Here is a 72,089-nt window from a genome sequence, read left to right as displayed (position 1 = left end):
AATCAACAATGTAAGACGTGAACTTTTCACATGCAAACACGACTGCTAAAAATTCCTTTTCAGTTGTAGCATAGTTTCTTTGGGCACTGTCTAGAGTTTTACTAGCATAGTGAATAACATTCAACTTCTTATCAACTCTTTGTCCTAGAACAGCACCAACAGCATAATCACTAGCATCACACATGATTTCAAAAGGTAAGTTCCAATCAGGTGGTTGAACAATAGGCGCAGTTATCAAAGCCTTCTTAAGTATTTCGAAGGCTTCCTCACAATCATCGTCAAAAACAAAAGGAATGTCCTTTTGCAAGAGATTAGTAAGAGTCCTAGAAATATTAGAGAAGTCTTCAATGAACCTTCTATAGAAACCAACATGACCAAGGAAACTTCTTATACCCTTGATATCTGTAGGGCATGGAATTTTCTCGATCGCATCAACCTTAGCTTTATCGACTTCAATACCTCTTTCAGAAATTTTATGTCCTAAGACGATGCCTTCATTAACCATAAAGTGGCACTTCTCCCAATTCAAGACAAGATTGGTATCTTTACATCTCTGCAAAACTCGATCAAGGTTGCTGAGGCAATCATCAAAAGAAGATTCGTAAATGGAGAAGTCATCCATGAAAACCTCAACAATCTTTTCACAAAAGTCAGAGAATATAGCCATCATACATCTTTGAAAGGTAGCAGGTGCATCACATAAGCCAAAAGGCATATGTCTGTAAGCAAAGGTACCGAAAGGGCAGGTGAAAGTGGTTTTCTCCTGATCAGATTGTGCAACACGTATTTGGGAGAAACCAGAATAACCATCTAGAAAGCAGAAGTGTGTGTGTTTAGACAGTCTTTCTAGCATTTGGTCGATAAAAGGCAAAGGGTAAAGATCTTTCCTAGTGGCTTTATTCAATTTCCTAAATTCAATCACCATCCTATAGCCAGTGATAATCCTCTGTGGGATCAATTCATCCTTATCATTAGGGACAACAGTAATACCTCCCTTCTTAGGGACGCAATGTACCGGACTTACCCAATCACTATGAGCAACAGGATAGATAATACATGCTTCGAGGAGCTTTGGTATTTCTTTTCTTACTACCTCTTTCATCTTAGGATTTAATCTCCGTTGATGATCAACAACTGGTTTGGAATCAGGATCGATTTTAATTTTGTGCTGGCATAAAGTGGGACTAATGCCCTTGAGATCATCAAGAGTATATCCAATAGCATCATGGTGCTTCCTCAGAGTTTTTAGTAACTTCTTTTCTTCATGTTCTCAGAGGCTAGCACTAATAACAACAGGATATATCTCTTTTTCATCAAGATTAGCATACTTAAGAGTATCAGGCAACTGTTTAAGCTCGAACACAGGATCACCCTTTGATGGGGGTGGATATCCAAGCAGTTCAACAGGTAGATTTTTCTTAAGGATAGGATGTTGTTCAAGGATAACTCTATCTATCTCATTCCTTTCATCCATATGCATATCATTTTCATGCTCAAGCAAGTATTGCTCTAAAGGATTAGTAGGAAGCACAACAATAGAAGCTAGAGCAATAATTTAATCCTTACTAGGCAACTCTTTTTCATGAGGTTGTCTACCAAACTTGGAGAAATTGAACTCATGTGACACACCTTCAAAGCCAACAGTGAAAGTTTGCTTCTCACAGTCAATATGAGCATTGACAGTATTGAGGAAAGGTCTGCCAAATATGATGGGACAAAAGCTATCTTGTGTGGTAGAAAGAACGAGAAAATCAGTAGGATACTTAGTTTTACCACACAAGACTTCAACATCCCTAACAATTCCCAAAGGGCAGATAGTATCTCTATTGGCCAGCTGAATAGTGAGATCAATAGGTTCCATCTCGACAGGTGCAATCTCATCTTTAATTTCATCATATAAAGATTGATGTATTGCACTAACACTAGCACCCACGTCACATAAACCATGATAACAATGATCTCCTATCTTAACAGAAACAACAGGCGTGCCAACAACAGGCCTATGTTTGTCTCTAGCATGGGGTTTAGCAATTCTAGCAGCATCTTCACAGAAGTGAATATCATGGCCATCAACATTGTCGGACAGGAAATCTTTGATAATAGAAATGCTAGGTTAAACTCTAATTTGCTTAGGGGGTGTAGATGTTCTAATGTAGCCTCTACGTATCACAGTTGAAGCTTTAGAATGATCCTTTATTCTAACAGGGAAAGGTGGTCTCTCAATGTAAGCACTAGGAACAATAGGATCATTATAGGCAATGACTTTCTCTTCAACTGGATTGGGTTTAACTACATTGACTTCTAAGGGAGGATGATATTTAAACCACTTCTCTTTAGGGAGATCAATATGAGCAGCAAATGATTCACACAATGAAGCTACTATCTCAGAGTCAAGTCCATATTTAGCGCTAAAATCACCAAAAGTATTTGTTTCAACAAAGGATTTAACGCAATCGAACTTAAGATTCATACCTGGCTCCTTACCTTCATCAAACTCCCAATCTTTAGAGTTGCGTTTAATTCTTTCCAATAAATTCCATTTGAATTCAATATCTCTCTTCATAAAAGAACTGGTACAAGAAGTGTCAAGGATGGTGCGATTATCATGAGAAAGCCGAGCATAGAAATTCTAAATAATAATTTCTATCGAGAGCTCATGGTTGGGGCATGAATATAACATTGATTTAAGCCTCCCCCAAGCTTGAGCGATACTTTCTCTATCACGAGGCCAAAAATTATAGATATAATTCCGATCACGATGTACCAAATGCATAGGATAAAACTTTTGATGAAATTCCAATTTCAATCGGTTGTAGTTCCATGATCCAGTATCATCACATAGCCTATACCATGTCAATGCTTTATCCCTCAAAGATAAGGGAAAGACCTTCTTCTTGACCTCATCCTCGGGCAAACCTGCAAGCTTAAATAAACCACAAACTTCATCTACATAGATTAGATGCAAGTCAGGATGTGATGTTCCATCTCCTGTAAAAGGATTAGCCAACAGTTTCTCTAGCATACCCGAAGGAAATTCATAGCAAATATTTTCAGTAGGTGCAGCAGGTTGAGGAGCAACTCCTTGTGCTTCCGTTCGAGGTGAAGATACCCCGAACAAGCTCCTCAAAGGATTAGTTTCCATAGTGACAAGTGACAATAAATTTCAGCATACTATGTAAATGTTTCCTTACCAAATTCCACTTACCAAAGGCGCTTCACTCCCCGGAAACTGCGCAAGAAAAGAGTCTTGATGACCCACAAGTGTAGGGGATCTATCGTAGTCCTTTCGATAAGTAAGAGTGTCGAACCCAACGAGGAGCAGAAGGATCAGACAAGTGATTTTCAGGAAGGTATTCTCTGCAAGCACTGAAATTATCGGTAACAGATAGTTGTGTGATAAGATGATTCGTAGCAAGTAGCAAGTAACAATAGTAACAAAGGTGCATCAAAGTGGCCCAACCCCTTTTGTAGCAAGGGACAAGCCTGGACAAACTCTTATAGGAGGTAAAGCGCTCTCGAGGACACGTGGGAATTTCTGTCAAGCTAGTTTTCATCACGTTCATATGATTCGCGTTCGCTACTTTGATAGTTTGATATGTGGGTGGATCGGTGCTTGGGTGCTGCCCTTACTTGGACAAACCTCCCACTTATGATTAACCCCTCTCGCAAGCATCCGCAACTATGAAAGAAGAATTAAGACAAAGTCTAACCATAGCATTAAACTAGTGGATCCAAATCAGCCCCTTACGAAGCAACGCATAAACTAGCACTACTGGAAAACAGTTTTTTGCCATCTGCTGCTTCTTTGTCATCTGCTGGCTGATGGCAAAGACCCTCTTTGCCATCAGCTACCAGAAACCAGACGGCAAAGAGGAGGCTGATGGCAGAGAGGGTCTTTGCCATCTGCTGGCTCACGGCAAACACCACTCAGGCTGACGGCAAAGAGTTGGGCTCACGGCAAATATCACTTAGGCAGACGGCAAAGCGCTCGGCTGGCCCACCCGGCACCCCCTCTCTCCCCCCTAACGACATCTCTCTTTGTCGTCCGCTTTTCTCCTCTGTGTCGTCGGGAGGCGGACGGCAAAGAGGGTGCGCCCTAACGACCGTTACCCCCACCCCCACGCGCCTCTCTCTCACCCCTAACGGCCATCCCACACCCCTCTCTCTCACCCCCGACACCACCACCGCCACCGCGCCCTCCTCCGGCCTCCCTGCGCCGCCGCCCCTCCTCCTCCGGCCTCCCTGCGCCCCCTCCTCCTCCCTTCTTCGGCCTCCCTGCGCCGCCGCCCCCTCCTCCTCCGGCCTCCCTGCGCCCCCTCCTCCTCCCTCCTCCGGCCTCCTGCCTCCCTCCGCCGCCGCCCCTCCTCCTCCGGCCTCCGTGCGCCCTCCTCCGGCCTCTCTACGCCCCCTCCTCCATGCGCCCCCTCCTCCACCACGCCCCCTCCTCCTCCCCGGGACCTCCTCCTCCACCACCGCCATCAGAGCTTGCCCCTTCTCCACCACTGCCACCACCGCCTTCTCCTCCACCGCCGCACCCTCCTCCCCCCGGCTGCCCCCCTCCGGTGAGTCCTTTTTTTCTGTTTTTGCTAATTAACAGATTTAGTGGCATATATAGTTTAGTTGGTAGGTTAGTTAGTTAGTAGTTTTAGTGGTAGTTTAGTTAGTTGGTAGATTTAGTTAGTTAATTGGTAGATTTAGTAGGTAGTTTAGTGGTATATTTTGTTTTCTTAATTAGTGGTAGCTAGATTCTTTTTTTTGTTGTTTAGTGCTATCTAGGTTTAGCGATAGGTTTACTTAGCTTGGTTAGTTAGGTTAGTTAGTTAGTTAGCTTAATAGAAAGAATAGGAAGAAGAAGAAGAAGAGGAGGAGGAGGAGAAGAGGAGGAGGAGGAGAAGAAGAAGAAGAAGAAGAAGAAGAGGAGGAGGAGGAGAAGACAAAAATAAGAAGGAGAAGAAGAAAAGAAGAAGAAAAGAAGAGAAGAAGAAAAGAAGAAGAGAAGAAGAATACCTTCTCCTCCTCCTTCTTCTCCTCCTCCTTCTTCTCCTCCTCCTCCTTCTCCTTCTTCTTGATTTCTTCTTCTTCTCCTCCTCCTCCTCTTTCTTCTCCTCTATCTTATTCTCCTGACCTTATTTTCCCCCAACAATGAGATAATTAGCCCATTTAGCTACAAAATGGCATAAAAACCTTGGTTAGCTCATGAATATAATATTCTTAACTTGTTTTCCTCTAAAATGACATAATTAGAATATTTGTGTTGATCGGGTGGATTTACATGTGATAGTTGTCTCGTCGCTGTGAGGTCTGCTGTGCGAAGACCTGCCCGTGCGTTGTACGAGCTCCGCCCCTGCATTCGTGGGTCAGTACAAATTTCATCTCCTCCCCGCCCCTTCATTTACTGTGGCTCGGTTTCCGGATGAAACTTTCTAGATTTAGGTAATTAAATTAATTTATCAGTATGCGTGACCAGTATGCGTCTCCCGTTCGAAAGAGAGACATCTACAAATATGCATGTCTTTGCATATTTATAACCGCCATCCTTTCGAATTGTCCAACATTATCCATGGACAACCCGAGTATGTGTAGATTGGGTTTGTTTTCCCGTATGTTGTGCTCTGGATCCGATGCAGAATTTCATCAGTGCCTCCCTATTGTTCTCCGGATGCACATCCTCTCTGTTTATTGCGGAGACGTGTATCAGGAGAACAGTGGGGAGGTGCTGCCCAAATTTTGCGTTGGATCTGGAGCAGAGCATGGGAAAACGAACCCAATCTACACATACTCGGGTGGGATTAGGACCTATCTTTACCTATTAGCGTGTAGGTTGCCTGGACGTAATAAAAATGGCGAACCTGATTAACCGATGAATATACATGCTAAATTATATATAAATATATTTCCTCTGTCTTTAGTAGCTACGCAAGATGAGTGATCGTGCATGGATGTATACCGGTCACCCTAGTCAGAAAGAGATGACGAAAGAATGGTTTGTAAAAACAAAGGAATTTTTGAAAGCCGCGTTCGCAAATGGCGAGGAAAGAAACTATTGCCCCTATCCTGGATGCGACAACTATAAAAAGACGACAAAGGATGTAATGATTAAACACCTGTAGAGGAGGGGTTTTAAGCCTAATTATACGGTGTGGACATTTCATGGTGAGTCTATACAAAGCACAAGAGCTGAGGTGGTCCGTCGTCGCACGGACGAGCATGGTACCAGGATCGAATACATGGTGCAAGACTTTGATGATGCTCGGGATTCGGAAGATGAGATGGAGGAATCTGCAAAGGCCTTTTATGAAATGTTGGAGTCTTCAAAACGTCCTCTCCATGAGCACACTGAGCTCTGTCAGCTGGATGCAATTGCACAAGTAATGGCTCTGAAGGCTCAGTTCAACTTGGGAAGAGAATGCTACGACGCGATGATGACACTATTTGGACGCTTCCTACCCAAAGGCCATGTCATGCCTGCAAACCTGTACCAGTCGGACAAAATACTTCGTGTACTTAAGATGCCCAATGAAAAGATAGATGCATGTGAGAAAGGATGTGTCTTATTTTGGAAGGAGTGTGCACACTTGGACTATTGTCCCAATTGCGAGTCTTGCAGGTATCTTGTGGTAGACAACGGTATGGGTGAGAAGAGGCAGACCAAAATCGCAGTTAGTGTTCTTCGGTATATGCCAACCGTACCAAGACTTCAACGTCTTTTCATGGTCGAAGAGACAGCCAGACAGATGACATGGCACAAATTGGGCAAAAGAACCGAACTAGATGCGGATGGGAATAAGATGGTGGTACACACATCGGATGGGGAAGCGTGGAAACATTTTGATGGATTGCATCAGGATAAAGCAGCAGATCCAAGGAATCCTCGAGTCTGCGCCGCCACGGATGGTTTTAATCCCTTCGACATGACGGCAACCCAATACAGTTGTTGGCCTGTATTTGTCATTCCAATCAATCTCCCCCCCGGGCAGATTATGCAAAGAAAGAACATATTTCTGACGTTGATAATTCCAGGGCCCAATTATCCGGGGAAGAATATGAATGTGTACCTGCAACCGCTTAAGGATGAATTGGAAGAAGCTTGGGATAATGGGGTCAAGCCATACCATGCCGCTAGAAAAGAAAACTTCAAAATGCATGTGTGGTACATGTACTCTATGCATGACTTGCCAGCGTATGCGCTATTCTCTGGATGGTGTGTGCATGGAAGGTTCCCGTGCCCCCAATGCAAGGCAGCTCTTCAGTTTCATTGGTTGCAAGAGGGTCGGAAGTATTCTTTCTTTGACTTGCATAAACAGTTCCTGGATCCTGACCATCAGTTCAGAAAAGACAAGAAGAACTTTACCAAAGGTAAAGTTGTCAAAAATTTGGCACCACCTGCGTTCACAGGCCAACAGATCCTGGATCAGTTAAACACCCTTGAGCCTGATCCAGAGCATCCAGGGTATTTCAAGGGGTATAATTCAAAACACGCCTGGACTCACAAGCCATGCTTCTGGGATCTGCCTTACTTCAAAGACCTCCTTCTTCCACACAATATTGACATGATGCACCCTGAAAAGAATATCGGAGAGGCTATTTTTGGTACATTGTTCGACATAGATGGGAAGACAAAGGATAATACTAAGGCTATAGTCAATCAAGAGACACTATGTCATAGACCATTACAAAACATGCGAGAAGGTAAAGGAAAGCAGAACTGGTCGAGGCCAAAGGCCTGGTTCAATCTTGGAAGGCCAACTATGAGGGAAATTATCTTGTGGGTCAAAATGCACTTGATGTTCCCCGATGGGTATGCATCGAGTCTAAAGAGGGGAGCGAGTCTTGCAAAATTAAAAATCTTTGGTCTCAAGAGTCATGATTGGCACATATGGCTAGAGCGGGTAATGCCGGTGATGTTACGTGGCTTTATTCCTGAGGATGAATGGCTAGTACTGGAGGAGCTGAGCTATTTCTTCCATGTTCTTTGTGCGGAAGAATTGTCACCTGGCGTGGTAGAAGACATGGAGGAGTTTGCACCGGAGTTGTTGTGCAAGTTAGAGAAGATCTTTCCACCGGGCTTCTTTAATCCAATGCATCATTTGATTTTACATCTACCGAACGAGGCAAGATTGGGTGGGCCCGTGCAAGATCATTGGTGCTATGCAACTAAGAGGATGCAGAAGACCCTTCGAGCTAAATGTCAAAATAAGCGTAGAATTGAAGCATCGATGGCTGAGGCATTCATTACTGAGGAGGTGGCAAACTTTATGACAACACACTACGAAGCCAAAAATCATCATTTGCATAATCCGAAGCCTCGGCACAATGATGCAGACCCTAAAAAAGGTGGGTCCAACCTCAGCCTATTCAAAGGGAAGCTCGCACCAGCCGGTGCTTCAAAACCAATAACGTTGGATGTCGAAGAATGGCGGAACATTTCGTTGTATATCTTCAACAACCTAACAGAAGTGCGGTCGTACATCGAGTGAGTTCTCGGCACATTTTCCCGTAACTTGTAATTCATTTGAACTGCTCTTATTCCCGGATATTTCAAATAGCCGTTACATCGCCAAATTCTTGGATGGAGTGGTGATTGAAAATGATTTCGTCGAAGAGTATGAGCTTCTGTCAAAGACAGGAGGCGGCTATCCCGGTTTCATCTCTTAGTTCAAACAAACGGTAATTATCAATAATGGACCATTTCATTTCTTGGTCTAACTTGCGGCTAATGCAACAATCGTTTCGTATTAAACTTGTAGGCTAATTCAGAGTCTATGGACGCTGAATTGAGACAAGTCGCTAATAGTTTTGACTATAAGGTTCGTTCATTTGAGAAATACAACATCAACGGGTGTCTCTTTCCTACCTTTGGCAAAGAGCTATCTATGACCAACCGGAAATCTACAAATTGTGGTGTCTCTGCTATCGGCGAAGGTGTTATCGAGTATTATGGAAGAGTTGAAGCAATTTATGAACTTCAATTCTATGGTGAAAACCCACCGAACGTCGTAGTCTTCAAATGTTATTGGTTCCAGCCGAAGAAGACTAGAAGGACTCATGAACATATAGGACTAGTCGAAATCAATCCAAACACCCATTTAGATGTTCCCGATGTCTATATTATGGCTCAACAGGCGACCCAAGTTTTCTATCTACCGTGGGCATGCCAAACGGATAAGAATCTGGAAGGTTGGTATGTTGTTTATGAAGTGCCGCCACATGTCAGACCACCTCTCCCAAATGAACAGGATTATGAACCTCACATTAACCCAGACACATATGATGGAGAATTCTTCCAAGAAACACGTCTTTCCAAGAAACGTTTCAAGAACCGCCGTGCTTCACCCAAGAACATGGAAGTAGACAGCGACAATGAATCCAACTCCAGCCCTAAGCCGGAACCAGAAGACCTGGAACTCGTAGAGGTTACTGATGCGGATGACCTGCCAATGCTTCAACGATTAAAGGAAGGCCTTTCACAACTTCACGCCGTTGAACCCGACGAGCACGTCATTCATGAAGACATGCGTGATAGTGATGATGATGATGCATTTATTGATGATGATTATTACTTTGTAAGATTCAAAACTTAAATTATATATTTTAATCTTTATTATTCATGTACATATTATTATTCATGCCAGTTATTCAATTTTTTTATGTTGTACTAATTTGTTTTAATCTTTATCATGGCAGGTCACCAGGTGTGGAAAGATGGTGGGCCTGGTCCAGATCGCTCGACGGGTTCTTCCCAGGCGCCCCGCACGAGGGGTGGTACTTCCCTTTCACCCCTATCTCTTTGTAGAGCCTTGGCAGACAGTCTGTCGACACCACTCGTGGGTTCTTCTTCGTCGGCGGCATTGCCCACTGGGAGAGGTGTTGGTCGGGTAGGGAAGAAGGGGAAGGGTACAGGGAGAGGTGGTGGCCGCGGAAGATCCAGGAGGACTGTTGAGCCGTCCTCGCCACCACCACCAGCTCATTCACCCGAGCATAGGACTACTATGGTCGACCCATTTGCGGAGCAGGCTATGGGGACTCCGTTCCAGGAGCATGGTGTTGACGGGCATTCGTCCCATGAGACTCTGGTCCAGGAGCAACCTCGGGTCGAGGTGCATTCGGCCCACGAGACTATGGTTCCGGAGGCTTCACCCGATGTGGAGAGGCCCGGATGGGATACCTGGCCGAATCGGACTGAGTTGCCGGATTGGACCGAGGGTCCAGGTGGCTTAGGGGGCGGGGATGGCGGGGATGAGCTTACGGATAGTGAGGGCGATGTGCAGGTGGACGGGGCCACCATGTACAAGCGTGGTAGTACACGTCTCCCGGTCGTGTCGGCTACCTGCGAGCAGAGGCCGGTGATTAAACCTGAAGGAGATAGGTAAGTACATTTACTCTTTTTTTAGCTTTTGCCTTCAAGTTTGTTCAAATATCTAATGCGTTGACCTTATCATACTGCAGGGGATGGGTACAGCCTTTGGAGTCCGCAGGCCGAACTCCGTCCTTGGTGTGCTTTGTCGGACAAATTTCCCGGGGTTTATCACGTTGCCTGGTGAGGGCCAGGTTCCTACACTAGGATTTTCCTGGGAGCAGTGCCAGGCTGCGCAGGCCCCACCGGAGGAGATTATAGATGGTGTCTTGTGCCACACGAGGGCCGAGATGGTGATCAAGAGCTTTTGGGTAAATTATCCTTTTACAGAATCTAAAATTAACAATATAGCTAATTATTGTACTAATCGGTGTTTTCATGTTTGATTGCAGACCTTCTATAGGTGTGAGGATGGATATGAGGAGGAGGCGGCCAGGGTTCTCGAGGCCGAGTGTAGGCGATTACTACAGAACTTACGCCATGAGGCTCAACCGCAGGCTATTCGAGATTACTACGCCACGCGTGGTATTAAGAAGCAGAAGAAGGATTGCCGCGGAAAGTTTCTGAAGAAGGAGCAATACATGAAGGTAATTACCTATTCTGAAGTCCTTCTACGTAGTTTTCTTGATTTCATTCATAGGAGTAGCGCTCAAAATTCTTTCTAATAACTTACAGGTGCCCCGAGATGGTGTGCGGATAAGATGGATTGTTGGGAGGTGTTGGTTGATGAGTGGTGCACACGCAGCTGGCGAGCCGTCCATGAGAATGCCAAGGATCGGCGTAGCCAAATGGTTGGTGTGCCACACCATCAAGGCAGCGCCAACTTACTTTAGTTCGGACGAAACTGGGTATGTGATTTGCTTCATGGTTCATGCAATTCATTCTTCATGCTAATATTTTGTTCCTCTCTTTTAGGCGCATCACAATAAGACGGAGATGCCACACTTGTACGACCTTTATGGCATGGCCCATACTGCCTTGTACAAGAAGGCGAAGGCATTCTCTGAGTCTGACCTGGATGATCCCAATAACTTCACCAACATATCATCCCACCAAAAGCTCGTGGCATACAGGGACGCGGGGAAGGCTACGAAAGGGGATGACTTTAACCCTAGCCAGGAACCTTTGGATCCAGAGCTGGTGATGATATCTGGTGGAGGGAGGCCCCATGGCTCGATAGCCATCGGAGATGGGATAATACTTGTCCACTCACTCTCCCGGAGATCAAGGCGCGCTAGTCGAGCAGCTGTCCTGAGATAATGCGTCGTCCACGGCCAGTCGATCTTGCCATCGAGGTTAGTTGTACTGTTGGCGAATACTCACAACATATGCCACGGGTAGGCTAAAGTCAGTGAGAACCGAAGGGACAAAGGTGGGCGCTGGGAACGAGGTTCGTACACGCATGGGACGCACGATGTACTCGGGTTCAGGGCTCTCCGTAGAGATAATACCCCTAATCCTACCGGAGTGTTTGATGTACAGGAACAGAGTACAATGTCGCTCCTGGAGCTGTGTTGGAAGAAGGAAGAGGGGAGCAGCCGGCTCGACTCTACCTCTCTCTGTCTGGTTGGTGAATGTGTTGTGTTGAAAGACTGGTGAAGGATCGGCCCCCGTGCATGGAGGGCGATCGGGGGGTTTTATAGACGAACCCGCCGACCTACAATATGGATAAAGGGTACAAGTGTGGGACCCGGCTGGCAGCTTCGCCGGCTGGCTAGGGGCCCACAAGGGTCTTGTCTTGTCGATGGGGGGCCCACTGGCTGCATGGTCTCGATTGCTTGTGGGACCCGCCGGCTGGCCAATGAGGCTCTCGCGTAAGGTCGACGCTGAGCACGCGATGTACGTCAAGCGTCGCCCCGCGAGATTCTTCATGGGCAGGTAGTACGACCGCCTCTACTGTTCCCCATGCCGAGTGCAGTAATGGAGTGGGAGTGTGACGGTCCAACACTATGCTAGATGATGGATCAGAGCCGGGGTAGGTCAGCGGCGTGGCCGCCGACGCTCGTACCTGTCGGGTGCCCTGATCCTGTACCTTTGCTGACGCGTAGCTACCTTTAATCGTGAGGTATCTTCCTGACCTACGATCTGATGTGACTTGTCATCCTCGGCCGGCTAGCCTGCTTGGCCAGCCGGCTTAAGGGTGGCCGCCTCCTCCCTAGTCCGGCTGGTGGGACCAGACCGGCTCCGAAGAGGAGGCCGTCAGGATTCTAGCTGGCAGGGGTTGCCTGGCCGGCCAAAAGGTGGCCACCTCGTCCTCTAGCCGACAGGTGATGCTTAGCCGGCCAGAAGACTTGGGCCTTGGGAATCTTCATACGTTCATGTCCATTGGGCCGGAAATGAAGGAATAGGCTTGATGAGCTTACCCCGGGGTTATCCCCCTGACAGTAGTCCCCGAAGCTGGCGACTTCTGCCGCCTGTGGGCGGGCGGCCTCACCGGCTTGTTGATTTGTCTTGATATTTTGGCCGCTATTCGCGGTGAAGGACGCCAGCTTTGAAACCGGGTGGCTTCGAAGTGACGCCTCGGTCTAGTCGTAACTTGTTCGGAGAGCGCCACGTGCCAGGCCCCACCTGGCGTAATGATGGCGATTACTGCTGATGGGACTCGGCCTAGGCCCTGGGTCCTGCCACGACGCCCCCTCGACCTCCGCACGGGAGATCCTCTACGGATTTACTCCACGGTGGTTGGGCTTAGGGGAGCATTACCGCCCGTAATACACGGGATTAATGGGGCCCAGTGCGCATTGGATTCCCTCCCCACGATGCTTCGTGGGGGTTTAAATGGGAGCGAGGGTTCCGAGGAAGCCATTCGCCCCCTCTTCTCGCCCTGCATCCGTGCTCTCTTCCTCCCTGCATCCTGAGAAGAAGAGCTCGCGCCCTTCGTCTTATTCATCTTCGCCGTCGCGACATCGCCGACCGCTTCAAGCTCTTGCCACCCGCAGCCATGGCCGGCAGTTCCTCCTCGAAGAAGTCGTCGGCGCAGAAGGCGTCCTCGCACGGGGGCTGGCTAGGCAGCGACGTTGACGAGGGGCACATCGAGGCGCTTCATCACCATCGACTGCTGCCCCCGGCCTCCCAAGTATTGGTGCGCCTCCCCAGCTCCGAGACCGCTCCCGCACCTGCCGCGGGACAGGTCGTGGTCTTCGTCGAGCACTTCTACCCGGGCTTCGGGCTCCCGGCTAGCTCCTTCTTCGCCGAATGGCTCCAATTCTTCGGCCTGCAGCGGCATCATCTGGCGTCGAACGCCATACTGCAGCTGGCTGCCTTCGTGGTCCTGTGCGAGGGCTTCGTGGGATCGAGCCTTGCGTCAATCTGTGGCGCAGTCTATTCTTCTTCAAGCAGCAATCCATCGCCATGGATAAATCCGAGGTGGAGAAGCTAAGGGGGCCGCGCCCCATGACGCCGTGTGGGGCCTCGTTGGTGCATCATCGCCTGAAGTCTGGTTTCCCCCAGATGCCTCTGTAAGACTCCATCAAGCATTGGCAGAAGGGTTTCTTCTATGTGAAGAGGGCCGACCCGGCCCAGGACGCCCTCTACATGCCCCCGTTCGCCATCGCTCCCCCGACGCGGCGGAACTGGGATGCGAAGACTCCCAGGCCGCATCCTGAGGTGGCGCTTATCTCTGCCCACCTCGACATCTTGGAGAAGAGTGGCCTCCTCGGCCGCGACCTTCTCGCCACCATGGTGGTCCGCCGGATTCTGCCTCTGCAGAGGCGGCCGCATCTGGTCTGCCAGATGAGCGGCCGGCTTGATCCATGCCGGCTGTCCACCAAGAGGTTTACCCCGGGCGCTGTAGCGCAAAGGGTGAACCTGCTCTCCACCGCCCGCATGGATGAGGGCGGGGAATGGACATGGGGGATGTCCCCGTTCAACCGGGCTCACCCGCCTCCGATGGTAGCTTTACTCCATTCTTCTCTATTGTTTTGTCTCGGAGCCGGTGGCGTTGCTGAGCCTTTGGTTGAATTCTTTTTTGTAGCTGTTCGAGACCCTGCAGGGGTCCCTCCGTCAGCCCGCTCCCGATGTGGAGGTGTCCGACACCTCCGAGATTGAGGACGAGGGCGCGATGGAGCCCCGCTCAGACTCCTCCGCCGGCTCAGAAGATCCCCTGGAGTCGGAAGGGACCGAGCCGTCTGGTGAGTATACGCGGCACGCAGTAGCAGACTGGACGGACGACGACGAGGTAGCCTCATTCTGTCCTGGTACAGCCTTCGAGGAAGACTCTGATGAGGTGGAGGAGGTCACCAGCCCACCACTGGCGCGTGGCCGGCGTCAAGGTGGCAGGGCGACCGGTGCTGACGAGGCAGCCGGGAAGAAGGGCAAGGGTGCCACAGCTTCCCGGCCGGCCTCTAAGCGGCCGGCGCCGGGTCCTCCAGCCGGGCAGCCAGCAGGCGGCGCCAAGAAGCGCCGTGGTGGTGGTCGGAGGCAGGTCCCTGTAGTTGCGGGGTACGGTTTCCTCCTCGCTTCCTTTGCACATCTTGGGATGAGCTTTGTTCCTTAGGAGCTTTGCTTGACAGGGAGGCGGAGGACGCGGATGAAGACACCGCCTCCACAGCCGAGCGGGCCGGCTGGGCAGCAGCTGATGCTGCCCAGAGGGAGCTTGAGATAGAGTCCAAGCGCCGGTGGGACACGGCTGCGGGGAAGGCTGCCGTGGGTCAGCCTCGCCCCAGGCGGGTCGAGAGGCCGGTGGAGAAGCGTGCGAAGGCTAGACATGCCCCCTCCGCTCATGCCAGTGCGGAGGAGCCAGCTAGCGAGGCCGCCTCCAGGCCGGCCCCAAGGACCGAGGGGGCCCAGCCATCCGAACCGGCGGCCTCGGCGCCGGTGGATCTGGAGACGATCCCTGACTCTCCCCGGGCCGAAGCGGCCCCCGACGCGCCGGAGCTGGACTTGGAGGCGCCGGACGCGGCCCTGACGCCCCAGGGGCAACTATGGATGCGCCGGACGCGGCCCCTCCGCCTCTTGCGGGGGAGGTAGCGCTGGCCGGGGCGGCGCCCGAGCCGGCACCAGGAGCCGGCGCCATCGTTGTTCCCCAGCACGACCCTGTTGCGCGAGGAGCCGGGGGCCGGGCTGGGAGCCGACCTATGAAGACATGGCGGGCGGCGAACTTGGCCCGCCTACGACTGCCCGCTGGCACCATTCTTTCCGGCGTACCAGAGCTGGTGACGATGTTCTCCAGCAGCCGGTCGAAGGTGGAGCAGTCGGCCCGCGTGGTATGCAGCGACATGGAGCGCATGGAAGCCCGCACCCAGGTAGGCATTGCCTTCTTTGGTTTTTTGTACTTTTTTCTCTTCTCTTGGCGTTAGTGGGGGCGCAACAGCGCACCCACTGGGTGTAGCCCCCGAGAATCGGGCGGGTCGATTGCCGACCGGTCCGAATCTCTTGGAGGCCCTTTTCCTTGCATAGTTTTCTTCAGTGGGGGCGCGCTAGCGCACCCACTGGGTGTAGCCCCCGAGAATCGGGCTAGTTAGATTTTTAACCAGGTCGAATCTTAATCATGTTCCCTTTTTCTCCCTTTTGGCAGGTGCTTTATGATGCTCAGGTACAGGCGTACAACGAGCTACGGGACCAGCACCTCGGGGCCGATAGCCGGATTGCCGAGCTTGAAGCCCGGTTGGGCGAGGTCGCCGCGGAGCGCGATGCCCTGCACACCGCCGGCGGCCAGCTCCAAGAGCATCTGGACCTTCTTCAGGCGGAGAAGAAGGAGCTCGAGGCGGCTGGCCGGGTCGAGTTGGAGCGGCTGCGGGCCATGCTGCAGGAGAAGGAGGCCTCCTACTCTGTCGACGTGGACCGCCTCGCGTCGCTTCACCTTAAGGAGGTGGACCTCAAGGATGCCGCCTTGAGGGAGAAGGATGAGGCCCTTGTCCAGAAGCAGACGCAGCTGGCCAAGACTCTGGAGTCTACGACAACCCTTCAGGAGGAAGTCGCCCGCCTTACTCATGCGAGTAAGGTGCGGGAGTGCGAGGTCCTCGAGGTCTCTCATGAGACCGACGGCGCCTTCCATCGTGGGTCTCTCTTCCTTGTCTTTGGTCTTTTTGCCGTCTCCTCCTTTTGCTGTGTTCTTACGTCCTGGTTGCCGTCACTCCAGGTCTCTTCCCCGAGACCCAGATCGCAGCCAACACCGCCGTCAAGGTGTGCCGTGAGGAGCGTCGCGCGGCCGGGCAGGAGGTAGACACTACCTCCGGCTGGAGTGTGGAGGAGATCGGGGTGGGCCTTCGAGCCCGCCTGCACGCCCTGGGCGAGTCTGTGGCTCAGCTCCAGGTTGCAAGTTCGTCCATGGTGGCGGCCTTGTGGCTGGAGGGCGTGGAGCCGGCGTCCATGAGTCGGCTCGCCCGCTGGCTTGCAGTGGGTGGAGAGCGCCTGGATGCCTGGAGCGCCTCCGCAGCGCGGTCTGGGGCTTATATGGCCCTGCACTTGGCCAAGTCATGGTATCGGAACCTGAACTTGGGCAAGCTGGCTGCCCAGTGCGATGGCTCGGAGGCAGAGCTGCACGGCATGGAGGAGGAGCTTCGCGTGAGAGCCAGAGCCGTCGCCGAGTACGCAGCCTGGGACGACTTCGTTTTGGAGCGGGGTGAAGATGGCGGTGTGATCGCTGAACATCTGCACGGCCTTCTATTGGAAATATGCCCTAGAGGCAATAATAAATTAGTTATTATTATATTTCTTAGTTCATGATAATCGTTTATTATCCATGCTATAATTATATTGATTGGAAACACAATACTTGTGTCGATACATAGACAAAACAATGTCCCTAGTAAGCCTCTAGTTGACTAGCTCGTTGATCAAAGATGGTCAAGGTTTCCTGGCCATAGGAAAGTGTTGTCACTTGATAACGGGATCACATCATTAGGAGAATCATGTGATGGACTAGACCAAACTAATAGACGTATCATGTTGATCGTGTCATTTTGTTGCTACTGTTTTCTGCGTGTCAAGTATTTGTTCCTATGACCATGAGATCATATAACTCACGGACACCAGAGGAATGCTTTATGTGTATCAAACGTCGCAACGTAACTGGGTGACTATAAAGATGCTCTACAGGTATCTCCGAAGGTGTTCGTTGAGTTAGTATGGATCAAGACTGGGATTTGTCACTCCGTGTGACGGAGAGGTATCTCGGGGCCCACTCGGTAATACAACATCACACACAAGCCTTGCAAGCAATGTGACTTAGTGTAAGTTGCGGGATCTTGTATTACGGAACGAGTAAAGAGACTTGCCGGTAAACGAGATTGAAATAGGTATGCGGATACTGACGATCGAATCTCGGGCAAGTAACATACCGAAGGACAAAGGGAATGACATACGGGATTATATGAATCCTTGGCACTGAGGTTCAAACGATAAGATCTTCGTAGAATATGTAGGATCCAATATGGGCATCCAGGTCCCGCTATTGGATATTGACCGAGGAGTCTCTCGGGTCATGTCTACATAGTTCTCGAACCCGCAGGGTCTGCACACTTAAGGTTCGACGTTGTTTTATGCGTATTTGAGTTATATGGTTGGTTACCGAATGTTGTTCGGAGTCCCGGATGAGATCACGGACGTCACGAGGGTTTCCGGAATGGTCCAGAAACGAAGATTGATATATAGGATGACCTCATTTGATTACCGGAAGGTTTTCGGAGTTACCGGGAATGTACCGGGAATGACGAATGGGTTCCGGGAATTCGCCGGGGGGGCAACCCACCCCGGGGAAGCCCATAGGCATTAGGTGTGCCGCACCAGCCCTTAGTGGGCTGGTGGGACAGCCCAAAAGAGCCCTATGCGCATTGGAAGAAAAATCAAAGAGAAAAAAAAGAAGGAGGTGGGAAAGGGAAGAAGGACTCCACCTTCCAAACCAAGTAGGACTCGGTTTGGGGGGGAGACCTTCCCCCCTTGGCTCGGCCGAACCCCTTGGGGGTCCTTGGACCCCAAGGCAAGGCTCCCCCCCCTCCCTCCTATATATAGTGGGGTTTTAGGGCTGATTTGAGACAACTTTACCACGGCAGCCCGACCACATATCTCCACGGTTTTACCTCTAGATTGCGTTTCTGCGGAGCTCGGGCGGAGCCCTGCTGAGACGAGATCATCACCAACCTCCGGAGCGCTGTCACGCTGCCGGAGAACTCTTCTACCTCTCCGTCTCTCTTGCTGGATCAAGAAGGCCGAGATCATCGTCGAGCTGTACGTGTGCTGAACGCGGAGGTGCCGTCCGTTCGGCACTAGATCGTGGGACTGATCGCGGGATAGTTCACGGGGCGGATCGAGGGACGTGAGGACGTTCCACTACATCAACCGCGTTCACTAACGCTTCTGCTGTACGGTCTACAAGGGTACGTAGATCACACATCCCCTCTCATAGATGGACATCACCATGATAGGTCTTCGTGCGCGTAGGAAATTTTTTGTTTCCCATGCGACGTTCCCCAACATTTTGCTGCCCTCCTTAGTCTTTTCTTGATTCCGCGGTGTTGTTGGATCGAAGCGGCTCGGACCGACATTACTCGTACGCTTACGAGAGACTGGTTTCATCGCTACGAGTAACTCCGTTGCTCAAAGATGACTGGCAGGTGTCAGTTTCTCCAACTTTAGTTGAATCAGAATTGACCGAGGAGGTCCTTGGATGAGGTTAAATAGCAACTCATATATCTCTGTTGTGGTGTTTGCGTACGTAAGATTCGATCCTACTAGATACCCATGGTCACCACGTAAAACATGCAACAACAAAATTAGAAGACGTCTAACTTGTTTTTGCAGGGTATGCTTGTGATGTGATATGGCCAACGATGTGATGTGATATATTGGATGTATGAGATGATCATGTTGTAATAGTTAATATCGACTTGCACGTCGATGGTACGGCAACCGGCAGGAGCCATAGGGTTGTCTTTAAACTAACGTTTGTGCTTGCAGATGCGTTTACTATTTTGCTAGGATGTAGCTTTAGTAGTAATAGCACGAGTAGCACGACAACCCCGATGGCAACACGTTGATGGAGATCATGGTGTGACGCCGGTGACAAGAAGATCGTGTCGGTGCTTTGGTGATGGAGATCAAGAAGCACATGATGATGGCCATATCATGTCACTTATGAATTGCATGTGATGATAATCCTTTTATGCACCTTATTTTGCTTAGAACGACGGTAGCATTATGAGGTGATCTCTCACTAAGATTTCAAGACGAAATTGTGTTCTCCCCGACTGTGCACCATTGCGACAGTTCCTCGTTTCGAGACACCACGTGATGATCGGGTGTGATAGACTCAACGTTCACATACAACGGGTGCAAAATAGTTGCACACGCGGAACACTCGGGTTAAGCTTGACGAGCCTAGCATGTGCAGACATGGCCTCGGAACACATGAGACTGAAAGGTCGAGCATGAATCGTATAGTTGATATGATTAGCATAGAGATGCTTACCACTGAAACTATTCTCGACTCACGTGATGATCGGACTTGAGATAGTGGATTTGGATCATGTACCACTCAAATGACTAGAGAGATGTACTTTTTGAGTGGGAGTTCTTAAGTAATATGATTAATTGAACTAATTGTCATGAACATAGTCTAATGGTCTTTGCAACTTACGATGTAGCTTGCGCTATAGCTCTACTGTTTTTATATGTTCCTAGAGAAAATTCAGTTGAAAGTTGAAAGTAGCAAACTTTGCAGACTAAGTCTGTAAAACCGAGGATTGTCCTCGTTGCTGCACAGAAGGCTTATGTACTTAATGCACCACTCAGTGTGCTGCACCTCGAGCGTCATCTGTGGATCTGTGAACATCCGACATACACGTTTCTGATGACTACACGATAGTTCAGTGCAAAATACTTAATGGCTTAGAAGCAAGGTGTCGAAGACGTTTTGAAACGTCACGGAACATAAGTGATTTTCTAAAGAGATGAAATTGTGATTTCATGCTTGTGCCCTTGTTAAGAGGTACGAGACCTCCAACAAGATTCTTTGTCCACAAAGTAAGGAGAAAAGCTCAACCGTTGAGCGTGTGTTCAGATTGTCTGAGTACGACAATCGCTTGAATCAAGTGGGAGTTAATCTTCCAGATGAGACAGTGATAGTTCTCCAAAGTCACTGCCACCAAGCTATGAGAGCTTCGTGATGAACTATAACATATCAAGGATAGATACAATGATCCTTGAGCGATTCGCGATGTTCGACACTGCGAAAGTAGAAATCAAGAAGGAGCATCAATAGTTGATGGTTTGTAGAACCACTAAGTTTCAAGAAAGGCAAGGGCTAGAAGGGATACTTCGTGAAACGGCAAAACAGTTGCTACACTAATGAAGAGACCCAAGATTAAACCCAAACCTGAGACTGAGTGCTTCTGTAATGAGGGGAACAGTCACTGAGACGGAGCAACTCTAGATACTTGGTAGATAAGAAGGCTGGCAAAAGTCGAAAGAAGTATATTTGATATAAATGATGTTGATGTGTACTTTACTAGTACTCCTAGTAGCATGAGGGTATTGGATACCGGTTCGGTTGCTAAGTGATTGGTAACACGAAATGATAGCTACGGCGTAAACGGAGACTAGCTAAAGGCGAGGTGACGATACGTGTTGGAAGTGTTTCCAAGATTGATATGATCAAAACGTCGCACGCTCCCTCTACCATCGGGATTGGTGTTAAACCAAAATAATTGTTATTTGGTGCTTGCGTTAAGCATGAACGTGATTGGATCGTGTTTATTGCAAAGCGATTATTCATTTAAAGAGAATAATGGTTACTCTATTTGCTTGAATAATCACCTTCAATGGTTTACTGAATCTCGATCGTAGTGTTACACATGTTCATAATATTGGTGCCAAAAGATACAAGGTAATGATGATAGTACCACTTACTTGTGGCACTGCCGCTTGAGTCATGTTAGTATAAATTGCATGAAGAGGCTCCATGCTGATGGATCTTTATACTCACTTGATTTTGAATCACTAGTGACATGCAAATCATACCACATGAGCAAGGCCTTATTTTCATTGAGATGAAACAAGATAGTAACTTGTTGGAAGTAATACATTTTGATGTATGCAGTCCAATGGGTGCTGAGGCACGTAGTGGATATCATTATGCTCTTACTTCACTGACGATTTGAGTAGATACAGGAGTATTTACTTAATGAATCACAAGTCTGAAATATTGAAAAGTTCAATTCCGTTTCAGAGTGAAGTTCGTCGTAACAAGAGGATAAACTGTCTACGATATGATCATAGAAATGAATATCTGAGTTACGAGTTTTGGTACACAATTAAGACAATGTGGAAATTGTTTCGCAGTTCATGCCACCTGGAACATCATAGTGTGATGATGTGTCTGAACGTCATAGCCACACACTATTTGCTATGGTACATGCTATGATGTCTCTTATCGAAATACCACTATCGTTTATGGGTTAAGCATTAGAGACAACCGCATTCACTTTAAATAGGGCACCACGTATTTCCGTTGAGATGACACAGTATAGACTGAGGTTTAGAGAAATCTAAACTGTCGTTTCTTGAATGTTTGGGGCTTCGACACTTATGTGAAAAAGTTTCAGTCTGATAAGCTCGAACCCAAAGAGGATAAATGCATCTTCATAGGATATCCAAAACAGTTGGGTACATCTCCTATCTCAGATCCGAAAGCAAAGTGTTTGTTTCTAGAAACGGATCCTTTCTCGAGGAAAGGTTTCTCTCGAAAGAATTGAGTGGGAGAGTGGTAGAACTTGATGAGGTTAATGAACCATCACTTCAACCAGTGTGTAGCAGGGCGCAGGAAGTTGTTCCTATGGCGCCTACACCAGTTAAAGTGGAAGCTAATGATGGTGATCATTGAGCTTCGAGTCAAGTTACTACAAACCTCGTAGGTCGACAAGGTTGCGTACTACTGCAGAGTAGTACGGTAACCCTGTCTTGGAGGTCATGTTGTTGAGCAACAATGAACCTACGAGTTATGGAGAAAGCAATGGTGGGCCCGGATTCCGACAAATGGCTGGAGGCCATGAAATCCGAGAGAGGATCCATGTATGAAAACAAAGTGTAGACTTTGGAAGAACTACTTGATGGTCATAGGACTATTGAGTAAAGATGGATCTTTAAAAAGGAAGACAGACGATGATGGTGATAAGTCACTATTGAGAAAAGCTCGACTTGTCGCAAAGATGTTTCCGACAAGATCAAACAGTTGACTATGATGAGACTTTCTCACTCGTAGCGATGCTAAAAGTCTGTTAGAATTATGTTAGTAGTTGCTGCATTATTTATGAAATATTGCACGTAGGATGTCAAAACATTGTTTCCTCGACGGTTTCCTTGAGAAAACATTGTATGTGATACAACTAGAAGGTTTTGTCGATCCTAAAGATACTAGCAATTATGCAAGCTCCAGTGATCCTTCAATGGACTGGTGCAAGCATCTCGGAGTTGGAATATACACTTTGATGAGATGATCAAAGATTTTGGGTTTGTACAAGGTTTATGAGAAACTTGTATTTCCTAAGAAGTGAGTGGGAGCACTATAGAATTTCTGCTAAGTATATGTGGTTGACATATTGTGGTTCAGAAGTAATGTAGAATTTCTATAAAGCATACAAGGTTGTTTGAAAGGAGTTTTTCAAAGGAATACCTGGATTGAGCTACTTGAACGTTGAGCATCAAAGATCTATGGAGATAGATCAAAAACGCTTAATGGAAGTTTCAACAAGATGCATGCCTTGACAAGTTTTTGAAAGAGTTCAAAATAGATCAGCAAAGAAGGAGTTCTTGGTTGCGTTGTAAGGTGTGAATTTGAGTAAGACTCAAAACCCGACCACGGCAGAATAAAGAGAATAGACGAAGGTCGTCTTCTATGCCTTAGCCGTAGAATCTAAAGTATGCCATGCTGTGTACCGCACCTGATGTGTGCCTTGACTCAAAGTCTGTTGAGAGGTACAGAGAGTGATCCATGATTGAATCACTAGCAGCGGTCAAAATTTATCCTTAGTAACTAATGGACTAAGGAATTTTTCTCGATTATGGAGGTGGTTAAAGAGTTCATCGTAAAGGGTTACGTCGATGCAAGCTTTGACACTAATCCGAATAACTATGAGTAGTGAAACGGATTCGTATAGTAGAGTAGATATTTGGAGCATTTCCGAATAGCACGTAGTAGCAGCATCTATAAGATGACATAAAGATTTGTAAAGAACGCACGGATCTGAAAGTTTCAGAACCGTTGACTAAAACCTCTATCACGAGCAAGACGTGATCAGACCCCATAACTATATGGGTGTTGGATTCGTTGGAATCACATGGTGATGTGAACTAGATTATTGACTCTAGTGCAAGTGGGACACTGTTGGAAATATGCCCTAGAGGCAATAATAAATTAGTTATTATTATATTTCTTAGTTCATGATAATCGTTTATTATCCATGCTATAATTGTATTGATTGGAAACACAATACTTGTGTGGATACATAGACAAAACACTGTCCCTAGTAAGCCTCTAGTTGACTAGCTCGTTGATCAAAGATGGTCAAGGTTTCCTGGCCATAGGCAAGTGTTGTCACTTGATAACGGGATCACATCATTAGGAGAATCATGTGATGGACTAGACCCAAACTAATAGACGTAGCATGTTGATTGTGTCATTTTGTTGCTACTGTTTTCTGCGTGTCAAGTATTTGTTCCTATGACCATGAGATCATATAACTCACGGACACCAGAGGAATGCTTTATGTGTATCAAACGTCGCAACGTAACTGGGTGACTATAAAGATGCTCTACAGGTATCTCCGAAAGTGTTCATTGAGTTAGTATGGATCAAGACTGGGATTTGTCACTCCGTATGACGGAGAGGTATCTCGGGGCCCACTCGGTAATACAACATCACACACAAGCCTTGCAAGCAATGTGACTTAGTGTAAGTTGCGGGATCTTGTATTACGGAACGAGTAAAGAGACTTGCCGGTAAACGAGATTGAAATAGGTATGCGGATACTGACGATCGAATCTCGGGCAAGTAACATACCGAAGGACAAAGGGAATGACATACGGGATTATATGAATCCTTGGCACTGAGGTTCAAACGATAAGATCTTTGTAGAATATGTAGGATCCAATATGGGCATCCAGGTCCCGCTATTGGATATTGACCGAGGAGTCTCTCGGGTCATGTCTACATAGTTCTCGAACCCGCAGGGTCTGCACACTTAAGGTTCGACGTTGTTTTATACGTATTTGAGTTATATGGTTGGTTACCGAATGTTGTTCTGAGTCCCGGATGAGATCACGTACGTCACGAGGGTTTCCGAAATGGTCCGGAAAACGAAGATTGATATATAGGATGACCTCATTTGATTACCGGAAGGTTTTCGGAGTTACCGGGAATGTACCGGGAATGACGAATGGGTTCCGGGAGTTCACCGGGGGGGCAACCCACCCCGGGGAAGCCCATCGGCATTGAGGGTGGTGCACCAGCCCTTAGTGGGCTGGTGGGACAGCCCAAAAGATCTCTATGCGCATTGGAAGAAAAATCAAAGAGAAAAGAAAAAAAAGGAGGAGGTGGGAAAGGGAAGAAGGACTCCACCTTCCAAACCAAGTAGGACTCGGTTTGGGGGGGAGACCTTCCCCCTTTGATTCGGCCGACCCCTTGGGAGTCCTTGGACCCCAAGGCAAGGCTCCCCCTTCCTCCTCCTATATATAGTGGGGTTTTAGGGCTGATTTGAAACAACTTTTGCCACGGCAGCCCGACCACATACCTCCACGGTTTTACCTCTAGATCGCGTTTTTGCGGAGCTCGGGCGGAGCCCTGCTGAGACGAGATCATCACCAACCTCCGGAGCATCGTCACGCTGCCGGAGAACTCTTCTACCTCTCCGTATCTCTTGCTGGATCAAGAAGGCCGAGATCATCGTCGAGCTGTACGTGTGCTGAACGCGGAGGTGCCGTCCGTTCGGCACTAGATTGTGGGACTGATCGCGGGACGGTTCGCGGGGCGGATCGAGGGACGTGAGGACGTTCCACTACATCAACCACGTTCACTAACGCTTCTGCTGTACGGTCTACAAGGGTACGTAGATCATACATCCCCTCTCGTAGATGGACATCACCATGATAGGTCTTCGTGCGCGTAGGAAAATTTTTGTTTCCATGCGACATTCCCCAACACCTTCAGCCTTATGATGCTGACGGCAGCTCTGATGAAGCGGTCCGGGCTGCGGAATCTGCTGTCGCCTCGAGCGGTGCGGCGTATGTCGACTCCGGTGTTGACGGAGCCGGGGGCCTCATCGAGGGAGACGGCGCAACCACCTCGGGAGGAGCCGGAGGCGGTGATACTACCACATGAGGAGCAGCGGCCGAGACGACCAATGAGGCCATTGTCCCGTAACCGGTGTCCCTTTGTGTTTTTGTTCTACCCCCGGAGGGATGTAATGAACGTGGGCCGTGGGCCAATGCTTTTGTGAATGTATATATTCAGCATTATATTCGTCACCAAGCGTGTTGTCTTATGATCCTATCTTTTGATTCCTGGTTGACTTCTCTTTTCTGAAGCCATCAAGACATAAAGAACAAGACATAAGCCAATCAGAGGCCGGCTTGAATGAGATCGTATATATGATCGAGCCAACCCGAGCCGGCATCCCAAGTGTATTCGACCTGACCTGGCATCACCTCACAAACCGAGCGATCGGAGCTAGCCTGCAGGTTTGTACGAGGGACCAGGGATCAGCCGGTACACTATGTGTCCATTTACAAGGGAGGGCGTCCAAGCGGCTAGCGAGCCCCCAAGCCTGTTAAAGCCAGCAAGGGGCACGCGCTGTGTAGCCTCCGAGCTTGATTAAGCCAGCAAGAGGTTGTACGCGGTGTAGCCCCCGAGCTTAATGAAGCGTGTCAGAGGGCGTACACTGAGTGAAAACTCTCAATAAAAAGAAACATGAAGCATGCTCTTTTTATCGCATTTGTTGTTCCCTGAAGAGGGAGGAAGATACATGTGCATGCTATTTCCTTTGCTTGACTTCTGCCTTTTAGCAGTAGAATGGGCGAAGCAACGCCACGTTCCATGGACGTTCCTTTTCTTGGCCGGAGTCGTCCCTCTTGCGCTTCCTTGGCTTTTGGGCGTCAATCAGGGTGTAAGCGTTGTTGTGCAATGCCCTACTGACGATGAAGGGTCCCTCCCAGGGGGATGAGAGCTTGTGCTGACCGGCAGTGCGTTGGATTCTTCGGAGGACCAAGTCTCCCTCCCTGAAAGAGAGAGGCCTGATCTTTTTGTTGTGGTAGTATCTTAGCTTCTGTTGGTAGATGGCCGTCCGGCTTAAAGCCAAGTCCCTTGCTTCTTCGAGGAGATCCACACCGTCTTCTCTGGCCTCCTTCGCCTCCGTTTCTGTGTATAGGGTGACCCGAGGCGAGTCGAACTCGACATCCGTGGGGATAATAGCCTCAGACCCATATACCAGAAAGAATGGAGTTAAGCCGGTCGACCGGTTGGGCGTGGTGCGGAGGCTCCATAACACAGCCGGCAGTTCTTCAATCCGGCAGCCGGCTGACCTGACCAGTGGTGCCACCAGCCTTGGCTTGACGCCGGCTAGGATCAGGCCATTGGCCCTCTCCGCTTGGCCGTTCGACTGAGGGTGTGCCACTGAAGCCAAGTCGAGCCGGATGCCTACCTTGAAACAGTAGAGCGCCAGGGCGCCCTTGGCGAAGTTGGTGCCATTGTCGGTGATGATGTTGTGGGGAACGCCATATCGGACGGAGATGCCTGTGATGAACCTGACAGCAGTGGGGCCGTCAAGCTTTTTGATAGGTCTGGCTTCGATCCACTTGGTGAACTTGTCGACGGCTACCAAAAGATGTGTCATCCCTCCGCGAGTCGTCTTGAAGGGCCCAACCATGTCCAGTCCCCAGATGGCGAATGGCCATGATAAGGGAATGGTTTTGAGTGCCGAAGGCGGCATGTGGCTTTATGCACTGAAGCATTGGCAGCCTTCGTATTTGTCCACTAGATCCACGGCCGCCTCGAGGGTCGTGGGCCAGTAGAATCCATGGCGGAATGCTTTGGCCACCAGGGTTCTGTAGGCGGCGTGATGTCCACACTCCCCGTGGTGGATGTCTCTGAGGATCTCCTGCCCTTTTTCTGACTCGACGCAGCATTGGAACACGTCGGTCACGCTGTGTCGCACCAGTTCGTGATTGATGATGGCGTAGGCGGTGGACCTGTGCTGGATCTGTCTCGCCTCCGCCTTGTTCTGAGGAAGTTCGCCGCGAAGAAGGAAGGCCAGAATGGCTTGAGCCCATGATGGAGCCGACACAAGGGTCGCCTCTGCTTCGTCTTGACTGTTGAAGGCTTCCGCAGCCCCCGAGCTTGATGGTGTCTCTGGTGCTATTACTGCAGCCGGCTCACCGTCTACCTCCATGACGTCCACCCACTGGGAGGATTCGAGCCCGGACAAAGTCGGGGTTGTTGTTTTAGCTGGTGCCGCTATTGGAGTCGGTTGGACCAATGGAGCCGGAATAGGATCCGAAGCCGGCGTAGTTGGTGGAGCCGATGGTGCTTGCACCGTGGATTCAGTCGGTGCCGCATTTGGAGCCGGTGCCGCCAGTGCAGCCGGCATGGGGTCCGCAGCCGGCGTAACTGGCGGAGCTGGCGGCGCTTGTATCATAGAGTCGGCCGGTACAAAGATTGATGCCGACTTGGGAGATGGTTTGATAGACGGCCTATGGAGTTGCTCGAGGGAGACACCGGCTGGAATGGCCTGTCTCGTGGAGCCGATTTTCGCCAGTGTATCGGCCGCCTCATTTTCTGCCCTGGGAACATGGTGGAACTCACAACCCTCGAAGGGGCCGCTGAGCTGCTGGATGAGGAAGCGGTAGCTCGCCATGTTGGCGTCCCTGGCGTCCCATTCGCCAGAGACCTGCTGCACCACCAAGTCTGAATCGCCGAAGCAGATGAGCCGCCTGATGCCGATCTCCTTGGCAAGCCGGAGGCCATGAGCCAGTGCTTCGTACTCGGCGACGTTGTTGGAGGCGGCGAAATGGATCTGGAGAGCGTACTTGAGTTGGTCCCCCTTTGGAGACGTCATGATGATGCCGGCTCCCAGCCCTGTCCGTATCTTCGAGCCGTCGAAGTGCATCCACCAATGCGTGGAGTCTGGAGGCGGTGGCTTGAACTGGGTCTCGGCCCAGTCGACTAAGAAGTCGGCCACCACCTGTGATTTGATGGTGGTGCGAGGCTCGTACCGAATATCATGGTCCGCCATGGCGATGGACCATTTGGCAATTCTGCCCGTGGCATCACGGTTACCCATGATCTCTGAAAGCGGAGCAGTGCTCACCACAGTGATGGCATGCTCTTGGAAGTATTGCTTCAATTTCTTTGCAGCAAGGTAAACATCATAACACATTTTCTGATAATGAGGGTAGTTCTGCTTAGAGGCGGACAAGACCTCGTTAAGGTAGTAGACATGGCGCTGTATTGGCAGGGCCTTGCCTTCCTCTTTACGCTGAACTACCAACACTAAGCTGACCACGCGAGTGGTCGCTGCGATGTATATGAGTATGGGTTCCCTTTCAGATGGGGCTGCCAAGATTGGCAGGCTCGAGATTACCCGCTTGAGGTCGCGGAAGGCTTCGTCCGCCTGGTTGTTCCACTCGAACTTTTTCGTCTTCTTCATGAGCTGGTAGAGTGGAAGGGCCTTCTCGCCAAGCCGGCTGACAAACCGGCTGAGGGATGCCAAGCAGCGGCGAACTTTTGGACGTCGAGGATCCGAGCCAGCCGCACCATCCGCTTGATGGTGCTGATCTTCTCAGGGTTCGCTTCGATGCCGCGGGCGGATACGAAGAACCCCAAGAGTTTGCCGCCTGGGACCCCGAATACGCACTTCTCAGGGTTGAGCCGGATCTTGTATTCGCGCAGATTGGCGAACGTCTCCCGTAAGTCGTCGAGGAGGCTGAAGTGTTGCTTCGTCTTAACGACGATGTCATCCACATAGACGTGGATGTTTCTGCCAATCTGTGGCAGTAGGCGCTGCTGCATGCAGCATTGGAATGTCGCACCTGCGTTCTTCAGACCGAACGTCATGGTGGTGTAGCAGTAGGTCCCGAAGGGCGTGATGAAGGAGGTCTTCAGGCGACCAGCTGGATCCAGCTTGATTTGATGGTAGCCTGAATAAGCATCCAAAAACGACAGCAGTTCGCAGCCTGCAGTGGAGTCGATCACTTGATCTATCCTAGGCAACGCGAAAGGGTCTTTCGGACAGGCCTTATTCAGGCTAGTGTAGTCGATACACATTCGCCACGTGTTGTTGTTCTTCAGCACCAGGACTGGGTTAGCCAGCCAGTCCGGGTGGGAAACCTCCATGATGAAGCCGGCTGCAAAGAGCCGGGTGATCTCTTCTCCGATTGTGCGCCGCTTCCCCTCAGCGAAGCGGCGCAAAGGTTGTTTCACCGGCTTTGCATCCGGTCGCACGTGAAATTTGTGCTCGGCATACTTCCTCGGAACACCCGGCATGTCCTTGGGGGACCATGCAAAGATGTCCCGATTCTCAGGGAGGAAGTCGACGAGCTCGCCTTCCTATTTGGGGCTGAGACCAGCCCTGATGGTGATGCACTGCTTCGGGTTGGCAGGGTCGAGTGGGACCTGCTTGGTCTCTTTAGCCGGCTTGAAAGAGCCCTCGCCGGCCGATTGGGACGGAGGAGAAGGAATCGCTGGCTGCTCGGTAGCCTGGGCCACGAGCCCGTCGATCTGCCGCTTCTCCTCAGCAATCACCAAGGCGTCAGCGAGGCGGCTGCTATCTTGGGCACACTCGAGCAACTTCTTGTAGTCGCGAACAACAGTGATGATGCCCTTGGGACCCGGCATCTTCATCTTTAGGTAGGTGTAATGCGGAATAGCCATGAACTTGGCCAGAGCCGGTCTTCCCAGCAGCGCGTGATACAGGCTACTGAGGTCCACTACCTCGAACCATATGGACTCTCGGCGGAAGTGGGCCTTGTCGCCAAAGAGGACGTCCAGCTGGATCTTGCCGATGGGCGAGCATGACTTCCCAGGCACGATGCCATGAAAGACAGTGCTAGTTGGCAGGACGTCCGTCTCCTTGAGCCCGAGCTTGAGGAGGGTGTCGAGGTAGAGGATGTTGATGTTGTTGCCGCCATCGACCAGCACCCGGGAGAATCGGTAGGTGAGCCTTTTGGAGGCGAAGGTGGGGTCGAGGACGAGCGCGTATGATCCCGGGTTGGGCATCACCGCGGGATGGTCCACCCGACTCCATGTGATTGGTCTGTTAGACCAATGCATGTATTGGGGAACCGGGGGGGACAGTGGCGTTTACCTCGCGCCGTCTTTGGCGCAGGCTGTGCTTGTCGTCGCCTTCGCTGGTGAAGATGACGAACGCTTCGTCTTTATGAGGATAGTCGTCTGGGTGATGACCGTCATCGCGAGGCGGCGGTGGCGGAGGCGGAGCGTGGTTGGGAGCTGGTGCACGGGGCATCGCCTGGGCACCCGGAGGAGCCGGCACGCCATCCCCTTGCGACAGTCGGCGCGCAACGCTGCACTGTCGAAGGGTATGGGTAGACGGCATCGCCCCAGAATGTATCTTGCAGGGGGCGTCGAGCAGCTGCTCGAGGGACTGCTTGGGCAGCCAGTTGGGGTTGCTCCGGTTGGGACGCTTTCGTGGAGGGCCGGCTTGAGAAGTCGATGCCTCGCCCTCCACATTGGCCACTAACTTGCTGTTGGAGCGGGGATCCATCTGATCCGCCTTTCGCTTGTAGTTGTTCTGGCCGCCTGGGTTGTCCCCAGCCGGCTTGGGAGTAGCCAGCGTAGGGACAACCTTGTCCGAGGCGGTCACCTTGATGCGCATTGCGGAGTCGGCCGTGGCGTACTTGTCCGCCTTGGCCATGAGCACCGCCAAAGAGGTGGGCTCAGCGCACATGATCTTGTGCTTGAGGAGGGTGTCGTCTCGGCAACCGTCAATGAAGTATTAGATGGCTTGTACCTCATGCACCCCCTCGCAGGAGTTGCGGAGCTCGGTCCACCGGGTGACGTAGTCGCGAAGGGGTTCATCGGCCTTCTGGACGCACATAGCCAGCTCGCGGGGCCGGCCGGGGCGCTTGTAGGTGCCGGTGAAGTTGCGGATGAACGCCTCCTCGAAGTCCACCCAGGAGTTGACGCTGCCGGTCGAGAGGGTGTTAACCCAAGTCCGGGCCGAGCCGGCCAACATGAGTGGCTCGTAGCAAACTGCTACTCGCTTGTTGCCCCTGGCGATGCCTACGACCGTGGTGTAATCAATCAGCCAGTCTTCTGGCTTGGCCGTGCCGTTGTATTTCGGCGTATCCCGAGGTAGGGTGAAACCTCAGGGGAACGGCTCCCCTCGGATCCGGGGGCCGAAGCATGCCGGACCGACGGGTCCGTCTTCCTCTAGGAGGGCTGACTGGGCCAGGACGATGAGACGCCGGCGGGTGTCCCGCTCATCCTGGGTGGCGTGGGCGCCAGCCCCGGTGGCGAGAGGGGAGACGCCTCGTGAGCCAGAGATGTGAGTTCTTCACGAGGGAAGAACCTCACACTCCGAATCGCCCTCGTCGCCTCCGCGACGCAAGCCCGAAGTGAGCTTGCTCTGGCGCTGAGAGCGCCGGTCTTGGATTCCCTCGCCCCTCTGGCCGGAAGGGCGATGCGAGGAAGATCCTTCTGCATGGTGCTGGCCACTAGGGTTCCGGCGTGCCCCCGAGTTCGGTCCCGGGGACTCTGATTAAGCCTGACCGGGGTCAAGCCGAGCGTGTTGCTGGTTGGCAGCGTCAAGGAGATCCTTGACACGCTTTTCCTGGAAGCCGCGCTCCTCGCCTTCCAGGCTTGCCATCTCCTCCATGGCTGCCTGCACCGCTCGCATGTTGGCCGCAGGAGTCTCGTAGGTGGGCAGATCACCGCCTAGAACCTCGGCGATGAACCGGCCGCGGTTGCGGACCGATCCAAGCCGGCTAGGGGCTTCAGAAATTGGAGTGAGACCGTATGCGGAGTTATACTCGCACTGCGTAGCCTCCAACCGACGTTTCACCGAAGCTACGGCGATGCCCTCCTTCAAGATGCGCTTGCGAGCCTCCTCCAGCGAGGCCCGAGCGTCTGCAGGGTTAGCGGAAGTGGTGATAGGCGTCTTCAGGCCGGCGATGGTGTCCCAAAGAGTATCAGTGGTGGCCGCAGCAGGCTCGCCAGTGCGTGCGGAGGCCTTGCCGGGTGCCGTGCTAGTGCCAACGCTGATAACCATCACCTCCACGGCGTTGGAGACGGCAGCAACGTGGTATGGGGTGAAGAACCCCACCGACGGCGGAGGGCCGTCGAAGATGAGGACGTTACTGGGGTAAACGTCGTGGGCAGGCATCTCGGCGATAGAGAGCCTGCTAAAGCTGGCGCAGAGCGCCTCAACGTCGAGGTCCTCGCCGAAGTAGCGTGGGCCGTCGTTGAGACGAAGGTCGCTGAAGAGAGTGCTGAGGTTCTCCATAGCAGCGACGACGATGCTAGGGAGCACCTCGTCATCAGAATCTTCGTCCGAATCCGCATGGCGGACGGGGACATCGATCATCATGGGTGTCGCCTCATCGAAAGCGGGCTCCACGGGCATGCAAACTGATCCGGACGCGAAGCAACCGGTGGTGTAGGTGTGGGGCCCCGCCCAGCACGTAAAGCCAGTCGATGCCGCGATCGGCTCCATGGTGGGCGCCAAAGTCGGTGAGAACCGAAGGGACAAAGTTGGGCGCTGGGAACGAGGTTGGTACACGCATGGGACGCATGATGTACCCAGGTTCAGGGCTCTCCGTAGAGATAATACCCCTAATCCTGCCGGAGTGTTTGATGTATAGGAACAGAGTACAATGTCGCTCGTGGAGCTGTGTTGGGAGAAGGAAGAGGGGAGCAGCCGGCTTGACTCTACCTCTCTCTGTGTGGTTGGTGAATGTGTTGTGTTGAATGACTGGTGAAGGATCGGCCCCCGTGCATGGAGGGCGACCGGGAGGTTTTATAGACGAACCCGCCGGCCTACAATATGGATAAAGGGTACAAGTGTGGGACCCGGCTGGCAGCTTCGCCGGCTGGCTAGGAGCCCACAAGGGTCTTGTCTTGTCGATGGGGGGCCTGCCGGCTGCATGGTCTCGATTGCTTGTGGGACCTGCCGGCTGGCCAATGAGGCTCTCGCGTAAGGTTGACGCTGAGCACGCGCTGTACGTCAAGCGTCGCCCCGCGAGATTCTTCATGGGCAGGTAGTACGACCGCCTCCAGTGTTCCCCACGCCGAGTGCAGTAATGGAGTGGGAGTGTGACGGTCCGACACTATGCTAGGTGATGGATCAGAGCCGGGGTAGGTCAGCGGCGTGGCCGCCGACGCTCGTACCTGCCGGGCGCCCTGATCCTGTACCTTTGCTGACGCGTAGCTACCTTTAATCATGAGGTCTCTTCCTGACCTACGATCTGATGTGACTTGTGATCCTCGGCCGGCTAGCCTGCTTGGCCAGCCGGCTTAAGGGTGGCCGCCTCCTCCCTAGTCTAGCTGGCGGGACCAGACCGGCTCCGAAGAGGAGGCCGCCAGGATTCTAGCCGGCAGGGGTTGCCTGGCCGGCCAGAAAGGTGGCCGCCTCGTCCTCTAGCCGGCAGGTGATGCTTAGCCGGCCGGAAGACTTGGGCCTTGGGAATCTTCATACGTTCATGTCCATTGGGCCGGAAATGAAGGAATAGGCTTGATGAGCCTACCCCGGGGTTATCCCCCCGACATGTACGGACTAAGAACACTTTCATCCATTTCATTATGTGTGTCACCATAGATCATTACTGTGGTAACGAGGAATGGTGTTTCAGGCTGCTCTTCAGAAAGATAGATTGGCAAACCAGGCTGCTCTTGAGAAAGAGAGATTGGCAAGCCAGGCTGCTCTTGAGAAAGAGAGATTGGCAAGTTAGGCTGCTCTTGATGAGAGGGACCAAACCACGACACGATTGATTGAGGAGGAATGGTCCCGGAATGAGGCGGGTCAACGGGCCCTGTATGAGCTTTTTGTGGTAAGTTTTTTTTCACATTAGCCAAATCATGTGTGTAATGTTTGTTTCATTACTAACTAATACGACCCACTCTTCAGGGTGTGTGCGAGAAGAGCGGTCAAGTCCCTCCGCCGATGCCCGCCTTCTCTTCGATTGGCACGGTGAGTTTCATTATAAACTAGTATTAATAATTGAGTGTCATCATGCTAACTGAGACATTGCAAAATATCTATTCTGCAGAATAACTCCCGAGCGGCATCGCACGACCCTTCTCCAGGTATTTCTCCTCCTTGATGACCACTACGGTAAGTTTCTCTTCTCCTCTTTCATATTCTCCTTGCCTTAATTTCCCCAACAATGACATAATTATCCCATTTAGCTCCAAAAAGACATACTTAGCTAATTTAGCTCCAAGAAGAGGAGAAGAGGAGAAGAAATAGGAAAAATGAAAAGAAAGAAGAAGAAGAATAAGAGAAGAAGTAGGAGGAGGAGGAGGAGGAGAAGGAGGAGAAGGCCAAGGACCTTCTAGTCCTTCTCCTCCTTCTTTATTTCTGCTTCTTCTCCTCCTCCTCTTTCTTCTCCTCTTTCATATTCTCCTTGCCTTAATTTCCCCAACAATGACATAATTAGCCCATTTAGCTCCAAAATGCCATAATAAGCTCAAAATGGCATAAGAACCTTGGTTAGCTCATTAATATTATATACTTAGCTTGTTTTCCTCTAAAATGAGATAATTGGCCCATTTAGCTCCAAAAAGACATACTTAGCTAATTTAGCTCCAAGAAGAGGAGAAGAGGAGAAGAAATAGGAAAAATGAAAAGAAAAAAGAAGAAGAAGAAGAAGAAGAAGAGAAGAAGGAGAAGGAGGAGGAGGAGAAGGAAGAGAATGCCAAGGACCTTCTAGTCCTTCTCCTCCTCCTCCTCCTTCTTCTCCTCCTTCTTCTTTATTTCTTCTTCTTCTCCTCCTCCTCCTCTTTCTTCTCCTATTTCATATTATCCTTGCCTTAATTTCCCCAACAATGACATAATTAGCCCATTTAGCTCCAAAATGCCATAATAACCTCAAAATGGCATAAGAACCTTGGTTAGCTCATTAATATTATATACTTAGCTTGTTTTCCTCTAAAATGGGATAATTAGCCCATTTAGCTCCAAAAAGACATAGTTAGCTAATTTAGCTCCAATAAGAGGAGAAGAGGAGAAATGAAAAGGAAGAACAAAAAGAAGAAGAGAAAGATAAGATAAGGAGAAGGAGAAAAAGGAGGAGGAGAAGAAGGAGAAGGAGGAGGAGGAGGAGGAGGAGGAGGAGAACGAGGAGAAGGCCAAGGACCTTCTAGTCCTTCTCCTCCTCCTCCTCCTTCTCCTCCTCCTCCTTCTCCTCCTTCTTCTTTATTTCTTCTTCTCCTCCTCCTCCTCCTATTTCTTCTCCTCTTTCATATTCTCCTTGCCTTAATTTCCCCCAACAATGACATAATTAGCCCATTTAGCTCCAAAATGACATAATAACCGCAAAATGGCATAAGAACCTTGGTTAGCTCATTAATATTATATACTTAGCTTGTTTTCCTATAAAATTGGATAATTAGCCCATTTAGATCCAAAAAGACATAGTTAGCTAATTTAGCTCCAAGAAGAGGAGAAGAGGAGAAGAAATAGGAAAAATGAAAAGAAAGAAGAAGAAGAAGAAGAGAAGAAGGAGGAGGAGGAGGAGAAGGAGGAGAAGGCCAAGGACCTTCTAGTCCTTCTCCTCCTCCTCCTCCTTCTCCTCCTTCTTCTTTATTTATTCTTCTTCTCCTCCTCCTCCTATTTATTCTCCTCTTTCATATTCTCCATGCCTTAATTTCCCCAACAATGATATAATTAGCCAATTTAGCTCCTAAAAGACATTATAAGCTCAAAATGGCATAAGAACCTTGGTTAGCTCATTAATATTATATACTTAGCTTGTTTTCCTCCATAATGACATAATTAGCCCATTTAGCTCCAAAAAGACATAGTTAGCTAATTTAGCTCCAAGAAGAGGAGAAGAGGAGAAATGAAAAGAAGGAAGAATAAGAAGAAGAAGAAGAGAAGAAGAAGAGAAGGAGAAGGAGAAGGAGAAGAAGAAGGAGGAGAAGAAGAAGAAGATAAGAAGAAGGAGAAGGAGGATAAGAAGGAGAAGGAGCCCTCCTTCTTCTCCTTCTTCTTTTCTCCTCCTTCTCCTCCTTCTTCTCCTTCTCCTTCTCTTCTTTTTTCTTCTTCTCCTCCTCCTTCTCCTTCTCCTTACCCTTCGCCTTCCCCTCCTCCACCTCCTCCTCCTTCTTCTTGTTTTTCTTCTCCTTGTTCTCTTCTTCCTTCTTCTCTTTCTTCTTCAATTTATATTATTTGTCATATATATGTTGTTCTTCTTCTTCTTCTGACTTTCTTATTCCCATTTTGCAGATTGGATGTACTACATGCATGGAAGCTGGCATTGGAGTGCTTTAGTTTCCGTTTTTATTTGAGTTGATGAACAATGTGGAACTATATGTATATGTATATATGGATGAACAATATATGTGCAACTATATGTATGTATATATGGATGAAACTTTGTATGTGTTGGTTCTTTTGATATATGGGATGTACGTTGATGAACAAATGGCATTGATGAGCTTTATATGTATATCATATATGTGTTGTGACCTATTTATCATATATGTGCTATGAATTATATGTATATGTGATGTGAAATAGAAAAAATAAACAAAAATGTGACAATATAGGCTCTTTGCCGTCTGCCAGCTGATGGCAAAGGCCTTTGCCGTCAGCTGGCCGACGGCAAAGGTGCCACATGGCGCCCAGCTATGCAACCTGGGCAGTAGCAGCTGGTCATATAGTATCTTTGTCGTCTGCTTCCAGGGGGGCGGACGGTAAAGAAGAGGGCACAGAGGAGGGGTGGAGGAGGTGGAGGCTAACGACAAAGAAGAGGAGAGGGGAGGCAGACGACACAAAAGAGGGGGGAGGCAGACGGCAAAGAATAGGGGGGAGGCTGACGGCAAAGAAGAGGGGGGAGGCAGACGGCAAAGCCTCCGTTATCCCCTAACGGAGGCAACGCTTGTCGGCTGCCGTCTCGACCACTTTGCCGACTGCTCCTATGAAAAGCTGATGGCAAAGCTCTTTGCCGTCCGCTTTGCGGAGACAGACGACAAAGAAGCTACGATGTCATCGTAGGCTGACGCAGAAATTTTGCCGACCGTGAGATTATTTGCCGTCTGTGATATTCTCTGTGCCGTCCGGGATTTACTCTTTGCCGTCTGTGATGGCAGACGGCAAAGAAGCTAATTTCTGTAGTGTAGGGTTTAAGCTTATGTCACTCTAGCAACCCATCATCTACTTATTACTTCCCAATGCCTTCCTCTAGGCCCAAATAATGGTGAAGTGTTATGTAGTTGACGTTCACATAACACCACTAGAGGAAAAACAACATACAACGCATCAAAATATCGAACGAATACCAAATTCACATGACTACTTATAGCAAGACTTATCCCATGTCCTCAGGAACAAAAGTAACTACTCACAAAGCATAATTATATTCATGACCAGAGAGGTATTGAATAGCATCAAGGATCTGGACATATAATCTTCCCCCGAGTAATCCAACTAGCATAAACTACAAAGAGTAATTAACACTACTAGCAACCTTACGAGTACCAATCGGAGTCGTGAGACGGAGATTGGTTACAAGAGATGAACTAGGGTTTGGAGATGAGATGGTGCTGATGAAGATGTTGATGGTGATGAGTCCCCTCCGATGAGAGGAGTGTTGGTGATGACGATGGCGATGATTTCCCCCTCCGGGAGGGAAGTTTCCCCGGCAGGACGGCCCTGCCGGAGCTCTAGATTAGTTCTGCTCAAGTTCCGCCTCGTGGCGGCGGCGATTCCTCCCGAAAGCCTCCTCCTAATTTTTTCTGGAACGAAACCCTCCTTATAGCAAAAGATGGGAGCCAGAGGGCCAACAGGGAGCCCACAAGCCCCCTAGGCGCGACCAGGGGGTAGGCCGCGCCTAGCAGGTTTGTGGCCTCCTAGTGGCTCCCCTCTGGTACTTCTTCCGCCCAGTATTTTTTATAAATTCCAAAATAATTCGTCGTTGATTTTCACGGCTTTTGGAGTTGCGCAGAATAGGTATCTCAAACTTGCTCCTTTTTCACGCCAGAATTCCAGCTGTCGGCATTCTCCCTCTTCATGTAAATCTTGCAAAATAAGAGAGAAAAGGCATAAGTATTGTACCGTGAAGTGTAATAACAGCACATAAAGCGATAAATATCAACATAAAAGCATGATGCAGAATGGACGTATCAATATGCCATAGGTGTAAAGTGCATTAGCATTGACTAGACTAATGACTCTAGTGCAAGTGGGAGTCTGTAGGAGATATGCCCCAGAGGCAATAATAAATGTTATTGTTTATCTCCATGTTCATAAATATGTTTATGTTCCATGCTATAACTGCTATCGTTCTCGAGTCTACAATAACCATGAGGCTCGGAGGAAGACTCATATGCACGTGTGGAATAATAATCGGTAAAAAGTATTCCTAGTCTGGCCTCCAAGACTAGCTCAAGTGTTGCATGATGGTTCTATTTTCTTGATCATGGGACTATGCCGGAAACTTTGAGGGCACAATGTTAGTAGAACACTTGTGTTGAATCGACCCAATTGATGTTATGCTATGAGATACATTTGTCACAAGTTAATGGTTAATAAAGCAGATAAAGTAAACGTTTGCATAATTCCTTAGACCATGAGAGTATCGAGTTCCTTCGTACTTGCTTCGTGAACTTTGGGGTTTGTTAAACGTCATCTGTAACAGGGTGGCTATTACGGCTACTTACGGGTTCACGAAAAAGTATGACAAGTAACTTGGTAGCTCGATATTGGGATTTGCTCCTCCGACGATGCAGAGATATTCTTTGGGCCCCCTCGGTGTTACGGTATCCATAATCATCTGGCCAGATACAATGTGATTTGATCACGGGGATGTCGAAACACGGAAACGAGTAAGGAGAACAAAACCAGTAATGGGGTAACTGGCATAGTGGACAAGTTGTTGATCCATGGGGATGCCGACAAGTCACGCCTCACGTATTTTGTATCATACCGCGAAGCAACAGGAATAGCACACGACAAACTAATGGTTGACTCGAATATTTATTCGTGTGGGTATAAGGGTCAATATGGGTGTCCACGGCTCCGATGTTGATCATTGATCGAAAAATGTTCCTCTCATGTCTATACATCACCGAACCTATAGGGTCACACGCTTAAGGGTCATTTATCTGCTGAATACTATACAGGGAGTGTGAGAGAAAATAGCCGGAAAAGTTTCGAAGACAAAGGAAAAGTTCCGGAGAGAAAAACAGAATTAGTTTCGGAGACAATGATAAGTTGTCATAAATAGTGCATGATGTCATGGAGATGACACACGTACCTTAAAGTAGTAAGGAGATGTCATAATTATGTCACCCGTACTTTAAATGTAGTAGGTGATGTCGTGGTGATGACACATGTACCTTAAAGTAGTAAGGTGATGTCATAATTATCAATTATGTCACCCATACTTTAAATATAGTGGGTGATGTCATGGTGATGACACATGTACCTTAAAGTAGTAAGGTGATATCATAATTATGTCACCCGTACTTTAAATGTAGTAGGTGATGACACATGTACCTTAAAGTAGTAAGGTGATGTCATGGTGATGATACATGTACCTTAAAAGAAGTGGGTGATGTCATGGTGATGAAACATGTACCTTAAAAGAAGTGGGTGATGTCATGGTGATGACACATGTACCTTAATGTAGTAGGTCATGTCATTATTATGTCACATTTACTTTAATGTATTGGGTGATGCCATGGGTGATATCATGGGGAGGCTGTTTTGGTCTTTTCCCTTGCCTCTACCCATTGCCTCCCACTATAAATAGAGGTGGAGAGAAGCTCTCCATTCTCACTCCAACACTCTCTTTCTCTCATACAAATGCCATGCATGACCTGTCCTGCTCTCCCCCCCCCTAGCGAAATAGTTTCGTAGAGCCGAAAGGTTGTCTGGGTTCCGGCAGGAACTAGCTCTCGATAGCGAAGCCCTGCCGCACAGCTGACACTGTATGTGTGCAACCCCATAGAGAGGTCGTAGGTTTGATATTTTGTCCGAGGGACTGTCCAATCGCCTCCTGAAGGGTTGTCCGACGAGGGAGAACATCCTCGCGGTTGGGAGGTTGTAAATCCTAGCTGCGAGGATCTGCACCACCGATCTTCATCGACTCTACTTCCGCTGTGCTACAAGTCGGTAATGATCAGATCAAACCTTGTATGCATCTCCTTAGTGATCCTGGGCGTGCTCGCAGTACCGATTTCTTTTTGTTTTCTGTCACGTTCCCCAACACTTTTCCCCATCTTTTATCCTCTCGCGGGCGTGACCATGCCCACACCTTCTCCCAAACACCCCACCACCCACCCTCTCCCTCATCTCCCTCCCCCGACGACGACACATCATGATTCAACTGACGAAGACGGAGACTGCGATCGCGGGTGTGATTTGAGTTGCAACCGTCGGTGTGGTCGATCTGGATACAATGACGCGCCCGATGATGAGCTACAAACACGCAACCCTAGAGTTGCACCAACTGGTTGGCACATTTGCTACGTAAGGGGCCAAGCTGCAACCGCAGGATCGGCGGTGCTGAAACTAACCAGCATTTTGTTGGATCCAACATGGAGACGAGCTGGAATCGACCTCCATTTTTGCTGCGATGTGAAAGATTGGTAAGACCAACATGTGAACTAGCTAGAATCAACACATGGGTTTGCTCGAATCAGCGAGAAATTTTAATGCATCAACATGAGGGTTTCTGCGACGGCGACAAGCCCTGATTTTTGCTGCAACCGACCACCGACTAAATTTTAGTGCTATGATGAAAGCTGCATCCAACGATTACGTTTCCTTGATGGCGACTTTTTTGCTTACCGGTGGTGGAATTGGTCGGTGTCGGTGCTACAACGGTCATAGATGGAAGCTACAATTAGCCATGGCGAGCCGCGACCACACACGCAGCGTTGTAGCCGAGGGGCACGCGAGTTGCGCCGATGAACCGACGAACGCGCGAATGAAGCTGTAAGCGGTAAGCTGCGCTAGGTGATGAGCAAGCAGGGGTAGGGAGGCTGACGTGAGGAAGAAGATAAATCATGTACAGAAGAGGTGGCGGCTTATTGGGCGGTTACGAACACACTCATGCGGCTGTGTGGTGACCGATCCAAATTTAGGTCGACCGATGGACGCCTAGCACTAGCCTTAAAAATCATGAATTTTCTAAGTCACCAATTTACAGAATGTTTAAGGATTTTAAAAAATTCATAAACTCAAACAATTCTCGATAATTTTATAAATATCACAATTTTTTAAATATCCACACATGTTTCCAAAACGATTATGAATCAATTATTCCAAAGAAAAGAAAACAAAGGAAAATCTGAAGAAACTGATGGAAAAACAAAAGAACCAATAAATGAAAAAAATTGAAAAACTATTTTGGAATATAAAATGAAAGCCTGGGCAGAATAATTAAAATGAAGAAATCAGAGGAAAACCAAACCTGTAGAAAACTAGAAACCGTGGACAACCAAAAATAGACCCGAAGAAAATAAAAATCACTAATTAAGGAGCACTTTTTGCAAAGGTCACTCCCACCTGTCCAGGTTACAATAAGTGACGCATTATATCTGCGCATTTGTCACAACCCGAGAGTTTTTCATTTTTTCGTAGATCTTTTTATTTAAAACATTTTATCTCTTAAACGTGCGCCAAAATCTCGAACAATTTTTATCGTTGGATTTGTCGCATCGACATTTTCAAAACTAGATTACATATTGATATGTTTTAACGGAAAAAATCATTAAAAAATCAGACAAAAACCCCGAATAAGAAGCATGTTTTTTTGTTTCGAAGAGGCACATGCGCCGCGCTTACGCAAGGAAAAGAAAACGCTTTGCGCGCATTGAAAATTTTGGTTTTTTATCCAAAAGTTAAGAAAGATTGAAAAACCTAAAAATCAAAATAATCTAAAAAGTTGAAAACGCATGCGAAAAATATATGAAAGAAACATTCAAAATGTAACACGTGATGATGACGGCTGAAAACCGTGTCAAGTGACGCGCTCTCACTTCACTCCAAATGATCCTTGCGGAGGCTCTGGAAGGAGTTGTTCCGAAGAAAGCCTAGTATTAACCGGTGAGGCTCAAGGCGAGGAAGATACAAATGGGCCGGGAGCTGAAGGAGGCCCGGGAAGTTCCTTCCAATGGGCTTGTCAAACAAACCCTATAAATGTTCCGTCGCAAAACGCTCTACCCGTTCTCCACCGTGTGATTACGATCAAACGGCGGCTAGCCTCCCTACTACGCATTGACCACGTACGCTGGGCCGGTCCGTCTCCCCGCGCCGGAGGAAGTTTCCAGAAGCTTCTTCGGCGCGAGCGAGCGAGCGAGCCACAGGCATGGTGGTGCTGCACGTGAAATCGTCGACCTCCTCCTCCCCGTCGGAGGACGAGGAGGAGACGGAGCTCCTCTACGAGTGCGCCGCCACGGCCGCCGTCGCGGACGTGGCGGCCGCGCTCGCGGGCACCGCCGGCCTCCAGGCCCGTCTCCTCTCCCTCTGCCGCCGCCTGCGAGGTGAGAGAGAGAGAGAAAAATGAAATCCCGGCGCCTCGTCGCGCTAGCCGCTGCCATGGATGAGCGGATCGAAAAATTCGGACTGACGCGCTGATGCTTTGCTGCGGCGGTTGCAGGGAGGTCCCCGAGCGGCGAGCTGGAGAGGGCTCTGTCGGAGGCCGAAGCCTACGCCTCCAAGGTATGAAGGCCTTCTCGATTCGCTTCAGTAGCTGCTCAACTCAGATGCCTGGATTTTTTCCTATTCTGTCAATTTGTTTGTGGGGATAGAATTCAGAGTTTGGTACCTGTGACTGTGAGTGCTTCAGGTGTGCCGTTTGATTTGTTCATCGATGTCAGTAGTTGGTGCATTTGATTGAGTACATCAGGCTTAAGAACTGAGCTCCATGAAAGGGAGAACTGCAGACATGTGTGATTTTGTTACTTGTACTGCCGCTGCATACTGGTGTTGTGAACTATTGCTGCTGCTACACCATTCATGTACATTGTAGTACTGAATAGTCTGAATCGGGTGAGAAGCTGAGGTTGCATCAGCCAATTACAATTAATGGATGCTTAGAATTATGTACTGACTGTTATATTGAAACCGAAACATGGTTTGTTTTAGTGGAGCTTAGTGTCAGGGAAGTGTCCTATGTGTATGCTTGTCAATGAACTGGTACTGTCTATGGTGCTTTGGCATGCAGTTAAAGGGCCTCCGGATTTTTGCTATATTGAAGAGCGAAACCACTGATTTTCTTTCTATTTTGAATAACAATTATTTCAGAACTTTTGGCCTAGTATTCAAGAAAATTTAGATGATTTAAAGCTAGCTTGTGCTATCTCACAGACCATCTACAGTTGCTACGTAAAGGCCGCTGGTTTGGCCTAGAGTTTCCTAGCGCATTTCTGCATTCGATTATTTGGCAGCCGGAAACTTTGTTCTGAGCTACATCGTGCAATAATTGTTTCTGAACAAGCCCATGTAATTGGCTTGGCTCTTGCTCGGTATTTCAGATTGGAAATGAAAGCCAAATTGGCCCTTGCCTTATTGTCAATCAAAAAAAAATCTTTAAGAGTTGATATATGACGATAGTCCTTGCTGGAATGTTTCTGTTAAAGAGTTGAGATCTGTCCGAATTTTATTCCAGGTACAAGTACGTCATAACAAATTCTTGTCTCCTCGTGCTCTAAGGGAACATATCAAGAATATTGAAAAAACAGCTGCTAATGCTCTACAAGAGACTTCAGAGGCCTTGTGTACACAACATCCAAAATCAGGTAACAAGAGTGAGTTTAGGTACCAGAGATTCAAATTTGCTAAAACTGTAATGTAGATACAGTTGTCCTCGAGAAAGACTGAAATCCACAATATATAGGTTATTCTGTTTATTTCCTGGTTTCACTGAGCTATCTGGATCTCTTAAAAGCATATCAACCTCTATTCCTCCATTAGAGTCTTAATTTATTTCGCCATTTTCTTTGGAACATGGGATATCATCTGCTTACTACTCAATTCGTTCTTTGTAAACGATATCCAGATGAAAAGCTTAATAGCATACAACTTTGGTGGGCTGGAAAAGAACTAGCTATGGATAAGAAGCTATCTGACTATATTGGTGTTAATGATAAAACAAAGGTAACACACAGCTGTAGTGCATGACATTTGCTTCAGTTTGTGTTTGATTTTTTTCTAATATTGTATTAGTCTATGCAGATTGTCATCAAGCTAAGCCTCCCAATGAGCCTTTAGCGTGGTCCTGTTCGTCATTGATATTGCATAGTAGTGAATGTTTTTGCATTTTATGCAAATTATCCACATGTACGATGTTTTTCATTTTCATGAGAAAGTAGGCAAGCATCCTCTAGTTGTATGTACCAATGGCTACCTGTATCAACAGCTTAAAATCATTTAGTGATTCCAACAGTACAGTATTCAAGTTATTTGTGGGCATCAAGTTGTGACTGAGACACTTGAGCATGTTTCAACTCTGTATCTGCAATAAGACTAGCTAAGAGAGAAGATCGCATTTCCAGCTAAATTATCATCACTCGTATGATTTTTTCAAGCTGAGAATATGGATTCAGATGGAAAACTCACATCTTCAAATTGCTTGCTATTCAGAATGGTGCCATGATTCAATTTTGTCTGCGTCCAGAAAAGGTAGTCCAGCTTATCTAGCATTGCAGCAGCTGCCTATAGGAGGGGCCCCTGAACATGCCTGCATTATTAATCTTCAATCTGGTTCAACTTTTGCTCTTGTATTTAGCTTGCTTGTCCTCATATGCATGGCTCTTCAGTTCCATTGAACAGACACGCTCTGAGCAGGAAAAAGTGAAACATTTTTGGGCATCTAAGTTACAGACTATGTACCACATCTCAGGAAAGTTGTAGGCAGGCATATTAAGCAGGTGCTTTTGATCCCTGCCGTGGTTCTGATATCATATTTGAGTACGTTTTTGTTAATATTTGTTATTACATGTCTTACTGAGAAATATATGTGTTTCTGTCGAATGAGAAACATAACGTGTGTTACTCCCACGGTTTATTTTATTTTCATAATACCTATGATTCTTTCTGTGGAATCAATTCTGGATTTGGAAACCAGAAAGTATGTGCATTGCTGCAATCATGGAGCTGTCCGTTTTGAAATTGTACACGTGACATATGGCCGGTGCCTGTCTGAATGCAACCGGAGGAGTCAGGAATCATGCAATGTTACTCATGGGAAACCAGCACTGCTCAGCAACCGGCCAAAGGTATGGTTTTGCCAGCTCTGACTCTCTCACTAAGGCTAACCTCTACTTGTGCAAGAAAAGACATTAACCTGAAGTGCTGATGTTGGAATTCAACAGGTGTGGGGGAGATGGCGCCTCCCTGTCAACAGGTATTAAATCCTGTTTTGTCTTATCCCCTGTCTTATACCTGTAGAAAATTCTCACGGCGAGATATGTCCGCATCCTATTCCAGGTACAAGTGTGTCATAACAAAATCTTGTCCCCTCGTGCCCTAAGGGAGCATATCAAGAATATTGAAAAGACAGCTGCTAATGCTCTACAAGAGACTTCGGAGGCCTTCTTTCTGCAACATCCAAAATCAGGTAACACGGACGAGTTTAGATAACAGAGATGCAAATTTGTGAAAACTGTAATATAGATATGGTTGTCCTGGAGAAAGACTGAACTCCACAATTGATAGGTTATTTTTCATATTTTCTAGTTTGAGTGAGCTATCTGAATCTTTTAAAAGCGTATGAACCTTTATTCAAATTGACATGGTTTCCCTTAGAGTTCGAACTTATTTCTCCATTTTCGTTGGAATAAGGGATATCCTCTGCTTAATTTCACCATTTTCTTTGGAATAAGGGATATCCTCTGCTTATCATTCAGTTTGTTCTTGTGAACAATATCCAGATGAAAAGTGTGACAGCATACAACTTTGGTGGGTCGGAAAAGAGCTAGCTATGGATAAGAAGCTATCTGACTATATTGTAGTGCATGACATTTGCTTCAGTTTATGATTAGTTTCTTACTACTCTGTATTGAATTATGCAGATTGTCGTCAGGCTAAGCCTCCCAATGAGCCTTTGTTGATATTGCACAGTAGTGAATTTTCTTTTGAGTAGTATATGCATTTATACTAATTACCCGCACGTAAGGTGTTTTTCCTTTTCGTGAGAAAACAAGCATGCAAGCATCATCTTCAGCTTCATGTACCAATTGACAGCATGTATCAACAGCTTATAACAATGAGAGTATAATCACCGAATGTTTCATAGTACAATGTTCAGTGTACATGTGTGCATCAAGCTGCGAGTAATACATACGATCACGATTCAACTCCGTGTGCGCAGTAAGACTAACTAAGAGAGAAATTCACATTTCCTGCTAAATCCATCATCACTTGTATGATCTTTTTTCAGAAGCTGGGAGTATGGAATCAGATGGTAGACAGACACATATCTGAAAATTGCCTGTTATTCATAATGGTGCCCTGATTCAGTCTTGTCGTGTCCAGAGAAGTCGTCCAACTTATCTAGCATTGCAGCAGCTGCCTACATGATGGCCCGCCCTGAACATGCCTGCACCGTTTATCTTCAACCCGGTTCAACTTTTGCTCTTGTATTTAGCTTGCTTGTCCTCACATGCACGTCTCTTGAGCTCCAATGAACAAACACACTCTGAGCAGCAAAAAGTGAAGCATTTTTGGGTACCTATGTTTCTCATCATCGGTGAGTAGTAGATAGACCATGTACCGCATTGCAGGAAGGCTGCAGGCATCTTAAGCAGGTGCTTCTTATCCCATTCTCACTTCTTGATTTTACATTTGAGCGACTTTTACAGTTTTACTTACCCTTTGTGCCACATTACAGAAAACACATGCGTGTTTCCGTCAAAGGCGAAACCAAATCGTGTGGTACTCCTACAATCACTACAATTATTGGCAAGAACAAGACCTAAGGTTCTGTGAAAACCCCGTTCTGGATTGTGAGACCAGAGGGTATGTGCATTGCTGCAATCATGGAGCTGCTGCTGTCCATGGCGAGATTACATACACGTGACATATGGCCCGTGCCTTGTCTGAAAGCAGCCCTTGGCGTTTGCAAACGGAGTAGTCATCAGGAATCATCAGCCAAAACCTACACTGTTGTTGAGGATTCAGCAACCGGCCAAGGTATGGCTTTGGCATGTCTCCCTCACAATAAAGATTAACCTGTACCACTGAGTACCTGTGTTATGGAAGAAAAAGAAAAGAGTAACCCGTGGTAGTAGTACTACTGATGTTGGGAATGCTACAGGTGTGGGGAGGGGAAGAAAGATGGCGCCTCCCTGTCCATCCACAGGTATTAATCCCGTTTTGTCTCATCCCCTGTCTTCTTGTAGGAGTACATATAATAGTAGTATAAAATTACTGCTGTTAGTGTCACATGAGATTGATTAGGTAAGTTGGTTTCATGGGGCATTGAAGCCTGCCTCTGCCCTGTCCCGTCCCGTCCTGTGCTGCCCTGCCCTGCCCTGCGGTTAGTTGCATTTTACCATGATAAACAAGCATATCTTGGTGCATGGGTTCAGTGAGATGCTGCCCTGTGTGGTACTACTACTATACATTATGCGTTCCCTCCATAACTTTGACCCCTCAGTCAAACCATCTGCAACCCCCGTCCTCCCGATGCAATGCAAATGAAAATAATAATAAATAGTAAGAACCAATGTTGTGGCAGGTGCTAGCAGCCCAACAGTGGCAACTCCATTGTTCCCCTGCTTCACCCCTGCCACCTCCATGGCATTTTCATGCTTGCAAATACGCTGCTGGTCTACTACTGTTTCCGGATGCCGATCCCACGCTTTGGCCCGTATATATCTCCGTATGCGGCCTCGCTCGCTCGCTGGAGCCCGGGAGGAAGGAGACAATCATTCTGCACGACCGGCTAGGCCATGGATATGGATAGATGGATGGACTGACTCACGCACACGAACCAAGGCGGCGAGTGCTGCTAGCCTGCCGCTGCCAGCACAAGTGGAGGGAGGGGAGGGGAAGGGAGGCCACTTTTGCAGCGGTTTGTTGCGATTGGAAATCTCTCTCCAGCTTTCCCGAGCAGCAGAAAGGCGATGCCTTTTATTCTCCCAAACGGCCACCGGCGAAGAAGATTCCCTCCGCCCTGCAATCGCGTTAGGGTTTCGCTCGCCGGCCCATGCGGGGTTCCAAGACGCTGCCGCTGAACCCTGTGCTGTTGTGGCCTTAACCGTCACCTTTACAGGTGAACAAGGGTGAGAAGGTGGGAATCTCTCGTGCGCTTCGTGTCTTCTTCCTCCGGCTCGTGCTCGTCCGGCCCCGGGCCTGTGGTGGTAATGGCATGCTTCCATTGCGTGCGTGACAATGACACGTCCCGATCAGATCGGAAGATGGAGGACAGGCCATGGTGGGTTGGAGGGGAGGACTGGGGAACTACTGGCAATCATCATCATCACAAGCCAAGGCTGCGAGCCTTTTTGGCCACCCTATTGGGCTGTGTGTGTGTGGCTTTGTCAGTGACCCGGTGCCCTATGCAGCCATGCTTGCTAGTACTCCTAGTTGCTACCACCACCTTCCAACTGTTCCAGGGAGTATCTCTGATAGTACTACATGATTAGTTTCCAGCAAACAAATAAAGCCGAGTATCTCCGGTAGGGCACGAGCAGAAATGCCCAAATGATTTCTTGAGCAAACTAGTAGTAGGTACAATGGCCACAACGCCGTTTTTTTATTTAAAGCAGAGTACTTGCACTAGCAATTCCATTTCATGTGCAGATAGGACAGTCGACCATCTTAACAACAACAGCAAAATGCTTTGTACGATTTCTACTCCATGTGTAGGTTCAAAGAAAAGCAAGCATTGTTCGTGCAGCACCGGTGCATCACAGAGCCTTTGTTTTGAAGCCAAGGCAATGCAAGGCAAAGGCATGGCGAGATGCAGAAGCTGGCGGGGGCATGGAGAGCGAGCGATGCGAGGTAGGTGAAGGCAGGCGTGCGTGCATGCATGACCCAATTCATTTATAACACCGGATTGGGATGAATATTTCGCGCAGGAGAGGGTATGGTCAAGTCAAGTAGTGCGTACTTTGAGCAGAGTGCGGAGTGGAATCAAATCTGCCACCAAGTCAGTGCCACCCTAGCACACCATTCATCAGCACAAGAACGGTACGCTCACTGCCCCCACACACTCAATAGTTTGTGATGCTTCTTCCCAAATCCCAGCAGCACTTTTCAAGATCAAACAATGGTTGAAACATCTTTTGATCTTTGGGAATCACACATCTAGTAGAAGAACAGAGCTTCTGATCCATTCACAACCATGGCAAAACCAAAGAGAAGTTCTTGACACAAATAATTCACAGGCACGTTGCTCATCTTCACAAACATTTCCCCCCCAAAAACAGAGGGAAAGAAGGGGGGAAGAAAAGGAAAGGAAACGTTGGTGCTCATGGCATGGAGTCATCCCCTGCACATCTCCTGCCTCTCTTGCGAGGACTCGTTGGCGGCGGCGGCGGCGACGGAGGTGGAGATCCTGGGGGTGTTGGACACGGAGTAGAAGACGACGCCGCTGGCGCTCTTCCTCCCCTGCTGCAGCAGCAGCTGCTGGTGAGACCTCTTGCAGTGGGCAATGGCGCCCTGGATGGCCCCCTCCTCCGACCCGGCGCTGCTGCTCCGCTTCAGCATCGGCACCGGCATCGTCGCCGCCGCCGCCGCCCTCGGCCGGAGGAAGAACCGCTCCGCGTTGCCGCAGGACGGCGTCGACGAGGAGGAGGAGGACGCGGAGGACGAGGAGCAGAGCGGCGAGGCCCCCGGCGCCGGGGCCTTGGTGGCCACCACCAGGCGCACCCGCCGGATGATGCCGGAGAAGGACCTGCGGTGGCCGCAGAGGTCGTCTTGGTCCAGCAGGCCCGCCCGCTCCCTCCCGCCGCCGTTGGGGATGCCGAGGTCGCCGGCCTTGGCGAGGAAGAGGGACTTGATGTACTCCCTCGACGCCCACCGCTTCATCAGCTTCAGCCTCCTGGACCAGGAGTACCTCTTGGCGCCCGCCTTGCCGTCCTCCGCCTCCGCGCTCGCGCTCACGCCGGGCTCCGCCGCCTCCGCCGCCGCCGGCTTGATCTCCGGCGCGCGCGCCTGCTGCTCCTGCAGCAGCTTCTGCACGAGCTGCAGCCGCGGCGGGAGGTGGAGCGGCAGGAGCTTGCCCCTGTAGAACAGCTCGTCGGCCGACGCCGCGTACGCGGCCTCCTCCCCCCTGCGCTCCCTGGAGTTGGACACGGCGGCGCCGGCACCGGAGCTGTGGAACTCGAACTCGAGGAGCGCGCGTTTGGGGGAGGAGGGGGAGAGGTCCATGTCGATGTAGTCGTCCTGGACGACCATGGTCGGGGCCCTCGCCATTGCCGCGCCGCCGGAGGTGGAATGTGCAACCGGGCTTTGGGTTCGGGTGGGGGATGGAGAGACGGTTTATAGGGTTTTGGGGGCCGGAGCCGTGGGAGTCTGGGGCTGGTTAGGTTGGTGGAGGAGGAATGCAGCGCCACAAATGCAGTCGCAGAGCAGGGAGGGGGAGGGATACAGTAATGGCCGAAGTTATTGGGGAGGGAAGGCATGGATGGGGGCTCCGCTGAGGTGGCGCTGGAGGCTCTGTCTCTCTTTATGCAGAGTAGAGTTGGAGTAGAAAAATGGAGATGGCTCTGCCTCGCCTCAGTCGCCGTCTCGCTCTGCTTGGCTCATTTCCTTGTCATTTCACTTTGGTTCTATATTAGGCTGGTTGTAATTAGAAGTATCATATATTACTATATCATGCATATGATACTACATCCGTAGTGCATAGTATTATATGATAGTATCATACTCCCTCCGTCCGGAAAAGACTGGACATCTAGTATTTATAAATTGTCCAAGAAAGAGTGTTAATCTACAACCCCAATGCATATTGTATTTTATCCAGCCGTCCTTAATTGACTCATGCATCAACTTGTAGCCTAGTTATTGGTCGCATGCTCATTTTAGCCCCTTTGATTTCTGCCTTAATTACTGCATGCAACCAATATTCATTTAATGGTCTTTTTTCAGTGGTTGCATGCACACATGTGTCTTTCAATGTTCTGTGTTAATTAGGTCATGGGAGCAAAGTCAGCTCTTTTCTTGATCTATGTGTAAATCACTAAACGTGCAGTCTTTAGCGGACGGAGGGAGTATTAGAATAGTTCATTTATTGTCATGCATGACACATAGTAGTAACAAACATTTAATATAATACGGTATCATAATATGATACTCAACCCTCTACTTCCTCATTTAATTTCATGTCACCTCATCAAATATGTCTAGTTGGCATGCATGATACTGCTTATGATACTTCCATTACAACCAGCCTTATACATTAATACATACCCTCTCCGTCTCGGTGTATAGACCATCTTATAGTATGCACCTTAAGAAAAACAAAAAAAAATTAATGTTAATTTATTAATTAATACTATTGCATGCAACGAATTGATCATTGCATGTCGTATTATTGCACCGTCGCGTGGTCTGCTGCAAGGTGATCCACTCTTTCCTTTTTTTTGTTTCTGTTTGTTGCTGATGGACTCTCTACACTCCTTCGACAACGTGTGGACATAGGATCTTTGTTACCTGTAAAGATTTTTCGGTGCGTCCTGGGTATCTCCCATCTTTTGTTTATGGATGATAGGCTCCTTTTCTTTGAGGCTTCAAGATCTCAAGCTAAACAAGTTAAAGATTGTCTTGATCTTTATGCAGATGCTACTGGTCAACTTCTTGATTACGAGAAATGTTCGATTATGTTTGGTGAAGCTTGCCCCGTTATTGCATGGGAGGACGTTCGGGATGTTCTGAATATTTCTGCCACAGGGTTTGAATATAAGTACTTAGGGCTGCCAACCCCTAACGGGGGAATGGTGAAATGTCGATTTCAAAATCTTCAAGCTTGGCTTATGAAGAGACTAGTTCAAAGGGGCGATGGGCATCTAGCCCAACCTGGCAGGGAAGTCCTCATTAATTCGGTTGTAGAGGCACTACCAGTTTTCATCATGGGTGTTTTCAAGCTGTCCTTTTCGGTCTGCGATGATCTCATAGAGATGGTCAGAAACTTTTATTGGGGATGGACCAAGGGCATCGCAAAACTCACTGGAAATCTTGACAGGAGTTGCAACGTCCGAAGTGCAAAGGTGGTGTCGGATTCAGGGACTATCGCCTCTTTAATCACGCTCTGCTGGCTAGGCAGGCGTGGAGATTGTTGACTCGACCTGATAGCGTGTGTGCAGGATTGCTTAAGAGCAAAGACTATCCCAATGGTAAACTGGAGCGGTCTTCTTAGGAAGTGCCTCCTCAACCTGGACTGCAATCAGCCATGGCCTAGATCTTCTTAAGAAGGGGCTTATGTGGAGAGTCGGGAATGGGAACAATATCAGAATCTGGACGGATCCTTGGATCCCTAGACCCTTCTCTTACAGGCCCATATCATCTCAAGGTACTTGCAGATTTTGATATGTGTCTCAGCTGCTCCAACATAATGGTGCATGGAATTATAATCTGCTACAAGAAGCATTTCTGCCTTGTGATGTTCAGGAGATTCTGAAAATCCGAGCATCTCATAGGCTAGAGGAGGACGTGCTCGCATGGGGACCGGTGAAATCTGGAGTCTTCTCGGTGAAATCAGCTTATGAGTTTGCCTTCGAGAAAACATACAGAACAACGACGGAATCGTCAAGTGCTGCTCCAGATGGTCGTCGCGTGTGCTGGAAGCTTATCTAGGGAAGTTTTGTGCCTCCTACGGTCAAAAAATTTGCATGGCGCGTTGCGGTGAATTCCCTTCCAACTTGGCAGAACAAATTCAAACGCACCCTAGAAAACGACTGGATTATGCCCAATCCGCGAGAGGGAAGAGGAAGATACTTTCCATGCTCTCTGCAAGTGCCCGCTGGCAGTACAACTCTGGGATTGTATGGATTTAGTTTGGTGTATGCCTAAGCATGGGAATTTGAAGAATTCAGGCACTGAATGGTTGTTGGATACACTTCACCCTCTTTGTGTGATAGAGAGAGGCATGCTACTGATGACCTTATGGAGGGTGTGGCACAATCGGAATGAGGTTACTCACTACAAAGAGCCTCCTCCGATGGAGGCATCTAAACGTTTCCTGATGGGATACTTGGAGTCACTGCTATCACTAAAATACTCACAGGAGGAACCGCTGAAGGGGAAGCAAGTGGTTGCTTGTGATCAGTTACCTAGATCACGATTGTTTCCGCCTCCCACTCCAAACATTAAGTGGGTTTTGCCTAGGGGGGTTGGGCTAAGCTCAACATCGATGGCTCTTGGACAGCCGATGGGAGAGCAGGTGCAGGTATGGTTCTTCATGACAGCAAGGTTCAAATCATTTACACATCATGTAGGGAGCTCTTTTCTTGCATAAATGCATTAGAGGCTGAATTAAGTGCATGTATGAAGGGTCTTTTGCTGGCTATTCAGAGAACAAACCTACATATTCAGGTACAGATGGACTCATGGGAGGCTTTGAATATGGTCATGAGTGACTCAATCGACAAATCAATCCTCTCCACGTTGGTGACACAAATCAAGCTTCTGAAGAACCTACGTAGCACTACTTGTAGTTATGTTCATTGTAGTCAAAATAATGTTAGTGATTTTTTGGCAAAATATGCTAGAATGAGGAGTAGAACAGTAGTTTGGCTCAACTTTCATTTATCAGAGATTATTAAACTTTGTAATGCAGACTGTGGTATTTCCACTTGAGTAATACAAAGTTTCACCCGCAATTTTTTTTTGTTAAACATACACGTACCACATCTCTTATTGGTTGATTCTTTTATTTATGTCAAAAAAAAGGTAAAATTTAATGCATCGTACCTAAATGTTTTGTGATTATTTGGTTTTCATAAGTGACTTGTAAACCAAAACGGAGGGAGTATTGTACTCCCTTTGTCCCCGTGCATAACTCATCTTATCAAAATCAAATAATTTCAAAACACTTGACGCACTGCATTAACTTTTATCGCGGTTCTTGTCTTTTGACATGAATAAAGGAATCAACCAATAAAATACGTGGGATATATATGTTTTTAATGATTTGAAACTAACCAGTATGAAATGCACTCGTAATTTATTGCATGCAATGGTATTAATTGGCAAATTAACATTTATTTCTCTCGTTTTCCTTTCCATCTTGGTCACGCTGCATAACCTAAAATGACTTAGAGCAACTCCAATGGGTCAGCCTGGGCATTTGGGTACACTAACCCGCTACCCGAACCCGAACTGAACCGAATTACCCGAATTGTCGGGTAATTCGGGTATCAGGTTAGGGTTCGGTTCTCATTTCCTGACTATATGGTTTTCGGTTTAGGGGTCGGGATGCACTCTGGAAAACCCGAAATAACCATACTACCCGAATTATTCATACTAGCCAAATTATTCATCCTATTATTACACTGACATGTTACCCATACTAACTAAAATATCCAGACTATCCGAAATACCCACACTACCCAATTTATTCATACCAAAATTTGATGTGTGCTCCGAATATTTCGGGTTTTTTTGGTACCCGAATTACTTGGACCGAAATTTTGGGTAATTAGGGTTCATGTACTTTTTTGGCATAAAAAATTACGGTTCCTATTTTTGAGTACCCGAATTATCCATAACCCGAACAACCCGAACCGAAATAACCAGAATACCCGAACGCCCAAGCTGACCAATGGGGTGACTCATTTCGTCTAACGCCGTCTGTTTGGGGCCACACGGACAAAACAGATGACCTAACGCGCCGACCCATTTCCAAAACGCGTTTGCTTCGCGTCCGTGCCGACCCATTTCCGGTCCAAATTTGGGACTGAAATGCGTCGGCGCAAACGCGAAGCGGACGCACGCGCGCCCTCTCGGTGTCCGCCCCAACCACCGCGGTCAATAGAATGTATGACGGACGCCCTCCTCGGGCCCACGCGTCAGCGATCGTAGTCGGCCTTTTTTTAAATCCGAGCGTGCGGCGGGGTTCAGCCATCTGCTTCCACAACCCCCCTTCCCATCTCGCCACCCCGTCGGCGACCAAACCCTAGCCATGGTCGGCACCTTCCAAAACAAGGGCAAGGGCCCCGTTAGCCACCACCGACCTCGCGAATGCGTCAGTGTCCCGATGCACCAAGCGTGGTGGCACTGGGAGCCCTGCGTTCCGCTGCAGCACCCCGACGTCACCCTCCCGCACAACTGGCACTGGATCCGGAGAGGATCCCGGTGCCGGCTGTGCCGCGATCGGCGTGGATGCACGTCGGGGGAGGTGAGTCGTTGTCGGCGTCAGCTGACGCCGGAGCAGCGGCTCAACCCGGCGTACGCGTCTAACTCTCCCAACTATGAGGTATGGTTCGCGCTCAAGCACGAGGAGCAGGGCTGATGCGATGTGCGTGACGTGCAGCTGGGAAGCCTAGCTCGTGCACTGGAAGTCGCAGCACCTGCGGGTGGAGCGCGAAGAAGACCGCCGACACATGGAGCTGGAACGGGAGGTAGAGGAGGGAGATGGAGGAGGAGGAGCGCGCCCGTGTTGCGCTGCCACCGCCAGCAGCACATCCAGCGTCGGTGGGACAGACGACGGAGGCGCAGGCAGCGGCGCTCTGGAACACGTCGTTCCCGTGGGCCGGTCCTGCGCCGACGTTGGTCAACCTCACCGGCCCCCGCGACACCTCCGCCGCTGCCTAGGGCTGTCTTCCTCGTAGTTAGTTTTTTTATGTTTAATCCATAATGAATACATGTTATATATTTTTGTAAATGTTTTTTTTCACATGCCGGCAAAAATAGGTCGGGTCAACGTTGGGCGCATGCGCCGGCCCAAACGACGAAGCGGACGCTAGTGTCCGCTGGCCGACACAAACAGACGAAAAACAAATAAAATGGTCATCCGTTTGGGTCGGCCGGTTGGAGTTTCTCTTATACATCAGGACGAAGGAGTAGTTCTTTTCTTTACTTGAATGGTTAGTGCACTTAGTTTTTAGGCCAACTCCAGCGTACGACCCCATCCGGTCCGGCCCTGTCCGTTTGGGGCAAAACGGATAAATCCCATGGCCTAGCGCATGATGACGAGATGATGTATATACTTCTCGCACCTTGTTGGTTACCCCAAGTGGAAGGTTGAGATGTAGTCAGCAGCAAATTTTCCCTCACACGGGAACTGTAAGGTTTATCGAACCATGAGAACACCTAGGCTCAACAAGTAGGTGTCTTCCACCCTGGCGCTAGCAGAAGACGTGGACCTACACACATAATAAATAACTTTGCTCCCAACGAGTACAAAGAGATTGTCAATCTCTCCGGCCTTGTAGTTTGCAAAGGATCAAAACACAAGCGGGGAAAGTGATAGTGATTGCAACGGAAAAGTAAATGAAAATGGTAAATGATGGAGGTGTAAACAATGATGGTGATATGGATCGGAGTCACATGATGTTCACTAGTGATGTCTCTCTCCCAAAAAATGATAAACAATTATGCTTGGGTTAACAAATCACAGTTGGGCAATTGACAGAATTATGAACGCACCGCAATGCTAATTATGCTACTTGATAGTTAGAGGTTCAATAGTAATGGACAGTACGCCAAGACAAGTAGACCATTTATTCATCAGCATCTACTTACTAATCATCCACCTTGAGATATCTATCCAGAACATCTCATCGGTATTAAGTTGCGAGCCCCACCCAAAGTGTAAACTCAAAGCAACACACAACTACATTAGCGAACTATGCGTAAGGTAAACAATCCTTGCAACCATGGTCACATCCACCGTTGTTTTCTCCCTAGTTGCAACAGCACATCCCCTAGTCTCATGTTTCTGTCACTCAAGTTAGACATCGAGGGGCATGAACCCACAATCATACATAATGCTCCCTCTTGAAGTTACAATCTACTACTCGGCCAAAGCAATAAATAGCAACGGAGAACATGCATGAATCAATACGGAACATAATATAAAAGGATTATCAAATATATAACTCATAACAATCTGAACATAATATCATAATCTATCGGATCCCAACAAACCGAGCATAGCAATAGCAAGAGAATTACATAGATGCCTTGATCGTGTAGGGCAGCTCACAAGGACTAACCATTGAAGCACAAGATTGGAGAGAAGACATCACATAGCTACTGGTCATGGACCCATGCTCCAAGGAAGACTACTCACGGCACGTCCGGGAAGCGACCATGGCGGTGGAGAAGCTCCCGGAGGTCAATCATCTCTCCGACAGGGTGCCGGGAAGAGGTCTCCTGACGCTCCCGATCTCGAAAGCGCTGCGGCGGCGGAACGATGGAGAAATTTGGATTCTAGAAGTTGTGGAAGGATTTTCTCTCGGAGGACTAAATATAGGCCAAAGGAGGGCATCGGAGGAGGTGGGACCCACCCAGGCGGCCTGCTGGCGCGGCCAGGGGGTAGGCCGCGCCAGGAGGTCGCCTGGACGGCCCCTGCCCCCCTCTGGCCCATCTTCGGTGATCTGGAAGCTTCCGTTACGCTGATTTTTTATATATTTTTCCTGGAATTTTTCGGGCTTCAAAAAATTGGGTAAAAGCCCCTTCAAAATAGACATCAGCATACAAAAACTGGCACTGGGTGCACTGAGTTAGTAGGTTAGTCAAAATATGTGTAAAATGATATAAAAGTATAGCAAAACATATTACAATGTCACCCAAAAAATCATGGAACAAGCAGAAATTATAGATACGTTTGGGACGTATCAACATCCCCAAGCTTAATATCTGCTCGTACTCGAATAGATAAATGATATCATAATAATTTTTGTTGTGACATGCTAACACGCATATAAGACATTCAAAGTAAAGCAAGTAAGATATGCAATTCAAGTCAAGACAATAACAAGCAAGGGTTTATATCTAGTATTGAGATTAGCAAAGTAAGAACATAAAGGTGCAAGGGCTCTCCCTGTCTGTGACTCGAATGTCTCCAAATGATGTTTGCGTGCAAGAAGTGGGAGATGGATTGAGATCATAAAATATATTTTTAATTGAGAACTCAATGTACTAAACCTCACACTTGGTCTCCTTTGAAATCTTATTTTGACTCATCCCCAGACCACTAGTCAGGCACAAGTCAAAATGATCCTCTCCCTTTCGATTTTGAGCATTCATGCAATGGATGGGCGTAAGCAAGATATGTTGGCACTTAAGATGGCAAATAGAATAATGATGGGGAAGGAAGACAAAAAAGAGTGTGAAAGGCTCACATCAATGAGGACAATCATAGGCGAGAGAAAGCCAAATGATAGATATGATGTGAGGAGTAGGGAGTGCCATGTAACGGATGCACATATGAGCTAAAGTAAGCTCTCCAATGGAACTAGTGGGGGTGCATCCAACTTGTTTGCTCATGAAGACCTAAAACTCATTTGAGGAGGCTCATCATTGAAATATGCAAACCAAGTTCTATAGTGTAAGGGTCCCCACATAGTTATGCATGAATGATAATCTCTATGTAGTACAAATATAGCAATGAAGTACGAGTGTGGATATTTCAAAAGGAATACTAGTGTTACCCCTTCTCTTTTTTTTCTTTTTTTCTTTTTCTTTTATGTTTTTGTGGCCTCTTTGGATCTTTCTATTTATCTCTCATTTTCCCTCTTTGGGATCTTTTGTTTTGTCCTCTTTGGGGTCTTTTCCTCTCTTAAGGGCAACACTCTATGTTTTACATGAATAAAAAGAAGATCATCACACTTTATAAGAACTACTCAACATAAAGACAAGTGAAAACTATCATGATATATGCAAATATATACCTCTTCCAGTGTAGCAGGATATGCAATGATACTAGCACGTCATGTAGCAATAATTGGGGCAAGACCCAACTACCATGCGACTCTATGATCAAGCAAAAGCATGTATGACATGAAGATCAAGTCATGAGATGGTGGATGTTGCATGGCAATGTATCTCGGAAAGGCTATGAAAATGCCTTAATAGGTAGGTATGGTGGTTGTTTTGAGATAAGATATGATGAGACTTATGTATGACAGAGCGTATCATGTCATGGGTTTGGATGCACCGGCGGAGTTTGCAACAACTCTCAATGTGAGAAAGGACAATGCACGGTACCGAAGAGGCTAGCAAAATATGGATGGTGGAAGTGCCAACAATCGAATACTCACATTAGTCTGCAGAACTAATACACTTATTATCGGTAACTCTTTATCTAGTTAGGAGGTTCACAAAGAGACAAGTACCCCAAGGATGAGTGTTTGGGGGTTTGGTTATCCTTGCGCATCCTCGACTCATGGTAACATGAGGGTACTCTATATATTCGAACCCCTTCAGAGAGGTTAACGATCAATTTAGTAGCTAGAGTTCTCAACTAATTTTTAGTTTTCTGAAAACACATGGATTTTCCAAAATACGACACCTATCACTAATAGGCTTAAGCTCTTGGCACCAATAGTCCAAATATTACTCAAATCAATACCTCAAAGCTATTGCAAGTTACTAGTATACTTAAATAGCAATCTTAATTACCTACTCATGCAAGACACACAACTCAATGCAACAAGCCAACTCTCTAAACAAGATAAGCATGATAACTCAAGAGAGTTCCAAAAGAAACCTAAATAAAATCTCTTAAAAAGATAAGCATGAAAACTAAAAGCTAAGCATGACTATAGCTATGGAAAGATGAAGAACACACAAAAAAAGCATGAAAACCTATGTTGTGTTATAGAGTGGAATGAAGCGTGTCTCTCTCCCAAACAACATAGGCTAGGTTCCGACTTGTTATGAACATCAAGCAAAACTAAAACAAACTAAAAAAGTAAAGAGCGGGACGCTCCAAGCATAGCACATAACATATGAAGTGATAAAATTATAGCATGGAGATGGACGAACCGGTGATTGTTGATAAAGAAGGGGATGCACGGGGGCATCCCCAAGCTTACACGCTTTAGTCTCCTTGAATATTTTTTGGGGGTCCATGGTGCATCCCCAAGCTTGAGCGCTTGACACTCCTGTATCTTCTTTCATCATCTTCCATCGCATACTTGAAAACTCTCTTGATACGGAACTCATCATAAGCTGATTAGAATGGTTAGTACCCTTAATAAAATAATTCATTACCTGCTGGAAATAAAGATTTTCATGAAAATCTATTGTTTCTCATGATTGCCAAAAGGTTTTTGCAAATAAAAAGTAAGCTTAGAATTTACAAAACAATGAAAACGCAAAGTATGACAGAATCTAAGAAAAAGAGAACAACGGATAGTAAATAATTGGGTAATATAAAAGATGAACCCACAATCATGCATAACGCTCCCTCTTGGAGTTACAATCTACTACTCGACCAAAGCAATAAATAGCAACGGAGAACATGCATGAATCACTAAGGAACATAATATAAAAGGATTATCAAATATATAACTCATAACAATCTGAACATAATCTCATAATCCATCGGATCCCAACAAACCGAGCATAGCAATAGCAAGAGAATTACATAGATGCCTTGATCATGTACAACAGCTCACAAGGACTAACCATTGAAGCACAACATTGAGAGAAGACATCACATAGCTACTGGTCATGGCCCCATGGTCCAAGGAGGACTACTCACGGCACGTCCAGGAAGCGTCCTTGGCGGTGGAGAAGCTCTCGGAGGTCAATCCTTCCTCCGGCACGATGCCGGGAAGAGGTCTCCTGACGCTCCCGATCCCGGAAACGCTGCGGCGACGGAACGATGGAGAAATTCGTCATTCTAGAAATTGTCGAAGGGTTTTCTCTCAGAGGACTAAATATAGGTTAAAGGAGGGCACCGGAGGAGGTGGGACCCACCCAGGCGGCATGCTGGCGCGGCCAGGGGGTAGGCCGTGCCAGGAGATTGCATGAACGGCCCCTGGCCCATCTTCGGTGATATGGAAGCTTCCGTTACGTTGATTTTTTTTCGTGGAATTTTTTGGGCTTCGGAAAATTGGGTAAAAGCCCCTGCAAAATAGACATTAACACACAGAAACTGGCACTGGGTGCATTGAGTTAGTAGATTAGTCCACACATGTGTACAATGATATAAAAGTGTAGCAAAACATATAACAATGTCACCCAAAAGATCATGGAACAAGCAGAAATTATAGATACGTTTGGGACGTATCAGCGCGCGTTGCCCTGGACGCATCTTGTCCATTTTGTGTCCGGGCCGACCCATTTCCGGCGCAAACATGCACCTGGTTTGGGTCGTGGCGGACAGTGAGCGGACGCACCCAAGCCCTCCTCTCGTCCGCGTCGGGGACATGTGGCAGCCGACCACCTATTTCCCACCGCATGTATTTACTACGCACACCCGGTAGGCCCCGCCTGTCATCCACTCACGCAGGCGGTCGCCGTCCTTCTAATGGGGAAGCCGTGGACTGGCATAGTGCACGCGCCCACTCCACTCCTGGCGCCTCCTCGGGACCGACACCGAACCCTAGCTTTCTCCCCCTCCCTCGAGCTCTCCGGCCGCCGGCAGCAATGGGTTGGTGGAGCACCGGCGGCAAGGGTAAGGGGGCGCATGACCACGAGGCTGGGTTCTCGTCCGGCCGCCGCTGCGCCGCAAGCGAGTCGTGCCGTTTTTCTCCTCCGCCACGGCCTACTCCGGCAGCCTTCTCCATTGCCCCTCCGCGCGCCTCGACGCGCTCCCGGTAGTACACCCATGCGGATGTGTGCCGCCGCTATTGGGAGACAAGGACGCCGCGACGCCGCTCCTCTAGAGCGACGTCCACTTGACAAACAACTGGCACTTGTCCGTCGATCGGGTGCCGATCCTGCCGGTGCCAATGAGCGGTTCCCATCACAACGAGATCCACCGCCGCTGATGTGGTTATAGTCCCAGGGTAGGGTCATAGGTGTGCCCTATAGGTCCTACCCAAGGACTACCCTTCATAGAAGACAAGGCCCTTAGACAGTTCCGACTGAACTAAGGACGCCCCCATCATCCAGTCGGCGATGATCCACTCAGAGCATATCTAACGTACCGACTGGAATCCACTCTGTACATCGTAACCTCCCAGGAGGGCAACAGTCATACGTTTTCATACACCATTATTAGCATTTAAAGCTTATGTTACCTGTAACGTAGGCATTTATTCGCCACTATTCCACCCTTGTCCATCGGGCCATTATGAAGGGCAGCGCACTCTATATAAGCCGCCCTTCCCCATTGGTGCAAGGGTTGGCACTTGCTGTAATCCTATAATCCACTCGACACAAAGCTCCCAAGAGCACTGATACGTAGGGCTTTTACCTCCACCGTAGAGGGGCCTGAACTCATACATCCTCGCCGTAGCTAAGGCTATGCCCATCCTTTCGTACCCCATACTTCTACTGTCACACTTATACCCACGACAGTTGGCGCCCACCGTGGGGCAGGCCTCTAAGCGACTTCCGGCGAGTTTGCGATTTCATACTTTCATCATGTCGTCCGGTGGAGATCTGTGCATGGGTCATCAGATCCTCTTCGGTGCCCTCTCCTTCATCGCCGACGATTCGGCATGGCTTCGGGATGCGCCCCTTGACGTCGAGGCGCTTCCCAGTCGCGGGGCTACGCACTTCCGTGCCAGTTCCCGCGGTGTTCTTCTTCTCCAGCCATCGACCCCGGTGTCGATCTTGGCCCCCGTCACGCACCGCAACAAGCGATCCCGTCGTCCGCGGCTCCAGCGTTGGGTGTGACACGCCCAGGCGCGATAGAGCGCGTCCTCTCAAGTGGCAGTGCTCGAATCGGTTGTGGTCCCGCCGCCATCCCAGTGCTTGGAGTCAGTTCCGACTGAGCTACCTTCCGAGTATCCGGGTCGCGGGCCTGCAGCCGAAGTTCTCATGGCCGATTTCCATGAAAGTCCCCTCCGGACTGGTCGGAACGAGCATGAGTTCGGAGAATCATCCGGCGCTCGTCGTCAACACCATCGTTCTTCCAGTCGACGCACTCGCCAGAGCAACGTCGAGGTGTTCCGCACACCCATCCTCAACTTGGCTGCGGCTGCCAGGATAGCCGATTCTCTCCAGCCGACTGATTCAGAGGGTGGTAGAGGGATCGAGTAGATCCGTGCCCTGTTGCATAAGGCGCAACAGCAAAATTCGGCGGTCTCCCAGTCGCACAACAGGATCCACAACAGTTCTGTTCACGCGAACACGCATCGGTCGGTTTTCAGTCCCGACTCTCATCAGCGACGCAGAGGGGGCAGCCGTTCCAGGGACCCGAGTGGGAATCCGCTTCCCATTCGGTCTCATCCCGAAGATCGTCGCCGTTCGCGTACTCCTCTGCGGGGTGGGCCTTACGGGCCCCGGCATCACGATGATCGTCGTTCAGTCGGTGACGCGCATGATCCAAGGCCTCATGCAAGAGGGTACATCGCCCAAAAGAAGGTCGACAGAAGTCGAGCCCACCGTGATGGTCACGATAGAGACCATCCGAGTGGAAGAAGGACCGTTGTCTCTGGCCCCGAGTGCTTCAGTCGGGCCATCCGTGTTGGGGAAAGTCGCATGGGAAACAAAAAATTTCCTACGCGCACGAAGACCTATCATGGTGATGTCCATCTACGAGAGGGGATGAGTGATCTACATACCCTTGTAGATCGTACAGCAGAAGAGTTAGTGAACGCGGTTGATGTAGTGGAACATCCTCACGTCCCTCGATCCACCCGGCGAACAATCCCGGATCAGTCCCACGATCTAGTGCCGAACGGACGGCACCTCCCCGTTCAGCACACGTACAGCTCGACGATGATCTCGGCCTTCTTGATCCAGCAAGAGAGACGGAGAGGTAGAAGAGTTCTCCGACAGCGTGACGGCGCTCCAGAGGTTGGTGATGACCTTGTCTCAGCAGGGCTCCGCCCGAGCTCCGCAGAAACGCGATCTAGAGGAAAAACCGTGGAGGTATGTGGTCGGGCTGCCGTGGAAAAGTCGTCTCAAATCAGCCCTAAAACCCCACTATATATAGGAGGAGGAGGGGGGAGACTTGCCTTGGGGTCCAAGGACTCCCAAGGGAGTCGGCCGAGCCAAGGGGGAAGGTCTCCCCCTCCCAAACCGAAATCCACTTGGTTTGGAAGGTGGAGTCCTTCTTCCCTTTCCCACCTCCTTCTTTTTTTTCCTTTCCTCTTTGATTTTCTTTCCTATGCGCATAGGCCTCTCTTGGGCTGTCTCACCAGCCCACTAAGGGCTGGTGCGGCACCCCAAACACCCATGGGCTTCCCCGGGGTGGGTGGGCCCCCCCCGGTGAACTCCCGGAACCCATTCGTCATTCCCGTTACATTCCCGGTAACTCCGAAAACCTTCCGGTAATCAAATGAGGTCATCCTATATATCAATCTTCGTTTCCGGACCATTCCGGAAACCCTCGTGACGTCCGTGATCTCATCCGGGACTCCGAACAACATTCGGTAACCAACCATATAACTCAAATACGCATAAAACAACGTCGAACCTTAAGTGTGCAGACCCTGCGGGTTCGAGAACTATGTAGACATGACCCGAGTGACTCCTCGGTCAATATCCAATAGCGGGACCTGAATGCCCACATTGGGTCCTACATATTCTACGAAGATCTTTATCGTTTGAACCTCAGTGCCAAGGATTCATATAATCCCGTATGTCATTCCCTTTGTCCTTCGGTATGTTACTTGCCCGAGATTCGATCGTCAGTATCCGCATACCTATTTCAATCTCGTTTACCGGCAAGTCTCTTTACTCGTTCCGTAATACAAGATCCTGCAACTTACACTAAGTCACATTGCTTGCAAGGCTTGTGTGTGATGTTGTATTACCGAGTGGGCCCCGAGATACCTCTCCGTTCACACGGAGTGACAAATCCCAGTCTTGATCCATACTAACTCAACTAACACCTTCGGAGATACCTGTAGAGCATCTTTATAGTCACCCAGTTACGTTGCGACGTTTGATACACACAAAGCATTCCTCCGGTGTCAGTGATTTATATGATCTCATGGTCATAGGAATAAATACTTGACACGCAGAAAACAGTAGCAACAAAATGACATGATCAACATGCTACGTCTGTTAGTTTGGGTCTAGTCCATCACATGATTCTCCTAATGATGTGATCCCGTTATCAAGTGACAACACTTTCCTATGGCCAGGAAACCTTGACCCTCTTTGATCAACGAGCTAGTCAACTAGAGGCTTACTAGGGACAGTGTTTTGTCTATGTATCCACACAAGTATTGTGTTTCCAATCAATACAATTATAGCATGGATAATAAACGATTATCATGAACTAAGAAATATAATAATAACTAATTTATTATTGCCTCTAGGGCATATTTCCAACAGTCTCCCACTTGCACTAGAGTCAATAATCTAGTTCACATCACCATGTGATTCCAACGAATCCAACACCCATATAGTTATGGGGTCTGATCACGTCTTGCTCGTGAGAGAGGTTTTAGTCAACGGTTCTGAAACTTTCAGATCCGTGCGTTCTTTACAAATCTTTATGTCATCTTATAGATGCTGCTACCACGTGCTATTCGGAAATGCTCCAAATATCTACTCTACTATATGAATCCGTTTCACTACTCATAGTTATTCGGATTAGTGTCAAAGCTTGCATCGACGTAACCCTTTACGACGAACTCTTTAACCACCTCCATAATCGAGAAAAATTCCTTAGCCCATTTGTTACTAAGGATAAATTTTGACCGCTGCTAGTGATTCAATCATGGATCACTCTCTGTACCTCTCAACAGACTTTGAGTCAAGGCACACATCAGGTGCGGTACACAACATGGCATACTTTAGATTCTACGGCTAAGGCATAGAAGACGACCTTCGTCTATTCTCTTTATTCTGCCGTGGTCGGGTTTTGAGTCTTACTCAAATTCACACCTTACAACGCAACCAAGAACTCCTTCTTTACTGATCTATTTTGAACTCCTTCAAAAACTTTGTCAAGGCATGCATCTTGTTGAAACTTCTATTAAGCGCTTTCGATCTATCTCCATAGATCTTTGATGATCAACGTTCAAGTAGCGTAATCTAGGTATTCCTTTGAAAAACTCCTTTCAAACAACCTTGTATGCTTTACAGAAATTCTACATTACTTCTGATCCACAATATGTCGACCACACATACTTATCAGAAATTCTATAGTGCTCCCACTCACTTCTTTGGAAATACAAGTTTCTCATAAACCTTGTACAAACCCAAAATCTTTGATCATCTCATCAAAGTATATATATTCCAACTCCGAGATGCTTGCACCAGTCCATTGAAGGATCGCTGGAGCTTGCATACTTGCTAGTATCTTTAGGATCTACAAAACCTTCTGGTTGTATCACATACAATGTTTGCTCAAGGAAACCGTCGAGGAAACAATGTTTTGACATCCTACGTGCAATATTTCATAAATAATGCATCAACAACTAACATAATTCTAACAGACCTTTAGCATCGCTATGAGTGAGAAAGTCTCATCATAGTCAACCGTTTGATCTTGTCGAAAACATCTTTGCGACAAGTCGAGCGTTTCTTAATAGTGACTTATCACCATCATCGTCTGTCTTCTTTTAAAATCCATTTTACTCAATAGTCCTATGACCATCAAGTAGTTCTACCAAAGTCTACACTTTGTTTTCACACATGGATCCTCTCTCGGATTTCATGGCTTCCAGCCATTTGTCGGAATCTGGGCCCACCATCGCTTTCTCCATAACTCGTAGGTTCACTGTTGCTCAACAACATGACCTCCAAGACAGGGTTAACGTACTACTCTGCAGCAGTACGCGACCTTGTCGACCTACGAGGTTTGTAGTAACTTGATTCGAAGCTCAATGATCACCATCATCAGCTTCCACTTCAATTGGTGTAGGCGCCACAGGAACAACTTCCTGCGCCCTGCTACACACTGGTTGAAGTGATGGTTCAATAACCTCATCAAGTTCTACTACCCTCCCACTCAATTCTTTCGAGAGAAACCTTTCCTCGAGAAAGGATCCGTTTCTAGAAACAAACACTTTGCTTTCGGATCTGAGATAGGAGATGTACCCAACTGTTTTGGATACCCTATGAAGAAGCATTTACCCGCTTTGGGTTCGAGCTTATCAGACTGAAACATTTTTCACATAAGTGTCGAAACCCCAAACTTTCAAGAAACGACAGTTTAGATTTCTCTAAACCTCAGTCTATACTGTGTCATCTCAACGGAAATACGCGGTGCCCTATTTAAAGTGTGTGCGGTTGTCTCTAATGCATAACCCATAAACGATAGTGGTAATTCGATAAGAGACATCATAGTATGCACCATACCAAATAGTGCGTGGCTATGACGTTCACACACATCATCACACTATGATGTTCCAGGTGGCATGAACTGCGAAACAATTTCCACATTGTCTTAACTGCGTACCAAAACTCGTAACTCAGATATTCATTTCCATGATCATATCGTAGACAGTTTATCCTCTTGTTACAACGAACTTCACTCTGAAACGGAATTGAACTTTTCAACATTTCAGACTTGTGATTCATTAAGTAAATACTCCTGTATCTACTCAAATCGTCAGTGAAGTAAGAACATAATGATATCCACTGCGTGCCTCAGCACCCATTGGACTGCATACATCAAAATGTATCACTTCCAACAAGTTACTATCTTATTTCATCTCAATGAAAACAAGGCCTTGCTCATGTGGTATGATTTGCATGTCACTAGTGATTCGAAATCAGGTGAGTACAAAGATCCATCAGCATGGAGCCTCTTCATGCAATTTATACTAACATGACTCAAGCGGTAGTGTCACAAGTAAGTGGTACTATCATCATCAACTCGTATCTTTTGGCACAAATATCATGAACATGTGTAACACTACGATCGAGATTCAATAAACCATTGAAGGTGATTATTCAAGAAAATAGAGTAACCATTATTCTCTTTAAATGAATAATCGTATTGCAATAAACACGATCCAATCATGTTCATGCTTAACGCAAGCACCAAATAACAATTATTTAGGTTTAACACCAATCCCGATGGTAGAGGGAGCGTGCAACGTTTGATCATATCAACCTTGGAAACACTTCCAACTCGTATCGTCACCTCGCCTTTAGCTAGTCTCCATTTATTCCGTAGCTTACATTTCTTGTTACTAATCACTTAGCAACCGAACCGGTATCCAATACCCACATGCTACTAGGAGTACTAGTAAAGTACACATCAACATCATGTATATCAAATACACTTCTTTCGACTTTTGCCAGCCTTCTTATCTACCAAGTATCTAGAGTTGCTCCGCCTCAGTGACTGTTCCCCTCATTATAGAAGCACTTAGTCTCGGGTTTGGGTTTAATCTTGGGTCTCTTCATTAGTGCAGCAACTGTTTTGCCATTTCACGAAGTATCCCTTCTAGCCCTTGCCCTTCTTGAAACTTAGTGGTTTTACAAACCATCAACTATTGATGCTCCTTCTTGATTTCTACTTTCGAAGTGTCAAACATCGCGAATCGCTCAAGGATCATTGTATGTATCCTTGATATGTTATAGTTCATCACGAAGCTCTCACAGCTTGGTGGCAGTGACTTTGGAGAACTATCACTATCTCATCAGGAAGATTAACTCCCACTTGATTCAAGCGATTGTCGTACTCAGACAATCTGAGCACATGCTCAACGATTGAGCCTTTCTCCTTTACTTTGTGGACAAAGAATCTTGTCGGAGGTCTCGTACCTCTTAACAAGGGCACAAGCATGAAATCCCAATTTCATCTCTTTAGAACATCACTTATGTTCCGTGACGTTTTAACGTTTTCGGCGCCTTGCTTCTAAGCCATTAAGTATTTTTGTACTGAACTATCGTGTAGTCATCAGAAACGTGTATGTTGGATGTTCACAGCATCCACAGACGACGCTCGAGGTGCAGCACACCGAGTGGTGCATTAAGGACATAAGCCTTCTGTGCAGCAACGAGGACAATCCTCGGTTTTACAGACTTAGTCTGCAAAGTTTGCTACTATCAACTAAATTTTCTCTAGGATCATATAAAAACAGTAGAGCTATAGCGCAAGCTACATCGTAATTCGCAAAGACCATTAGACTATGTTCATGAAAATTAGTTCAATTAATCATATTACTTAAGAACTCCCACTCAAAAAGTACATCTCTCTAGTCATTTGAGTGGTACATGATCCAAATCCACTATCTCAAGTCCGATCATCACGTGAGTCGAGAATAGTTTCAGTGGTAAGCATCTCTATGCTAATCATATCAACTATACGATTCATGCTCGACCTTTCGGTCTCATGTGTTCTGAGGCCATGTCTGCACATGCTAGGCTCGTCAAGCTTAACCCGAGTGTTCCGCGTGCGCAACTGTTTTGCACCCGTTGTATGTGAACGTTGAGTCTATCACACCCGATCATCACGTGGTGTCTCGAAACGACGAACTGTAGCAACGGTGCACAGTCGGGGAGAACACAATTTCGTCTTGAAATTTTAGTGAGAGATCACCTCATAATGCTACCGTCGTTCTAAGCAAAATAAGGTGCATAAAAGGATTAACATCACATGCAATTCATAAGTGACATGATATGGCCATCATCACGTGCTTCTTGATCTCCATCACCAAAGCACCGGCACGATCTTCTTGTCACCGGCGTCACACCATGATCTCCATCAACGTGTCGCCATCGGGGTTGTCGTGCTACTCATGCTATTACTATTAAAGCTATGTCCTAGCAAAATAGTAAACGCATCTGCAAGCACAAACGTTAGTTATAAAGACAACCCTATGGCTCCTGCCGGTTGCCGTACCATCGACGTGCAAGTCGATATTATCTATTACAACATGATCATCTCATACATCCAATATATCACATCACATCGTTGGCCATATCACATCACAAGCATACCCTGCAAAAACAAGTTAGACGTCCTTTAATTTTGTTGTTGCATGTTTTACGTGGTGACCATGGGTATCTAGTAGGATCGCATCTTACTTACGCAAACACCACAACGGAGATATATGAATTGCTATTTAACCTCATCCAAGGACCTCCTCGGTCAAATCCGATTCAACTAAAGTTGGAGAAACTGACACCCGTCAGTCATCTTTGAGCAACGGAGTTACTCGTAGCGATGAAACCAGTCTCTCGTAAGCGTACGAGTAATGTCGGTCCGAGCCGCTTCGATCCAACAATACCGCGGAATCAAGAAAAGACTAAGGAGGGCAGCAAAACGCACATCACCGCCCACAAAAACTTTTGTGTTCTACTCGAGAAGACATCTACGCATGAACCTGGCTCTGATACCACTGTTGGGGAACGTCGCATGGGAAACAAAAATTTTCCTACGCGCACGAAGACCTATCATGGTGATGTCCATCTACGAGAGGGGATGAGTGATCTACGTACCCTTGTAGATCGTACAGCAGAAGCGTTAGTGAACGCGGTTGATGTAGTGGAACGTCCTCACGTCCCTCGATCCGCCCCGCGAACAATCCCGCGATCAGTCCCACGATCTAGTGCCGAACGGACGGCACCTCCGCGTTCAGCACACGTACAGCTCGACGATGATCTCGGCCTTCTTGATCCAGCAAGAGAGACGGAGAGGTAGAAGAGTTCTCCGGCAGCGTGACGGCACTCCGGAGGTTGGTGATGACCTTGTCTCAGCAGGGCTCCGCCCGAGCTCCGCCCGAGCTCCGCAGAAACGCGATCTAGAGGAAAAACCGTGGAGGTATGTGGTCGGGCTGCCGTGGAAAAGTCGTCTCAAATCAGCCCTAAAACCCCACTATATATAGGAGGAGGAGGGGGGAGACTTGCCTTGGGGTCCAAGGACTCCCAAGGGAGTCGGCCGAGCCAAGGGGGAAGGTCTCCCCCTCCCAAACCAAAATCCACTTGGTTTGGAAGGTGGAGTCCTTCTTCCCTTTCCCACCTCCTTCTTTTTTTCTTTCCTCTTTGATTTTCTTTCCTATGCGCATAGGCCTCTCTTGGGCTGTCTCACCAGCCCACTAAGGGCTGGTGCGGCACCCCAAACACCCATGGGCTTCCCCGGGGTGCGTGGGCCCCCCCCCCCCCCCGGTGAACTCCCGGAACCCATTCGTCATTCCCGGTACATTCCCGGTAACTCCGAAAACCTTCCGGTAATCAAATGAGGTCATCCTATATATCAATCTTCGTTTCCGGACCATTCCGGAAACCCTCGTGACGTCCGTGATCTCATCCGGGACTCCGAACAACATTCGGTAACCAACCATATAACTCAAATACGCATAAAACAACGTCGAACCTTAAGTGTGCAGACCCTGCGGGTTCGAGAACTATGTAGACATGACCCGAGTGACTCCTCGGTCAATATCCAATAGCGGGACCTGGATGCCCATATTGGATCCTACATATTCTACGAAGATCTTTATTGTTTGAACCTCAGTGCCAAGGATTCATATAATCCCGTATGTCATTCCCTTTGTCCTTCGGTATGTTACTTGCCCGAGATTCGATCGTCAGTATCCGCATACCTATTTCAATCTCGTTTACCGGCAAGTCTCTTTACTCGTTCCGTAATACAAGATCCTGCAACTTACACTAAGTCACATTGCTTGCAAGGC

General features: G+C 48.3%; 2 protein-coding genes across 2 annotated transcripts; one reads left to right on the top strand and one right to left on the bottom strand.

The window, feature by feature from the left end:
• Window positions 1–42,800: 42,800 nt before the first annotated feature.
• On the top strand, window positions 42,801–45,025 carry LOC123404890 (cilia- and flagella-associated protein 298-like). The gene is made up of 5 exons (XM_045098819.1): window positions 42,801–43,007; window positions 43,124–43,185; window positions 44,135–44,264; window positions 44,525–44,622; window positions 44,701–45,025. Exons 1-5 carry the CDS (start codon window positions 42,833–42,835, stop codon window positions 44,734–44,736), a joined length of 501 nt encoding a protein of 166 aa, XP_044954754.1. The 5' UTR covers window positions 42,801–42,832; the 3' UTR covers window positions 44,737–45,025.
• A 4,709-nt stretch (window positions 45,026–49,734) lies between these two features.
• On the bottom strand, window positions 49,735–51,081 carry LOC123404879 (probable membrane-associated kinase regulator 3). The gene has a single exon (XM_045098814.1). The coding sequence runs from the start codon at window positions 50,887–50,889 to the stop codon at window positions 49,957–49,959; it is 933 nt and encodes a 310-aa protein (XP_044954749.1). The 5' UTR covers window positions 50,890–51,081; the 3' UTR covers window positions 49,735–49,956.
• Window positions 51,082–72,089: the final 21,008 nt, after the last annotated feature.

The sequence above is a fragment of the Hordeum vulgare genome, chromosome 1H, assembly GCF_904849725.1.
Source record: "Hordeum vulgare subsp. vulgare chromosome 1H, MorexV3_pseudomolecules_assembly, whole genome shotgun sequence".
Classification (NCBI taxonomy): Eukaryota; Viridiplantae; Streptophyta; class Magnoliopsida; order Poales; family Poaceae; genus Hordeum; species Hordeum vulgare.
Note: the sequence above shows the minus strand (reverse complement) of the source record. Positions and strands in the feature narration are given on the sequence as shown.

Coding starts and splice junctions, on each gene's coding strand:
- LOC123404890 (XM_045098819.1), top strand. CDS start 42,833: ATGGTGGTGCTGCACGTGAAATCGTCGACCTCCTCCTCCCCGTCGGAG. Junction 43,186..44,134: donor CCGAAGCCTACGCCTCCAAG/GTATGAAGGCCT, acceptor ATTTTATTCCAG/GTACAAGTACGTCATAACAA. Junction 44,623..44,700: donor GTGTTAATGATAAAACAAAG/GTAACACACAGC, acceptor TAGTCTATGCAG/ATTGTCATCAAGCTAAGCCT.
- LOC123404879 (XM_045098814.1), bottom strand. CDS start 50,889: ATGGCGAGGGCCCCGACCATGGTCGTCCAGGACGACTACATCGACATG.